The 70,263-nt window shown below is 46.7% G+C and overlaps 5 protein-coding genes across 6 annotated transcripts; 3 read left to right on the top strand and 2 right to left on the bottom strand.

Annotated features, from left to right (window-relative positions):
• The first annotated feature begins 28,502 nt into the window (after positions 1–28,502).
• On the top strand, positions 28,503–39,004 carry LOC123189475 (probable RNA-dependent RNA polymerase 2). Its single transcript, XM_044601902.1, has 4 exons — positions 28,503–29,147; positions 31,710–33,613; positions 33,875–34,025; positions 37,951–39,004. Exons 1-4 carry the CDS (start codon positions 28,599–28,601, stop codon positions 38,728–38,730), a joined length of 3,384 nt encoding a protein of 1,127 aa, XP_044457837.1. The 5' UTR covers positions 28,503–28,598; the 3' UTR covers positions 38,731–39,004.
• Positions 39,005–39,276: 272 nt separating this feature from the next.
• LOC123189477 (uncharacterized) lies at positions 39,277–44,042 on the top strand. Of its 2 annotated transcripts, XR_006495858.1 has the most exons (8): positions 39,277–40,088; positions 40,536–40,616; positions 40,722–40,861; positions 41,346–41,476; positions 42,183–42,374; positions 42,501–42,688; positions 42,801–43,513; positions 43,626–44,042. XR_006495858.1 is itself a non-coding variant. In XM_044601905.1 (4 exons), the coding sequence occupies exons 1-4, from the start codon at positions 39,759–39,761 to the stop codon at positions 41,599–41,601; spliced, it is 807 nt and encodes a 268-aa protein (XP_044457840.1). In that variant the 5' UTR covers positions 39,304–39,758; the 3' UTR covers positions 41,602–41,856. The 2 variants fall into 2 exon arrangements, 1 of the variants encoding a protein (XP_044457840.1); XM_044601905.1 differs by lacking the exons at positions 42,183–42,374; positions 42,501–42,688; positions 42,801–43,513; positions 43,626–44,042 and having other exon boundaries at positions 39,304–40,088; positions 41,346–41,856.
• LOC123189476 (putative serine/threonine-protein kinase) lies at positions 41,990–44,207 on the bottom strand. The gene is made up of 8 exons (XM_044601904.1): positions 43,976–44,207; positions 43,764–43,820; positions 43,573–43,686; positions 43,364–43,483; positions 42,969–43,187; positions 42,776–42,891; positions 42,438–42,701; positions 41,990–42,361 (listed from the first exon to the last, which is right to left on the bottom strand). The coding sequence occupies exons 2-8, from the start codon at positions 43,771–43,773 to the stop codon at positions 42,125–42,127; spliced, it is 1,080 nt and encodes a 359-aa protein (XP_044457839.1). The 5' UTR covers positions 43,774–43,820; positions 43,976–44,207; the 3' UTR covers positions 41,990–42,124.
• Positions 44,208–56,114: 11,907 nt separating this feature from the next.
• On the top strand, positions 56,115–56,877 carry LOC123185587 (uncharacterized). Its single transcript, XM_044597445.1, has one exon. It carries the CDS (start codon positions 56,280–56,282, stop codon positions 56,508–56,510), a length of 231 nt encoding a protein of 76 aa, XP_044453380.1. The 5' UTR covers positions 56,115–56,279; the 3' UTR covers positions 56,511–56,877.
• Positions 56,878–62,058: 5,181 nt separating this feature from the next.
• LOC123189474 (probable inactive ATP-dependent zinc metalloprotease FTSHI 3, chloroplastic) lies at positions 62,059–69,341 on the bottom strand. Its single transcript, XM_044601901.1, has 5 exons — positions 68,280–69,341; positions 66,460–66,783; positions 66,079–66,379; positions 65,458–65,669; positions 62,059–62,675 (listed from the first exon to the last, which is right to left on the bottom strand). The coding sequence occupies exons 1-4, from the start codon at positions 69,183–69,185 to the stop codon at positions 65,473–65,475; spliced, it is 1,728 nt and encodes a 575-aa protein (XP_044457836.1). The 5' UTR covers positions 69,186–69,341; the 3' UTR covers positions 62,059–62,675; positions 65,458–65,472.
• Between the last annotated feature and the right edge of the window lie 922 nt (positions 69,342–70,263).

The following is a 70,263-nucleotide window of genomic DNA, read 5'->3' as shown; positions in this document are numbered from 1 at the left end:
GTTGAATTCTTTGGGGCACAATCCATTGAAGAGAATATCACAAGCTTGAGCACTATATTGCAACATCTTCAATTTATATGCAGTTGCATCATGATCTAGTTCTTTACCATCTTTGAAGAATTCACCTTGCAAGCTGTCGGTGTTCTGGGAATGGGGGTCCCCAGACTTGCCTGCCTGCGGCCCGCGGCGTGGCGAAGCCAGCAGGCCGTACGGACCATCTTCATCAACAAGGCATCCAAGACCCTCGCGAGGGGCCAAGCCTCATGAAACGGACGACACAAGACCTCCTCTGGAGTGGCCTAGTCGGACAGGCTCATGAGGAGCGGAGATAACAAGGCAAGGCAAACCTCATGAGGCTCTCGTGACGTGAGCCATGACGATCGACACCAGGCGGGCGCCAGGCGGGCGCCAGCGCGCGCAGCGTCCTTGTTTCCTCTTTGGTGCTAAGGAGGCCAGCGCAGGCGAGGAGTACCGAGACATCAGGCAAAGGTTGCCATATTGGTTCAACAAGACCAAGACCACAAGGACGGCAAGAAGGAGGTCATTGTGGAGCCCAAGACGGCGTCACCACCAGAGCCTTTCGCAGGCGGAGACCGCCTTTGTCAGGATAGCTTGTACTAGCTGCCCCCCTTCAAATTTGCCCGCTGTTGTTGGCTCCCTTCCCACTCAATATTTGGGAAGAGGACCAGGGCCTCTATAAGTAGGGCTAACCACCACCATAGGCAAGAGAGGACCATTTTAGACCATCCAGAACCACACAAGTTAGCCAAGCACAAGAACACCTCACCCTCAGGAGGCTGTTCTTCCCCTTGTATTGTTCATCATCAGCCCAAGAGGAAATCCACCACCACACTAGAGTAGGGTATTACACCACAACGGTGGCCCGAACCAATATAAATCTTGTGTCTTTTTGTGTTGCGAGTTCGTCGAGGTCGTCCGCGAGATCTTAGCGATCTAGGGCGTAGATCGGTGAGAGTAAAAGACTCCGCGTGCACCCTAGTGTTTGAACCTTAAGGGTTTGCTGGAACCCCACATCCAACATTGGGTGCGCCAGGTAGGGGTGCGCCGGAGCTTCTTCTTCGCCAATCGATTTGCAGATGCTCTGCGGTCATGATGTCCGACGACCCAAGAGCTGACTCCGACCGTTGGGCAGCCTGGCCAGCCCGGTCGGAGCCGCCCGCCTATGAAGACCTCAACCCCGCGCTCTAGGCGGCACAAGCGTTCTCCAATCCTGCGGGGCGCGGGCGACACGGCCAGGCGTCATCTACCCTCACTTTGCGGCAAGTGCGAGCTGCTGCCAGAGCCGCAAGCCACGTCGCGGCGACGGCGCCGCACTCACGGCGGGAACTGGCAAACATGCGGACCACACTCACCGTGGCAAGGGAGCTGCTGCGGTGCCGACTAATGGAAAGCAGCCGGGACGCGCTGCTAGAACGCGTTGCCGAGCTGCTGGACGCGGCGGCCTCGGGAGCCTCGCCCTTCTGCCATCAGCTCCCTCCTTAGGCCGCTGCGGGGATTCATGGCGGACCACGCCACCACCATGCACCGTCAGGTGCGCCAGGGGGCTTTGTCAACACCAGCATGGCCGGCGACACCGGGGGCTCTGCCGCCCCCATACCGCCCGTAACAAGCATAGGCACAAGCGTCGCCTTCCATGGCCCAACTGGGACGCCGCGCTATCACCCCCAGGACGTCACGACGGGCCGGGCGACATGGAGTGTGGGCCATCATGGTGAGGTGTTCGGGGTAACAGCCCGGAAGCCTACGTGCCCCGCATGACGGACCAAGAGTACACACCAGAGGATGACCCCGGCACGTTCATTGGAGAAGATTGGGAAGAAGGGACATTAGGAGTCAAAGCCTTCCAGGAGCTGCCGGGGAACCACCACGACCGCGTGTGCGACGACCACTACAGGGTACCCCTAATCCCTCAGGAGCAAGCTTACACTAACCATGAGTCGCAGGAGGAACAGATCGCCGCAACGGCTGGCGGCCCCAGCTCGATGGCCTCCCTGACGGCGGGAGGGTCACGCTGGGGGCAGCAGAAGAGGGGTCGGGAGCCAGGCCCCTCCCCAAAGCGTGCAAGGCTAGGGGATACCCGGAGGTAGGCCCTCTGCCGGGGAGGCTTTGACGACCCTTCCCCCGGCAGAGGACCTGTGGTCGCCGAGGGAACCACTGGCGTCCCCTTTCCCTCTTTTGTGTCGTCCTGGTGACCGGTCGGCTCAAAGGAGGTCGATGGTGGCGCAAGGCGGGGCCCTCGTTTGGCGATATGAAGCAAGGCCGGTACCTGTGAAGAAGGCCCAGTGCATGTGAAGCTCGCCGCCTGTGACACTCTCACGTAATAATGAGTTGGGGTTGTACACGCCCCGGAGTCTCAGGAGTGCTGGCCTCAGGCCCTGGGGCTCCCTCCCACGCCTAGTGGCAGCACTTAGCTCTGCGCTGGTGAGAAGACTTGAAGACCCGAAGACTAGACTAGGTGCCGGACGCGGCCTTTTGCTTTGGATCTCTCTCTTTCCGCGGTTTTGCTTTTTGGATCTGGATTTAAGTTGAAGCCGAATTTTTATCGATACGCGCGGGGGGTGCCTTTTCTGGTTCGAGCCATTTCTTGCCTTCTGGATCTCGTTTGGTTTGGGACTCATGTCCATCGCCTCTCCCTTGCAAGCTCCTCACGAGCTGGACCGCGCAGAGCGCACGCTCATCAAGCATGCGCCAGCACTGCGGCTGGTGCTCACCTCTTATGGGCCCCCCTCAAATGGGCCGATAGGTTCCGCAGGATTCTCAGAAACTCGTCGCCACACGACCCAGCCCAAAGCTGGCACTGACTAAGGTAAACCACGATGGAAAACTCGCCCCTGGCTCCACGAGTTCACGAGGGCACATACCCACATCGCATAGGAAAGTAAAAAACTACAATTTGCTTACATGAGGGGCTCCCCCTCTCAAAATGCTCTTACGAGTCTTCCAAGGGCCACGCCCGAGTTTTGCGTGCAGGATGAAACGATAGGAGAACATGGGATCAGCCCGAAACATCACTCGCTACATCACCCGATGGGGTCGTCATCATCGTCTTTGTCGGTGTCGTCGTCGCCATCGGCAACGCCCCCATCACCGTCGTCAACCATGTCGCCTTCGTCTACGACGACCACCACCGCGTCATCCTCTGAGGTGAAGGCCCTGACCAACGCGTCCACATGGTCCTCTACCCAACGCGCCAGGTCGCCCCGGACGGCCGTGGGTACGGGGGCAATGGCGGCGTAAAAGTCAAAGTTGGGGTCGGCATTTGATACGTCTCCAACGTATCTATAATTTTTTATTTCTCCATGCTATATTATCTACTGTTTTGGACATTATTGGGCTTTATTATCCACTTTTATATTATTTTTGGGACTAACCTAATAACCGGAGGCCCAGCCCAGAATTGTTGTTTTTGCCTGTTTTAGGGTTTCGAAGAAAAGGAATATCAAACGGAGTCCAAATGGAATGAAACCTTCGCGAACGTGATTTTCTCAACAAACAAGACCCAGGAGACTTGGGCCCTACGTCAAGACACAAAAGAGGAGGCCACGCGGTAGGGGGCGCTCCTCCCCCCCTCCCAGTGCGCCCTCCACCCTCGTGGGCCCCCTGTTGCTCCACCGACGTACTCCTTCCTCCTATATATACCTACGTACCCCCAAACAATCAGAGACGGAGCCAAAACCCTAATTCCACCACCGTAACTTTCTGTATCCACAAGATCCCATCTTGGGGCCTGTTCCGGAGCTCCGCTGGAGGGGGCATCGATCATGGAGGGCTTCTACATCAACACCATAGCCCCTCCGATGAAGTGTGAGTAGTTCACCTCGGACCTACGGGTCCCTAGTTAGTAGCTAGATGGCTTCTTCTCTCTTTTTGGATCTCAATACAATGTTCTCCCCCTCTCTTGTCGAGATCTATTTGATGTAATCTTGTTTTTGCGGTGTGTTTGTTGAGACCGATGAATTGTGGGTTTATGATCAAGTCTATCTATGAACAATATTTGAATCTTCTCTGAATTCTTTTATGTATGATTGGTTATCTTTGCAAGTCTCTTCGAATTATCAGTTTGGTTTGGCCTACTAGATTGATCTTTCTTGCAATGGGAGAAGTGCTTAGCTTTGGGTTCAATCTTGCGGTGTCCTTTCCCAGTGACAGTAGGGGCAGCAAGGCACGTATTGTATTGTAGCCATCGAGGATAACAAGATGGGGTTTTCATCATATTGCATGAGTTTATCCTTCTACATCATGTTATCTTGCTTAAGGCGTTACTATGTTTTCATTAACTTAATACTCTAGATGCATGCTGGATAGCGGTCGATGAGTGGAGTAATAGTAGTAGATGCAGGCAGGAGTCGGTCTACTTGTCTCGGACGTGATGCCTATATACATGATCATACCTAGATATTCTCATAACTATGCTCAATTCTATCAATTGCTCAACAGTAATTTGTTCACCTGGCGTAGAATACTTATGCTCTTGAGAGAAGCCACTAGTGAAACCTATGGCCCCCGGGTCTATCTTTATCATATTAATCTCCTACTACTTAGTTATTTCCTTCGCTTTTTTACTTTGCTTTTATTTTACTTTGCATCTTTATCACAAAAATAGCAAAAATATTATATTATCATATCTATCAGATCTCAATCTCGTAAGTGGCCGTGTAGGGATTGACAACCCCTATTTGCGTTGGTTGCGAGGATTTATTTGTTTTGTGCAGGTACGAGGAACTCGCGCGTAGCCTCCTACTGGATTGATACCTTGGTTCTCAAAAACTGAGGGAAATACTTACGCTACTTTGCTGCATCATCCCTTCCTCTTCGGGGAAAACCAACGCAATGCTCAAGAGGTAGCAGCATTCGGAAGGTGGCTGAAGACACGGGAGAAAGCGTGCTCAAGAAGACCACGACCCCTTTCATCCACAAGTTGGCGAGCCCTGGCAGATCGAGCCTCCAGGCGCGTCACCACCTCGGTAAAGAAGGTCAGGTGGCTGGCATAGTCATTCGAGTGAGGGGCCGGAGCATTCTCGTCGCAGATATAACCCAGGGCGGTGTTGGCCATGTTCCGGAGGCCTTGAAGCATAGGAGCATGCTCGCGCTCCAGCGTCCGGCGCAGGAGCACTTCCTCCCTGTTTCACCGAGCGACGGCCTCGGCGTCGTCAACTCGTTTCAGGAGGGAAAGCAGCTCGGCGCGGGCGGAGGCCAAGTCCGCCTGTGCCGTAACCAGGGCGGCGGCTGTGGCCTCCACACGCCTCTCGGCCTCATCCAACCTAGGCCTGAGGGCGGCGGCCCTGCCCGCATCCTCCAGACCCGCGAGCTTCAGCTTCAAGTCGTACCTGCCCTCCAGATCTGCGCGAACCTCGGCCACTCGGTGATTGATCTCCTCCTCAACTCCGGCCTCGCGGGCCCCGAGGGCATCTTCTGCTTGAGCAACTTGACGCTCCCTCGTCTCTAGTTGCTCGAGATCGAGGCTGCGCTCCACGGCTTCCAGGGCCAGCACCTCCTCATGCTTCCGGACCTCCTCTTCCTCCGCGGGCATCCCCCTCAGTGATGCAAGAGCGGCCCCGTGCGCCTCCACCTGCTGCTCAAGGGATGCGCTCTAGGCCTGGAGCCCCCGCGCGCGCTCCTCTGCAGCCTCACGACGGCGGTCAGCCTCGCGAGCCTGGCTTCATGGGCGATCTTGAGGGACGCCTTGGCCTTCGCATTCTCGAGGTCGCGCTGATAGCGACCGAGGTTGATGGCCACCCTCAGCTTGCGCCGCTCCTCCACCAGCTGGAGACCTTCAGGCTCAAGACGCGAGTCGACACCAGCGAGCTCTTCACCGAGGCGGCTCATCGCGCCCATCGCCTCCTGGAAGAGCTCATGGCGGACTAGGCTCCGCCGCGCTCGAGCTTGAATGCTCGACCCGCCTCGTCCTCCACCTCGGGGGCTGTGGGCGGAGCTCCAAGTGGCACGCTACCCCCCGGCAGGGGCTGGGGGTTGACTCCGCGCCTGACGTCAGCCCGTCCTCGCGAGGAGCCCAAGCTGATCGGGGCTCGCCGCTTGAAGAGGAGCCAAAGATTGAAGTCAACCAACGACTGTCCATGAGCAAAGGAGGAGCCCTGGGCATGCCCGCCAAGCTCCGCGCCAGACCATGGGGGAGGGGCGGCTAAGCCGAGGACTCAGCGCGCCATGAAGGCGGGGACGCTCCCCCAACCGACCCTGCGCCAGGGGCGATAGGTAGGCCAGGAACGCTCAAGGCCGATGTGGGAGTTGATGAAGGAGGAGGCAGCCTCTCGGAAGACGCAACAGCTTCAACGGAAGGAGCCCTAAAGGACAGACGTCAGAATAAGAACACCACACGCAAGAAGCCACGGCAATAAGATGCTTACGCGTCAATGGCGATGTACTTTCGCCGCTTCAACGGCCCGAAGATATTGCTGCCGCTGGGGGATCCCTTCCTCTTGCGGAGCTTCTTGAAGTCCACACAAAGACGACCGAAGCGCTGGACGTGACGGCCGATGCGCGGCGGAGCCGAAGAAGAACTGAGAGGTATGGCTTCAGGGGAGCCCGGTTGTGAACATCCCGGCGCCTTCTCACCGCAACCTCCCAAGGCTCCTGGAGCCTCAGCCTCGGGAGCCACTTGCTGCATCTCCTTAGCAACCGACGCCTCAGGAGGAGGGTCGCAGGCCCCCGAGGAAGACACCCCTGGATCACCACTCGGCATGTGCTCCTCAGCACTCGAGCCGCCGGCCCTCGTCGCAGCTCGCCCTCCTGCGCCGCCACCTGGGGCGAGCTCGGCACCGACAGCGAGGAAGGGAACCACGACGACGAGGTTCTCGCGGGGCCCCACCAAGCCGATTGGGCGCAGCCCCATTCATCAAAGGAAGGCATGCTCACGGCAAATGAGGCTTTGTTCTCGCAGCGGTACAATAGGCAGTTGTTCCTGGGCATCTCATTCGGCAGAGGGACACCCGATAGGACCGTGAGCATTGTTTGCCGCGCCGCAAGAGGAAGCCCCTCCTCCTGAAACCTCATGTGAAGATCGAAACCTCGGTGACTGCCCGAGCCATGCGAGAGCGAGACGCGAGCCAAGCCACCGTCTCTCCCCACTCGTTGAAACTGGAGGCAAGCATGGGGCGCACCTTGTCCATGCCCTCGTCGTTGAGCACCCGAGGCCGGCCGAGTGCCAGCCCAAAGGATGGAGGGCAGTTGGTGGAGACAGAGGTCTCTTCCCCTTTTCGGCTTGTTTTGGCGCCATGGCGGTGAAGCAGGCGGAGCACAAGTCAGATTGGGAGGGCAGAGCAGGGCCTCGAGGAAGCAGGGAGATTGGAAGAGCCACGCGTGGCGAAGGAAGAATAACTGTGTAAGAGGCGGGGCCGCATAGCCAGGCGGATTCAAAGGCAGCATGGGGAAGCGGAGACGCCCACGTCCAATCAACCACCACGCGTCAACTGAGGCCGCAGGCTTTTGGGGGCCCGCGGTGCTCCATACTTGACCCTTGGCTTCGCCGTGAAGCCAAGCCCGAGCGCACCTTGGGCCCGGGGGCTATTGTCGGTGTTCTAGGAACGGGGGTCCCCAGACTTGCCTGCCTACGGCCCGCGGCGTGGCGAAGCTAGCAGGTCATACGAACCATCTTCATCGACAAGGCATCCAAGACCCTTGCGAGGGGCCAAGCCTCGCGAGGCGGACGACACAAGACCTCCTCTGGAGTGGCCTAGTTGGGCAGGCTCACAAGGGGCAGAGATAACAAGGCAAGGAAAACCTCATGAGGCTCTCATGACGTGAGCCATGATGATCGACACCAGGCGGGCACCGGGCGGGCGCTAGCGCGCGCAGCATCCTTGTTTCCTCTTTGGTGCTAAGGAGGCCAGCGCAGGCGAGGAGTACCGAGGCATCAGGCAAAGGTTGCCATATTGGTTCAACAAGACCAAGACCAGAAGGACGGCAAGACGGAGGTCATTGTGGAGCCCAAGACGGCGTTACCACCAGAGCCTTTCGCAGGCGGAGACCGCCTTTGTCAGGATAGCTTGTACTAGCTGCCCCCCTTCAAATTTGCCCGCCGTTGTTGGCTCCCTTCCCGCTCAATATTTGGGAAGAGGACCAGGGCCTATAAGTAGGACTAGCCACCACCATAGGCAAGAGAGGACTATTTTAGACCATCCAGAACCACACAAGTTAGCCAAGCACAAGAACACCTCACCCTCAGGAGGCTGTTCTTCCCCTTGTATTGTTCATCATCAGCCCAAGAGGCAATCCACCACCACCACACTGGAGTAGGGTATTACACCACAACGGTGGCGTGAACCAGTATAAATCTTGTGTCTTTCTGTGTTGCGAGTTCGTCGAGTTCGTCCGCGAGATCTTAGCGAGCTAGGGCATAGATCAGTGGGAGGAAAAGACTTCGCACGCACCCAAGTGTTCAAACCTTAAGGGTTTGCCGGAACCCCACATCCGACACAAGCCAACACGCACAAGAGCCCAAACGGCGGGATTATGACCAAGAATATGCAATTTCATCTTATGCTTCCAACTAGCAAAATTTGTACCATCAAAGTAAGGACCTCCATGGTGATAGTTTCCCTCGCTAGACGCCATACTCTCCTAGGTTGTGAAACCAAGGCTATGATCACCAAAGCTATGGAAATCAAGTCTAATGGAGACCAAAGCTCTAATACCACTTGTAGGATCGAAAGTATGTCTAGAGGGGGGTGATTAGACTACTTGACCCAAAAAATCTATCATTTTCCCAATTTTAGTTGTTGGCAGATTTTAGCAATTAGCACAAGTCAAGCAACCAGCCTACACATGCAATTCTAAGAGTATAGCAGTGGAAAGTAACACATTGCATATGAAGGTAAAGGGGAGGGTTTGGAATATTCAAACGCAATGGAGACACGGAGATTTTTGGCGTGGTTCCGATAGGTGGTGCTATCCACTAAGGGCTCCACCCATGAAGGGTCCACGAAGAAGCAACCTTGTCTATCCCACCACTGCCATCGCCCACGAAGGACTTGCCTCACTCAGGTAGATCTTCATGAAGTAGGCGATTTCCTTGCCCTTACAAACTTCTTGGTTCAACTCGACATCACAACGGAGGCTCCCAAGCGACACCTAACCAATCTAGGAGGCACCACTCTCCAAAAGGTAATAGATGATGTGTAGATGATTAACTCCTTGCTCTTGTGCTTCAAATGATAGTCTCCCCAACACTCAACTCTCTCTCACACAGATTTGGCTATGGTGGAAGAGGGATTTGAGTGGAAAGCTGATGGAAATATGCCCTAGAGGCAATAATAAAATGGTTATTATTATATTTCCTTATTAATGATAAAGGTTTATTATTCATGCTAGAATTGTATTGACCAGAAACTTAAATACATGTGTGTATACATAAACAAATACCGTGTCCCCGGTGAGCCTCTACTAGACTAGCTCGTTGACCAATGATGGTTAAGGTTTCCTAACCATAGACATGAGTTGTCATTTGATAACGGGATCAAATCATTAGGAGAATGATGTGATGGACAAGACCCATCCGTTAGCTTAGCATATTGATCTTTCAGTTTATTGCTATAGCTTTCTTCATGTCAAATACATATTCCTCCGACTATGAGATTATGCAACTCCCAGATACCGGAGGAATACCTTGTGTGCTATCAAACGTCACAACGTAACCGTGTGATCATAAAGATGCTCTACAGGTATCTCTGAAGGTGTTTGTTGAGTTGGCATAGATCAAGATTAGGATTTGCCACTCCGAGTCTCGGAGAGGTATCTTTGGGCCCTCTTGATAATACACATCATAAGCTTGCAAGCAAATGACTAAGGAGTTGATCACGAGGTGATGTATTACGAAATGAGTAAAGAGACTTGCCGGTAACGAGATTGAACTAGGTATGAAGATACCGACGATCGAATCTTGGGCAAGTAACATACCGATGGACAAAGGGAATTATGTATGTTGTCATAACGGTTCGACCGATAAAGATCTTCGTAGAATATGGAGGAGCCAATATGGGCATCCAGGTTCTACTATTGGTTATTGACTGGAGAGGTGTCTCAGTCATGTTTACATAGTTCTCGAACCCGTAGGGTCCGCACGCTTAACGTTCGATGTCGATTTGGTAATATATGAGTTATGTGTTTTGGTGACTGAATGTTGTTTGGAGTCCCGGATGAGATCACGGACATGACGAGGAGCTCCAAAATGGTCCGGAGGTAAAGATTGATATATAGGACGATGCTATTTGTCTCCGGAATGGTTTCGGAATGCACCGGAAAGTTATCAGAATGCCGGAAGGGGTTCCAGAGGCACAACGGCTTGTAGAGGGAACACACCAGCCCACATGGGCTGGTGCGCCCCCCTAAGGCAGCCACACCCAATTAGATGGAAGGGGGAGGCGCCACCTCCTCCTACCATGTCTCCGGAAGGGAGAAAGGAAAGAGAAGGGGCGCCTCCCCCCTTTCCTTCTCCCTTGCGCATTATATGGAAGGGGGGTGCACCACTAGGAAAAACCACCCTAGGGTGGCCGCCGGCCCTATTGGAGGCGCCCTAGGGCTGCCTCCTCCCTCCCACACCTATATATATGTAGGGAGGGGTGCCACACAACACACAACTTATTCCACGTCGTGTGTCGGCACCCCTCCGCCTCTAGTTTACTCCTCCACTCTAGATCGTCGCAGTGCTTAGGCGAAGCCCTACAGGATTGCTTCACCACCACCGTCACCACACCGTTGTGTTGACGGAACTCATTACCACCTCGCTACGCTTGCTGGATCAAGACGGCGAGGACGACACCGAGCTAAACGTGTGCAGAACACGGAGGTGTCGTGCGTTCGGTACTTAATCGGGCGGATCGTGAAGGTGTACGACTACATCAACCACGTTGAATAAATGCTTCCGCTTACGGTCTACGAGGGTACGCAGACACACTCTTCTCCTCGTTGCTATGCATCTCCATGGATAGATCATTGCATGAGCGTAGAATTCTTTTTGTTTTCCATGCAACGTTTCCCAACAAAGCAACTTGGGGAAGGCTAGAAATCAAGATTCAGAAGGTTGAAATGGAATATCTTGATCTCAACACATGAGTAGGTGGCTCTATCTCAGAAAATGTATGGCAGAAGTGTAGGCACGTTCTAATGGCTCTCTCACAAATGGAGAAGGGGGTGGAGGGGTATATATAACCTCCACACAAAATCCAACCGTTACACAGTTTTGACCCATCTCGATGACACCGATCAGAAAACTCGGTGAGACCAATTTGTTAAAAAATATGAACGTTAGGAATCTTGGTGGGACCGACTGGAACAACTCGGTGGGACCGATGTGCTAGGGCTTAGGGCAAACATCATCTAGGTGGCACCGATTGCATCAACTCGGTGAGACCAAAGTGAAGCAATAAGCAACAGAGAATCTGTCAAGTCAACTCGGTGAGACTGATTGCATGAACTCAGTGAGACCGAAGCGAATGCAATAGATCACAAAGTGCTGACAAGTCCATCTTAGTGAGACCGAGATCCTATCGGTGAGACCGAATTGTTAGGGTTTCTGGCAGTGGCTATGTCAAGTAAACTCTGTGGCTCCGGGTAGGAAGAATTGGTGGGGCCGAGTTTGGATTTAGGTTTTGGACATATTTGGATGGAGAAAGTGGTTGAGGGTTTTGGAGCAATATCACTAAGCACTTGAGAAAGTAGACCATTAAGCAACACTGAAAGTGCTAGTCATCGACTAGAGAGGGGTGAATAGGCGATTTTTAAGAAAGTCTTCAAAACCTGGAAGTTTCGAAGACAAACAATAGGAGTAAACCTATTACCACGCAGCGGAAGGTAGACTACACTAGGCAACCTTAGTCAAGTAACCAAAGAAGTGAAAGCACAATGACTAATAGCAGCTAGGCAGTAAGGATCGGGTAGGAAGATAATGTGAAGCCAATCAGATCAAGCAGTCACTCAGTGAAGACAAAAGATAATGCAATCATACAATGACTTCACAAGGACCAACAGTAAGTAAAGGGAAGGGAAGGATGAAACCAGTGACTCGTTGAAGACAATGATTTGTTGGACCAGTTCCAGTTGCTGTGACAACTGTACGTATGGTTAGGGCGGCTAGGTATTTAAACCTGAGGACACACGGTCCCAGACACCCAGTCCTGAACACGCAGCTCAGAACCCTTAGTCCTCACCGTATTCCCCTTGAGCTAAGGTCACGCAGACCTCACCCAATCACTCTGGTAAGTCTTCAAGGTAGACTCCCAAACCTTCACAGACTTCGCTCACCGGCGATCCACAATGACTCATGGATGCTCAGAACGCGACGCCTAACCGGCTGGAGGATTCACAGTCCTCAAGTGTAATAAGTCTTCAGATCACATAGACAGGACGACTTAAGTGATGCCTAACACTCTTTGGCTCTAGGTGGTTAGGACTTTATCCTCGTAAGGAATTCTCTCTCAAAGGCTTCGAGGTGGGTTGCTCTCAAACGACAACAGCCGTACTTTAACTCTGAGCAGCCAACCCTTTATGGTTGTAGGGGGTGGTCTATTTATAGCCACTAGGCAACTCGACCTGATTTGTCCGAAATGACCATGGGTCACTAAGGAACTGACACGTGTTCCAACGGTCAGATTTCAAACACATAAGGCAACTTTACTTGGGCTACAAGCAAAGCTGACTTGTCCAACTCTGAACAAGATTTGCTCTCATAGTCTTCACTCGAAGACATAGGATTTTGGTTAAGCATCACTTCAGTCATTCTGACTGGTTTTCTTGGACCCCACTTAACAGTAGGGTGGTTCCTATGACTCAACAAAGAAGAAAAAGAACTACGAAAGATCTAAGTCTTCACGCTCCATAGTCTTCATGCGATGTCTTCTCTTGTGATAGTCTTCGAGGTGAATGTCTTCACTTACCACCTTTGACTTCAATGTCTTCATACATTTTTAGGGGTCATCTCTGGTAGGAAAACCGAATCAATGAGGGACTTCTACCTGTGTTATCCTGCAATTCTCACATACACATTAGTCCCTCAACTAGGTTTGTCGTCAATACTCCAAAACCAACTAGGGGTGGCACTAGATGCACTTACAATCTCCCCCTTTTTGGTGATTGATGACAAACTAGTTGAAGTTTTCAACGGGGAATATAATATGTGAAATTGTAAAGGATAAGGAATTGTCTTCATAAGTTGCAAGGGCTCCCCCTGAAGATGTGCATATAAGTAATTTGCTTTTGGAATGCAAATGCACATGGCAGGTTGTACTTGTGGAGATCCTCTTCAACTTATGATGACAATTCATCATGCATGAAAGTATGTGAAGATAATGACATGCATAATGAAAAATGGATGTCTGCAAAATGATCTAAGTGCGGAATTTATCGTCGCACATGCGGGAATTTATCATCGCATCACAAAATAGCAAATAAGTAGCAGACGACCATCGAGTTTAAGTGTTACAACTCAAAGAACCAAATGTATCAAAACGAGAGTTGTAAACACTAGGCAAAACATAAAGTAACCGCCCATATGGACCCGCTTGAAGACTATCAAACTCATATGCTTCTCCCCCTTTTGTCAGTGAGGACCAAAAAGGTTTGAAGACATAGAGCATCTACTCGTTCCCATGAAGAGTAGGTGAAGCAGCAGGGTCGTCGGTGGTGTTCGGCGGTGCAGAAGAACTTGGAGCAGTGTCGAGGCGTGCAGAAGTAGGGGGCGGTGAAGTGGCATCATCTTCGTCCTCGATCACTCTGGAATTCACAGTTGCCGTAGAGGAAGAGAACTTAGAGTCTTCAAGAGATGGAGTTCGTCGCAGCACAGTCCTTCGGGGAGGTGTGGAGTCAAACTTGAAACGTTTAGAGAAGCCATCCTCTTGAAGATCATCCTCAGAACACATAAGTGTCAGCCCTTTCCATGTACGCCGACAGGTTTCATGGGCAACAAAGGCATTCTTGGTGGCAAGATTGCGAATGCGGTTGACATCCACCAAGAGGCTGTGCATTTGGCGCTTCAGCCAGTCATGATGCCTATCATGTTTCTGATGAAGAGCAACCAGAAGCTCTCGGTCATTGAGAACACGAGATCGCTTCTTGGGTCGTTGGGCAATAGTGCTTTCAGTGGCTTCAGTAAGGGCACGATGAGGTGCACGTGTAGTACCAGCCAGAGGATAAACACGAGTGACGGGTTCAACTCCTTCAATGTTTTGAGTGAAACTTTGATGCTCCGCATTCTGAAGACTAAGAGGTTCCTTGGCAGGCTCTGGATAAATGGCTTCAACGAACATATCCACATCAGGCAGAAAGATCCGATGATTGCGAGCAGATGGCTGATATGAGATAGCTGAGTGGAGTTTGATCAGCCGCATTATGCATGGAGCGTAGAACTTCAAGCCAAAAAGATCAGATCCTGATGCAGCAAGTTGGCGTATGAAGAAGTCTTGTGCGTTGAAGCATTTGCCATGAAGAATATAGAAGACCAAAGTCTTCATTGCACCTTCCAACTTTGCATGTGGAGAATGTCCTTTGATGGGCCAGAGAGTTCGCCTTATAATGTGATAGATAGTCCTGGGCAGATACTCAAGGTCTTCAACAAAGAACTCCTTAGGCTATGCAGCGTCTTGTGGCAAAGGCTTCATCATACTGAGCATCTGACTCATGTTCGGTTCAGGCTTCTGAAAGATGCTCTCCATATCTTCACTATGAAGCTGACAGCCAGGTTCATAGAGATCTCCAGGAGTGGGCAGACCAGTGAGCTCAATGATATCAAAGGCTTTGGCTTCATGATGAACATTTCCTGTCATCCACTCAAGGACCCAAGTCTTCGGATCTCTGTTGTAACCACGTATGTGAAGTGTGGCATAAAATTGGAGCAGCAACTCTTCGTTCCAGTGCTCTTGGTCGGTGACGAAAGGCAACAATCCAACCTCTTTGAAGCAATCCAGAGCTTCTTCCAAACAGGGCAGACCAGCTATTGCTTCGGTGTCAAGACGCATATGTGGGAAGATGCGACCTTGATTGTACAGAATGCATGAGTAATAGCTTCACTGCGGATAGCTCCAGAACCGATCAGAAGATATTTGTTCCCTTGAGTAGGGGTTCTTGGAGCTATTGAAGAAGGTGTTGTCTGCTTTGAAGCCGTTGACATTGAAGGATCCATGTGCTGATGCAGGACTTGGAAACCTGGGCAACCTTGGCATTGGCTTCTGTACCTGAGGCCTATGCTCAATATGATAGTCAAACTGAGGACCAACAGCAGGCACAGGAACAGAAGCAGTAGCATCATTGGCTTCGCTGACTTCTGGTTCTTGGGTTGGTGTAGGCTCCACATTTGCTTCAGCCATGACAGTGTCAGTGGCTTCATTGGTGTTGGTGGTGGCAGCCTCAAGATTTTCTACCTCCACTTGATGAGCTGGAGGGTCGGGCACAGACACGTTCTCCTCGAGAACGGCTTCTTCAGTAGTTGGGGGAGTAGGGACACGTTCTTCTTCTTGGGTGTCATCGGCTGATGCAGCCGGAATGTCTTCAGTAGTTTTAGCCTCAGACTCGGAGACTTGAGACCTTAGTCCTTTGCGAAGCCTGCGTAACACAGGCGACGTCTTTGGAGATGGAGTTGGCTGGGCCTCAAAGTCATCTTCTTCTTCTTGCCGGGGTGGTGTGACTTGTTGTTGTGGGTGATCAGCCCATGATACATCCTGAGCAATTAGCGTTAGAGGATGACCAATGCTGATGAGTTCGTTGTGCGTAAGCACAGGCGGTGATACCTGTTGGTGCTCGATTTGAGAAAGAACTACATCATCTTCAACATGGTCATGGTGACCGATGTCTTCAGCAGCGGTGGGATCAGCTGCTGGAATGTCTTTAGCTTCATGAGCCTCTGTGAAAGCAGGCTCATGGACAGTTAGTTGGCGCTCTTGATGTTCAGCAGCAGGGCAAATCATGGAGATAGGTTCAACAATTAAGGGCTCTATGGGAGCATCCCGTTCCTTCTTGGTCTTCCGCTTCTTCTTGGAGGGAGCAGCAACAGAGGCTTCAAGATGTTTCCGCTTTCTGGCTTCAGCCTCGGCAGTCCTCGTCTTCTTCAGTTCTGAAGCGGTAGACCTGGCTTTTGGGTTCGAGCCAGTCATGCTGGTTGGGAAGACAATGGGTTGTGCTTCCTGTCATGGTGCGTCGGGTTCGGCCACAGCGGGCTTCTTCTTCTGCTACTTTGCAGCCATCCTGGGGTCGATGCCAGGACGTCCAAGGGCCTTGCGCTTCTTAGCCTCATTGTAGGCTTGCACACACTTGTCAGTCAGGCTCTTCATGCGCTCACGAGAACCTTGAGCTTCTTCACGCTTCTTGAGAAAGGCTTCTTTGAGCTCGTGCAGCATGATCTTGAAGTTCTTGGCCTCCTGCACGCTGAGCTTGGCCATATGCTTCTTGAACTGAGCTTTCTCAAAGTCAATCTTCTGCTTTAGTTCAACGATGCGCTGGGCTGTAGCTAACTCTGAAGCAATGGCGCCATGGAAGGCGACACTGAGGCCAATGGGAGGTTGCAGATCTTCAAAGATGAGGTTGGGCGTGTCAAACCACTCATCGATGAAGTTGTGGATGATTGCCACGTCAAAGAGAGGCAAATTGTTGAAGATTTCTGCTTCTTCTTTGCTCTTGATCAGTTGCTTAAGAGCGTCATCTGCAAGATCTTCATCACTGGATAGATCAATGGTATCGTTGCGCAGAATAGCAGCAACAGTCAGTTCTTGGCTGGTGTGTGGCAGAGGCATCTTGACTCTCGGGGGCTTGGAGATGCGTGACAGATCTTCAGACTGCACACTGTCTTCCGGAGGTGCAGTAGCCAGTGGCTTCGCCCGTGAGATTTTTGGTGCTGAGGCAGGCTTTGAAGCTTTAGGCAGCTTTGGCTTCTGCGGCTTTGGAGTAGGAGCTGGGGCTTCATCAGTGTCAGCATCATCATCAGAATGATCCACTTTGGCACCTTGAACAGAGATGTGAGTGATGAGGCCATCCAGGTTGTAGAACGGACCGACGGCATTGGGTTCGGCATCACGGGTGCCATCTGCACGGGGAGCAGAGGGACCAGGGTTGAAGTCTAGTCCCAATGACTTCTTGTTCTACTTTGCCGAATTCTGGGCAAACTAGAAGTTGCGCTTGAACAGATTGTCGTCACGACACCATAGCAGTGACGATGGGTCAGCATCCGCGGGCTGTGGTCCACGGACCATGCAGGGATAGAAGCCTTGTTCAATGGCTTCATCTCTGGACCTAGGTTGAAGATTTTTGTATAGGATGTCTCCCCATGGTCGCTTGATGGCATTCTTCTCGGCATATTCCTTTGTCACAAACCTGTACTTGAACCACTGTTCTGCCCAATATCGTCGAATCCATTGGATTCGTGTCTTGCGCTGATTGTAATCCTCTTCAGGATCTGTCTTGTACAGTTCTGAGAGGTCATCGGGCAGATCTCTTGATGTTTCACCTCGACGCTTTCTGCCACCCTTCCTTGCTGATTTCTCTATAGCCATGAACTTTAAACTGAATGGCTTCAATACGTTCAAAGGCTTCAAAGGCTTTCGCTTGCTGGACAAACAGGATCTATCTTCAGGAGAATTTATATGATGCTGTAAGAATTCTGCAAATGAATGCAGACTATGAGAACCAAGGGATTCTCCCACGAACATGTACCTGTGACAGCATTAAGGTGCGAGGGAAGGGGAAGAGGTCATATGCATTCTTAGAAGATTTTGAAGATAAATCAGTTTAGAAGACATTGACCTCATCGTGCGAAGACATTCACTCATAGATAAGGAGTTGGTTCCAGATTTGTACGAATCCACAGATCAGTACAAGTGAGGAATCTAACTACTTTGTGAAGCATAAGTGAACATACTAGGCATAATATGAGATGCAGTATGAAGTGGATCCAACTTGTGTGAACAGAAACTGCTTGTGGTAGAAAGTGACGAATCTATAGGATCAAAGGGGCCGTAAAAAGGAAGTTTTATTTACCACACAAGGAACTGCTAGACGGAGTGGAAGAGGAGGCCGAGCAGTTCGATCGTCCGTGCCCTAACTTGGTGACGGAGGACACCTACGGCGACGGCGGAGAAGACGATGTCCGCGGGTGGCGTGAAGACGGCGTCGGAGAGGTCGCGGCAGCTAAGCGCTTCATCACCGGCGTCGTCGAGGTCTAGCGGTAGCGCTAGGGTTCGTGTGAGAGTGGAAGAAAGGATAATGACTATGGTAAGGCGTGTATTTATAGGGACAGGGATGGCACAGCGTTATTACACAGGTGCCTCTGGCGATTCACATTTGAAGAACACGTGGCCATCATGCAACATATCGGAGGTTGTTCCACGTTCCCACGCACGCCTGGATTGTCGGGTGGTCGTTGCCACTTCTCCGGGTTTTAGGTGAAGGAATTAGCATTGAAAACGGACTTAATGTTTGTCTCTGTATCTTCTGCTGACAAGGACGCAGAGAAGACATTCGACAGTTTCAATAGAATGCATATGATTTGGAGAGATAGAGTTTGAGATAGAAAGCATAGAGAGGTTAGGGTCCGATCACATTCACTTAGTTCAAAAGATTCAACAAGAAGACATAGCTATAAGTGAATGTTGTAGAGGACAGAACACTAGTATATATATATATATGATCAACATAATGAAGATAATCATGAAGACATGTTGAGATTGAAGCCAAACCAAATGTGAAGACACAGCAAATGTAACACCATGGGTAAAACACTTCAAACAGACGAATTTTGTGGTGGCATTACCCACCGTATAGGAAGTATTAGACCCAGACACGGCGCACAATTATCGTGGCGCTCCGAAGTCAAATTCCAAATTAATGTATTCACACTTAGAATGTATGTCTTCATTGATTGAAGATATACTTTACTTCGTGTGTTGCACATCTAAGTCGTCACTATGTGTAAGTGTTAGGATGTGTGCCTGATCACAGGACATTTGAGGATTCCAAGATATTTAGCTCACACCGTAACTTGCAAAATCTCTTCTCATCCAAGGGCTTGGTGAAGATATCTGCCAATTGCTCTTCAGTGTTGACGTGTATGATATCAATATCTTCCTTCACAACATGATCTCTGAGAAAGTGATGACGAATTTCAATGTGCTTTGTCTTCGAGTGCTGAACTAGGTTGTTGGCAATCTTGATGGCGCTTTCGTTGTCGCAGTAGAGTGGCACTTGCTTCAGATGAATGCCATAGTCTTTGAGTGTTTGCTTCATCCATAGAAGCTGAGCGCAGCAAGATCCAGCAGCAATGTATTCAGATTCAGCAGTGGAGAGAGATACACAGTTCTGCTTCTTTGAAGACCAACATACAAGTGATCGTCCTAGAAAATGACATGTGCCTGATGTAGACTTGCGATCCACCTTGTCACCAGCATAATCAGCATCCGAGAATCCAACCAGATCAAACTCTAAGCCCTTTGGATACCATAATCCTAGAGTTGGGGTGTAAGCCAAATATCGAAGAATTCGCTTCACAGCTAGGTGATGCGATTCCTTTGGTGCCGCTTGGAATCGAGCACACATGCAAACACTAAGCATAATATCTGGCCTAGATGCACATAGATAAAGTAAAGAACCAATCATGGAGCGGTATACCTTTTGATCAAACTCTTTACCATTGTCGTCGGGACCCAGATGATGTTTGGCTGGCATTGGCGTCGTGAAGCCTTTGCAGTCTTGCATACCAAACTTCTTCAGGCAATCTTTGAGATACTTCTCTTGAGATATAAAGATGCCGTTGCGTTGCTGACGTATTTGAAGACCAAGGAAGAACTTCAGCTCACCCATCATGGACATCTGATATTGCTCTTGCATCATATACCCAAACTCTTCACTGTATTTCTGATTGGTGCAGCCGAAGATAATGTCATCCACATATATTTGGCACACAAACAGTTCACCATCATATGTCTTCGTGAAGAGAGTGGGGTCGAGGGAACCAGATTTGAAGCCTTTGCTCTTCAGGAAGTCTTTGAGTGTGTCATACCAAGCCCAACGAGCTTGTTTGAGGCCATACAATGCCTTGTTGAGCTTGTATACCATGTCAGGATGTTTTGAATCTTCAAAGCCAGGCGGTTGTGCAACATACACTTCTTCTTCAATCTTGCCATTGAGAAAAGCGCTCTTCACATCCATTTGATATAGAAGTATGTTATGATGATTTGCATAGGCCGGTAGTATGCGTATGGCTTCAAGTCGAGCCACGGGAGCAAATGTTTCATCGAAGTCAATCCCTTCAACTTGAGCGTATCCTTGAGCAACGAGATGAGCTTTGTTTCTGACAACTTGACCATGCTCATCTTGCTTGTTGCGATATATCCATTTGGTGCCTATTATATTGTGCTTTCGAGGATCAGGACGCTTAACTAGTTCCCATACATTATTCAGCTCAAACTGTTGAAGCTCTTCTTGCATAGCTTGAATCCATTCAGGTTCCATGAAGGCTTCTTCTACTTTCTTGGGTTCTGTTATTGAGACGAATGCGAAGTGCCCACAGAAATTTGCTAGCTGTGTTGCCCTTGAACGAGTGAGTGGACCTGGTGCATTGATGCTATCGATAATTCTCTCAATCTGCACTTCATTTGCAACACGAGGATGTACAGGACGAAGATTTTGCTCTTGCTGATCATTGTCATTGTTAGAGGGATTGTCTTCAGGCTGAGCATTGTATTCAGGTTGATCAGGTGCAGAGATGATAAGTTCCTCTTTAGGTTGAGCTTCAGAAGGTATGATTTCTCCAGTTCCCATGAGTTTGATTGATTCACTGGATGGAACTTCATCTAGCACATTTGGCAGGTGCTCTCTTTGTGAGCCGTTAGTTTCATCGAACCGCACATCCACTATTTCAACCACTTTGTAATGAAAGAGATTTAAGACTCTGTAGGAGTGTGAATCCTTTCCATATCCAAGCATAAAACCCTCATGTGCTTTTGGTGCAAATTTTGAAGTATGATGTGGATCCTTGATCCAGCACTTGGCGCCAAATACTCTGAAGTAACTAACATTTGGCTTCTTGCCAGTAAGGAGCTCATAGGATGTCTTGTTCAGAAGCTTGTGAAGATAAACACGGTTGATTGTATGGCATGCAGTATCAATGGCTTCAGGCCAGAATTTTCTTGGAGTCTTGTATTCATCAAGCATCGTTCGGGCCATCTCAATAAGTGTTCTGTTCTTGCGTTCGACGACGCCATTCTGCTATGGCGTGTATGGAGCTGAGAATTCATGTGTGATGCCCAAAGTATCAAGATATGTATCCAGGCCAGTGTTCTTGAATTCAGTGCCATTGTCACTTCTAATGTGTTTTATCTTGGCGCCATAGTTGTTCATTGCTCGACTGACGAAGCGTCTGAAGACATCCTGCACTTCAGTCTTGTAGAGGATTATATGCACCCAAGTATATCTAGAATAATCATCAACAATGACAAAGCCATAGAGACAAGCAGTAGTAGTAAAAGTTGAGTAATGAGTAGGACCGAAAAGATCCATGTGGAGCCGTTTGAAGGGTCGAGTCGTTGTCATGATTGTCTTCGAGGGATGCTTGGCCCTCGTCATCTTTCCTGCTTCACAGGCACCGCATAGGTGATCTTTCTTGAACTTGACGCCTTCGATGCCTATGACATGCTTCTTCTTTGCAAGGGTGTGCAGGTTCCTCATGCCAGCATGCCCTAGCCTCCGATGCCAGAGCCAGCATTCTGAGGCTTTTGCTAGAAGACATACGTCTAGCTGTGGTCCTGCTGAGAAATCTACCACGTACAAATCATCTTTCCGATACCCTTCAAACACTAGAGACTTGTCAGATTCCATTAGAACAAGGCAGTGATATTTTCCAAACATCACAATCATGTTTAAATCGCAAAGCATTGAGACAGACATTAAGTTGAAACCAAGGGATTCAACAAGCATGACTTTATCCATGTGTTGATCCTTTGAGATTGCAACTCTACCTAGACCCAATACCTTACTTTTACCAGTGTCAGCAAATGTGATGTGACTTTTGTCGGATGGACATAAGGTTGAGTCCATAAGAAGGCTTCGCTTGCCAGTCATGTGATTGGTACACCCACTATCAATAATCCATTCTGAAGCTGCTGGTGTCATACCCTACAGTGCAGTTAGGGGGATAGGCTTCATGAAGAGAATTGTGAAGCAAAAACATTTGACGAACCAGTGGATTATGAAAGCTTAGATCGAGATTTGGACTGATAGGGCGAGTAGCAAGCGATTCAGGAACAAAGTACATAATAAGACCATTTGGGCATTTGATCTTGCGCCCTACAAGATGTTTAAGGTCCCCAGCAATAGCGTCAGACGATTTTGGTTTTCTGCTGGAGACCTTTCCCTGCAAAAGAGAGTTAAGCTTTCTTAGCCACCCACATCTTCAAGGGTGGCTTTGAAGCAATGAGTCTAAGTGCAGCATCTAAGACCTTTGGCTTTGGAGCCCTAGCAAAAAGTCTAGCAGGTGGACAATAGTACTCATATGAATGAGCAGAATAGTTCTTGGTCTTTTGAACATGGCGGTTTGATGAACCACGCTCATATTCATAGGCTTGAGTATGGCTTCCCTGCAAAACATTTGCGTTAGTGCAACTCCAGTGAGTCCTCTGTCTGTATGAAGCCTTTGGACCGTATGAAGCCTGTGGTCTGGGGTTTGTCTTCTTCACCTGTGGTGTCATGATGACATTCACAGGAAGATTCTCCAAACACCTTTTCGGCACCCAGATCTTCTTCATAGGTGGTCCATTCCTGCAGTTAGTACCAATATACCTGGCAAACACTTCACCATTCTGATTCTTAAACAGTTTGTAGTTTGCATCAAAGGATTCATCAATAACAATGGGATTAGCACAAGTGAAGCCAGATAGGATGGATGGATCTGCTGAAGGTTCCTTTGCAGCAACCCATGTGGTTTTGGGGTACTGCTCAGGTTTCCAGTAAGAGCCATCGGCATTCATCTTCCTTTCGAACCCAACACCCTCTTTCCTAGGGTTTCGGTTCAGGATCTGCCTTTTGAGGACATCACATAGTGTCTGATGCCCTTTGAGACTTTTGTACATCCCTGTTTCAAGCAGTGTCTTCAACCTAGCATTCTCATCAGCAATAGCAGTGGTATCCTCAGCAGAGGGGTTAGTTATCACATCAACAGGTGAAGATATTGCAATAGTAGCAGCAGTAGAACATTCAGCAACAGAAGTAGCGTTATCACGCTCAATGCATTTAAGACATGGTGGTTCAAATCCTTCCTGAGCTGAACTGATCTGCTTGGCGCGAAGTGACTCGAGCCACTCTCAATTTCTCAAGATCTTGCTTCCTTTGAAGATAATCATAGGAAAGCCTTTCATGAGTTGTTGAGAGCGTTTCATGACGACTTTCAAGTTCCTCATACTTAACGTGAAGATTTTGTATGTCTTAAATTAAGGACTGAGATCGAGTCATTTCAGCGTCTAACAGATCATCGCTTTTGTCTAACAGTTTTTGAATGTGTTCCACAGCTTTCTGCTGTTTAGTTGCAATTTTAGCAAGTGTTTTGTAGCTAGGTTTGGAATCACAATCAGATTCATCGTCACTAGATGTTTGATAGTGAGTAGTGCGTGTGTTTACCTTGGCACTGTGTGCCATGAAGCAATAGGAAGGAGCGGAGTAGTCCTTGTCATTTGCATCGGTGTCGGTGATGAAGTCATTGTCTTCAGTGTTGAAGATGGACTTGGCAACGTATGCTGTAGCCAGACTCGCAACGCCAGAATCGGACTCCTCCTCAGACTCCACCTCCGCCTCCTCAGAAGCAGACTCCTCCTCAGAATCCATTTCCTTGCCAACAAACGCATGCAGGGTTGTGAGAATCGCGATTCTGTTATACGATTCTACGACTTTACGATCCAAACTAACCCCTCTGATTCTACGACTTTAGTTCATAGAATCTACGTTTCTACGATCCTGATAGTGAAGATCCTACAATTTGCGATCCTACCACCGGAGCTCCGATCCGATTCAAAATCGCGATTCTGACAACCTTGAATGCACGAGCCTTGCCAGATGATCTCTTCTTGTGTGATGAAGACTTTGAGGAAGACTTGGAAGAAGACTTTGAGTATTTATTCTTCTTCTTGTCGTCGGAGTCATACTCCTTGCTCTTCTTCTTGTTGTTGTTCTCATTGTCCCACTGTGGACACTCAGAGATGTAGTGGCCAGGTTTCTTGCACTTGTGACATGTTCTCTTCTTGTAGTCATGAGCAGAAGCTTCATCATTCCTTGAGCTTGATCGTGAAGACTTTCTGAACCCTTTCTTCTTGGTGAATTTTTGGAACTTCTTCACAAGCATAGCAAGCTCCTTTCCAATGTCTTCAGGATCATCAGAACTGCTGTCAGATTCTTCTTCGGATGAGGAGACAGCTTTTGCCTTCAAGGCACGAGTTCACCCATAGCTGGGACTGTAGATGTCTCTTTTCTCATAAAGCTGAAACTCATGTGTGTTGAGCCTCTCAAGTATGTCAGACGGATCGAGTGTCTTGAAATCAGGGCGTTCTTGAATCATCAGGGCTAGGGTGTCAAACGAACTGTCAAGTGATCTCAGGAGTGTCTTGACGACTTCATGCTTGGTGATCTCAGTGGCGCCGAGGGCTTGAAGCTCATTTGTGATGTGAGTGAGTCGATCAAACGTGAGCTGGACATTCTCATTGTCATTTCTCTTGAAGCAGTTGAAGAGGTTGTGGAGGACACTGATTCTCCGATCTCTCTGGGTGGATACGCCTTCGTTGACCTTGGAGAGCCAGTCCCAGACTAGCTTGGAAGTCTCCAACGCACTCACTCGGCCATACTGTCCTTTGGTCAGATGACCACAGATGATATTCTTGGCAGTAGAGTCCAGTTGAACGAACTTCTTGACATCAGCAGCAGTGACACCTTCTCCAGCCTTGGGAACGCCGTTCTTAACGACATACCATAGGTCGACATCAATGGCTTCAATATGCATGCGCATCTTATTCTTCCAGTAGGGATATTCAGTTCCATCAAAGACGAGGCACGCAACGGAGACTTTAATTATCTCTGCAGTCGACATAGCTAAAACTCCAGATGGTTAAATCGAATCACACAGAACAAGGGAGTACCTTGCTCTGATACTAATTGAAAGTGCTAGTGATCGACTAGGGGGGGGTGAATAGGCGATTTTTAAGAAAGTCTTCAAAACCTGGAAGTTTCGAAGACAAACAATAGGAGTAAACCTATTACCACGCAGCGGAAGGTAGACTACACTAGGCAACCTTAGTCAAGTAACCAAAGAAGTGAAAGCACAATGACTAATAGCAGCTAGGCAGTAAGGATCAGGTAGGAAGATAATGTGAAGCCAATCAGATCAAGTAGTCACTCAATGAAGACAAAAGATAATGCAATCATACAATGACTTCACAAGGACCAACAGTGAGTAAAGGGAAGGGAAGGATGAAACCAGTGACTCGTTAAAGACAATGATTTGTTGGACCAGTTCCAGTTGCTGTGACAACTGTACGTCTGGTTAGGGTGGCTAGGTATTTAAACCTGAGGACACACAGTCCTGGACACCCAGTCCTGAACACGCAGCTCAGAACCCTTAGTCCTCACCGTATTCCCCTTGAGCTAAGGTCACGCAGACCTCGCCCAATCACTCTGGTAAGTCTTCAAGGTAGACTCCCAAACCTTCACAGACTTCCTTCATCGGCGATCCACAATGACTCCTGGATGCTCAGAACGCGACGCCTAACCGGCTGGAGGATTCACAGTCCTCAAGTGTAATAAGTCTTCAGATCACACAGACAGGACGACTTAAGTGATGCCTAACACTCTTTGGCTCTGGGTGGTTAGGACTTTATCCTCGCAAGGAATTCTCTCTCAAAGGCTTCGAGGTGGGTTGCTCTCAAACGACAACAGCCGTACTTTAACTCTGAGCAGCCAACCCTTTATGGTTGTAGGGGGTGGGCTATTTATAGCCACTAGGCAACTCGATCTGATTTGTCCGAAATGACCCTGGGTCACTAAGGAACTGACACGTGTTCCAACGGTCAGATTTCAAACACACACGACAACTTTACTTGGGCTACAAGCAAAGCTGACTTGTCCAACTCTGAACAAGATTCGCTCTCATAGTCTTCACTCAAAGACATAGGATTTTGGTTAAGCATCACTTCAGTCATTCTGACTGGTTTTCTTGGACCCCACTTAACAGTAGGGTGGTTCCTATGACTCAACAAAGAAGAAAAAGAACTACGAAAGATCTAAGTCTTCGCGCTCCATACTCTTCATGCGATGTCTTCTCTTATCATAGTCTTCAAGGTGAATGTCTTCACTTACCACCTTTGACTTCAATGTCTTCATACATTTTTAGGGGTCATCTCTGGTAGGAAAATCGAATCAATGAGGGACTTCTACCTGTGTTATCCTGCAATTCTCACATACACATTAGTCCCTCAACTAGGTTTGTCGTCAATACTCCAAAACCAACTAGGGGTGGCACTAGATGCACTTACAAACACCTCATCCCCTTTTAATAGTATTGGCTTTTCTATGGACTCAATGTGATATTGGATCAGTAAAATAGAAATGAAGAGTCTTGAGCTTTTGCCAATCTTTGTCCTTATCATTTTGAGGGGTCCACATCTCTAGTCCATGCCATGCCAATCATTGAACATCCTGAAAGTTTTATCTTGAATGTATATTAGTTCAATGAGCTATATGTTGTTATGAATTACCAAAACCACCCGGGGATTAGTTGCACTTTTAGTCAGAGATGAGATACCAGTGCCGCGAGAGGAGTGGAGGGAAGTGGAGGTCAGTGGTGATGGTCGGCATGAGGCGAAGGGGAGGAAAGAGACGTGAGAAAAGCCATCCAAAAGGGAATATACTTGTTTGTTTTTAAGGGTGTGCACAACATGGCGCCTCTGTGCTAGGTCTAGATGAGGCAAACATCGGCTGGAGAGGAGAGGAGAGCATCTCGCAATGGAAATTTATAGTGGTGGGCTGGCAACTAGCTGCTATTGATTTGGATTCATGATGGCGAAGTAGGAGCACATATAGTAGGTAGAATTATGTATAGGTTTAGTTAGCAGTAATGTCGGTCCTGTCCATTCATTTTTCTTATCAAAGCAATCCATTTATTTAATGTTTGAAAACTCTGAAAGTTCATACAAAACCGCAAGATCATCCTCATACAAAAAAGATAATCATACAGTAATTCGTTTGCCAACATATTTCACTCCTCTAAGTTATAAACATTCAAGTATCTAATCATTGTCTTGATTTGTGAGATAATTCTCTTTCTGTAAAATACCCTCATCTTGCTCATTGTATATCATATTGACCATTTGAAGTAACATTGTGAAAACTCTCTTTGGTAATCGATTGTGTGTGACGATTGACTATGAAGTGTATGAGCCATTTTACTTTCCCAATCATGCTTCAAGGGGGCAATCATTTTACGACAAAAGGTGTTCTGTTTTCTATGTCATATGCTCTTTTGTATCATTTCAGGTTAGTTATAATAATTGTTAAAATCATGGAAAACTGTAGAAAGGCAAACATACTTTAGGAGTACCCCATGTAAACCTAGATGGAGCTTGCTGTTTTGATTTTTTTTAACTCTGCTCATGGACTTTTTTTAACAACTACAAAACCATATGGATATGACTAAACTCCTACTCACCTTTAACCTTGATGGAGTATCAAACCCATAGCGCCCTCTGCCGCCTTTTTCCAACGATGATCATGAGACTCCAATATCCCGCCCTCGGTGGTGATGAGCTTCTCAAGTTTTCTGATTCACTGTGGTCGTGTACACCTACAAACCAAAGCGGTGGCTAAGCGGATACACCTACAAACCAAAGCGGCGGCGGCGGCAGTAGCACCTCTGGCCGTTTGGGCTCTCAGTTCTTTGGCTTCGGATCCGACGACCGTGACTTCGTCTCTGAGATGTTTGGCAGCGATGACTTCCCTTTCGCGTGATTCTTTAAGGTTCGCCGCAATCTGGCAGCGGGGCTGCCAGAGCGGCTGCGGTGGCGCGCCATCGGCCCATCCTGGAGGTTGGAGAAGTGTGAGATCCCAAGAACATGGTTGCAATTTCTTTCTTTTCAGGGGTGTTTTGTACTGCTGGTCCGTGGTTAATAGATTTGAGTGTCTTTTCGCAAAAAAAAATACACCTACAAACCAAAGCGGGTGGCTAAGCCGATGCAACGGGAATATTCAATTCAATTCCACTACCGATGCAACCCTCATCGTCAAACACGCCTCCCTCATTTCCTTGCACATCCCGGACCCCCCTCCCAACCACACCCCCCTCCCCATGCGCGCGGTGACTTCACTTCTCTTCGCGCCACCCACGTGTCTTTCAGGCAAATGTTTTCTCATTTTAATTGTCAGCATACTTTCTACTGTTTGCAAAATTTACAGTTCAGAATCGTGCAACGAAGACTGAAAAGGGGTCGAAGGAGGATTAAGTCTGAAGTACTCACACACATAAACCTGCCCGGAGTACAACCAAAAACTCAAAAGCCCTCGGTAACCCCGCCGGAACCGCAAACCCTTCTTCCCCCGCCCCGCCCCCGCGCGCCGAAATTTCGATGGCGACGGCGGTGTCGGCGCCCGTCTCCACGGCGACGGTGCGGGTCTCCAATATCCCGCCCTCCGCCGTCGCTAAGGAGCTCCTAGCATTCTTCGATTCCGCTGTCGCCGGTGCCGGCGAAGCCTACGCCTGCGAGATCGCCGCCGCCCGACGCGGCTGGTTAAGTCGAGGCGATGGGAGCGTTCAGTTCGACTCCACCGCCACCGCAACCCTCGCCGCCGAACTCGCCTCCTCCGGTCGCCTACCGCGCTTCCTCGGCTCCCTCCTCTCCGTCTCCCCTGCCCCCGCGGATCTGCTCCCCCGCGCGCCCGACCTTTCTCTCCGCGTGGCCGACGCCCGCCTCCTTGTCGGCAACCGCGTCGCCGAGCGCGAATTCCAGGCGGCTGACTCTTGGGACAGCGTCCGCGTGGAGGTCATCCCGGCGAAGCGGCGGATAGACCTGTACCTGAATCACGATTCCCAGAGGTACAAGCTGGAGGTCTTCTTCGAGGACATCAGGAACTGCTACCAGTGCAACTTCCATGGGGCCGACGCCATCTTGCTTCAGGTGAGCTGCTCACGGTGTTTATTTTTTGAACGTTGAAGACTGTAGGAGTGTTAATCAAAAAAGTATTTACATAGTGTAAAGGGTGTGGTCAGGCTTTTGCCCCAATCACAGGGTACTAGCGTTCAGAGGGATAAGTGATTACAGGGGATTAAAGTAGTTTGGCTAGCCCTAGGCAATCTCTCTGGCAAATTCAGTAATGAACCCTAGCAGCTCAGATTTTGTCCTGTGTTACAACAACAAGAAATCTTCTCTGAATCTTGACAACCAGGACCTGTGGGAAGGCGTCACTCCTCTGAAGATCAGGCTATTCCTCTCCTTCCAGATCGACCATGCTGCTGTGGTGAACACTTCCATGAACATGGGTTTGGTCCAAGTTTGTTTAGCCGCTGCCATCCAGTCAAACCCATCTCCTTCTGTTGCCCAGGTCAACCCAACTGAAGTCCAGCACGTGTAGGAGAAACTGTAGGTATAGAACAAATGTTCCAGAGTTTCTTCTTGTTGGGTTTGGCAGAGCACACAGTAGTCCGTCCTGTCTGTCGTTGAGCGCACTACATAGTGTCTATGTTCTTGGTGTTTTAATCTGTCGGACAAGAGGAGTCACGCAAAAACCCTTAGCTTCATTGTACACCTCGACTTCCAAATCCACCCAAAAGCCTGATCAGCCTTGACATTTTCAAAGCAGAACTTGTAATATCTGGACGATGAACATTTGGGCCTCCATGTGTATGTCCAAACATCTCTCTGCTCTAAGTCTATCTGACACTCAGCGGCCGCCAGCTGCAAATCCTACGCTTCTTGTGTCGCCTGTTGAGACAGAGGCAGAAAGAAGACCGCTTCTGCACTTTGCGCGCTTAGGTTGACCATTTCTCGCCAAAGCCCATGTGTCTCATGACCTCAATCATAGCCGGGTGTTCTATAGTGTCGAAGGCCTTGGAAAAGTCCAGTTTCAGAATAAACGCCCGAGATCCAGAGGCTTGACATTGGTATATATACTCAAACGCCCATGCCAAACTGTCCTGTATCGTTCTCCCTTTCAAAAATCCGTATTGGTTCCTGTGAATGATTTTAGAATCCATTTCTGTAACCGACCAGCAAGCAGTTTGGTTATTAGCTTCAGACAACAGTTTAGCAGTGTGATGGGTCGAAAATCATTTGCTGTCTTGGGCGAGTGGATCTTTGGAATGAGAATGATGAACCCGTTGTTTATGATTTCAAGATTGAGTTCTCCTGCGTGGAAATCATGACAAAGCTGATAAAAGTCATGTTTGATTATATACTAGCATGATTTGGTAAATTGACCACTAAACCCATCCGGCCCTGGAGCTCTGTTGGCCGGCATGGTTCGAACCACCTCATCAATTTCCGCCTCAGTGAATGGGACATAAAGTTCTTCCAGTCCATCAATCTTGGTAATGATAGAGTCTAGGTCGAATTTCTGATTTGGAGGCGAAGATTCCCCCAATCTTTGTTTAAACGCATTGAGCAGTATCCCTTAGTTGCCTGCGTGGTTCTCAACTTCAGTGCCATCGGGTAATTTCAGCATGGCGATGGAGTTATTTCGGTATTGCTCCGTGGCCATCTGGTGGAAATTTTTCGTATTTTCCTCTCCAGAACGAATAACCCTGACAGTGCATCTTTTTCTCCAGTGTTGGTTCTGAAAGTTCAGAGGCTGCAGTAGGTGAGGTTTTAGAATTCGCCTGAAGTTCGATTCTGGGGTTGTGAGTGTTCTCAGGTTTTCAATTCCATCCAGCTTGTTAACGGCCCATTCAGTGTTTTGGATCAGCACTTTGAGACGTGAGAGGCCTTTACTCCACTTCTTAAGGGCATACCTTAGTCTTCTCATTTTCTGGCAAATCCTGGCTGCACTATTATGCGAATAACTTGGTTTGGACCAAGTATTCACCACATCAAAGAAGCCTCTGTGCTGCACCCAGTAAGATTCTAACCTGAAAATTTTGCTCGCGGGGATCGATGATTCTATACTGACCAAACAAGGTGTGTGGTTGGAGATTGGTTTGGCCATGGCAATAACCTTGGTATTAGGATATACTGAAGTCCAATTGTTAGACGTGAAGAACCAGTCGAGTTGGTCACCATGTTGCTGTGATACTTCTGTTTTTCCTTTGTACCTTATATATTAGTCAGACGTCGCGGTTATAGGGCAAGGTAGAAATTTGAAGAAGGAAGCTCTAGATGTACTTCCTCCTTCAATACTTGCGCGAGCTGAAAAATTGGCAAGTTCTTGAGTCAGTAAACTAGAGTGAACCATCACAGTGGTCTGGTTTGCAATTATGCGTTAGAGCCATAAAGTAAGATGGATAGTGGTGCTACTTTTATTTCCACTCCTATAAATATCTCAGTTGGTGGTTACTAATTGGAGTGAAATGAATATGAAGCTTATCTGATGAATACACATCACCGTTACTTTTCTAAATTTACTGATTGTCATACTTCTTAGACTATAAGTTGGTGAGGCGCAACACTCTTTTAATTCTTTCTATAATTCTGAAGTTGGTAAAATATATATTATCTTGACTAATGTTAATTTAATATTTGTTTCAGCTCATGTATGCACCAAGGATATACACAACAATTTCTGGGCCTGCAGTTTATTCAAGGTTCTCAGATGACCGCTTTCATGCATGCAAGGAGGATGCAAAATTTACCTGGGTCAGAGCACTAGATTTTACACCCAACCACTCTTTTGGGAAGTGTTCAACTCTTGCCCTCGTACTTGATGAAGGTGCACCGGTGTCATTTATTCTCAACAGCTTGCCTTTGTCAGGAGAATTAGGGGAATTGGTCATTTCTTCAATGGAATTTTTTGGCCCGTCGTCCAAAGTCGTTCCCCTTGTTGACTGCCCAAGTGGTTGTTCAGTGTCATATGAAGTTCTTTTTCGTCTCAATTCTCTTGTTCACATGGGGAAGATAATTGCCAAGGATGTTAATGCTGATCTGTTTAAAGCTCTTGAAGAAATACCAGTTTGTACTTCAAGGAGGATTTTTGAGAAAATGAGCAAGTTAGACTTTACATGCTATGAACCTTTGCAATTCATCCAGCAGGAGGCTCATAGCAGGAAGAGGAGACACGATGCTTTGCTTTCCAGTAAGACTGAAGGTGAAGGAAAGTTAATGATGTGTTACAGAATTCACATCACTCCATCCAAAATATACTGCTTGGGTCCTGAGGAAGAAGTTTCAAATTATGTGGTTAAGCATCACAAACAGTATGCTTCTGACTTTGCTAGAGTTACTTTTGTTGACGAAGACTGGAGTAAGCTTTTTCCAGATGCTATCTCAGCTAGAACTGGACGAGGGCTCTTTTCTCAACCCTTGAAAACTGGCCTATGTTATCGTATTTTATCCATCCTGAAAGAAGGATTTTCCATTGGTCCAAAGAAGTATGAATTCCTGGCCTTCTCAGCAAGTCAACTTCGTGGAAGTTCTGTTTGGATGTTTGCTTCTAATGATTCCCTGAAGGCCGAGGATATAAGAAGGTGGATGGGCAACTTTGAAGATATTCGTTCAGTATCTAAGTGTGCGGCTAGAATGGGCCAACTGTTCAGCTCCTCCAGACAAACACTTGAAATCCTACCACGGGATGTAGAAGAGATTCCAGATATCGAAGTCATAACTGATGGCAGTAAATACATATTTTCTGATGGTATCGGGAAGATCTCTGAGAGATTTGCTAAAGAAATGGCTTGCCGAATTGGATTAGACTATACCAACCCTCCTTCAGCTTTTCAAATAAGGTATGGTGGCTACAAAGGAGTTGTTGCTGTCGACCCTGATTCCTTTCGTAATCTTTCTCTGCGACCTAGTATGAAGAAATTCGAATCAAAGAGCAGAATGTTTAACATTACAAGTACCAGCAAATCCCAACCATGCTATATGAATCGTGAAGTTATCTCTCTCCTTTCAACTTTGGGGATAAGAGATGAGATATTTGAGTCGATGCAACAGAATGATATGCGTGAATTAGATGAAATGCTGACCAACAGAGAAGCTGCTCTCTCTGTTCTGGGAAAAATTGGTAGTGCAGAAACAAAGACAGCATCGAAAATTTTACTGCAAGGCTATGAACCAAGTTTAGAACCTTACCTGTTGATGATTCTTAAGGCCCATCAGGATAATAGGCTGACTGACATAAGAACTAGATGTAAGATTCATGTTCCAAAAGGCCGTGTTCTTATTGGTTGTTTGGATGAAACAGGTGAATTAGAATATGGTCAAGTGTACATCAGAATTACAAAGAACAGCAAAGAGCAGAAGGATAATTGTCAGCCATATTTTTCTGAAGATAATGGAAAAGAGAAAACAGCAGTTGTTGTTGGAAAAGTTGCAGTATCGAAAAATCCTTGTCTCCATCCTGGTGACATCAGAGTACTTGAAGCTGTCTATGACCATGGTTTGTACGCTAAGAACCTGGTTGATTGTGTTGTCTTCCCCCAAAGAGGAGAAAGGTAATGTCGTATGTTATACTGAAACTGAAAGACGATCATCTAGAGTTTATATTGCTCTGGCAATGCCTTCAGAGGAGCTCAAATCTCTATTGAAGTGTTTGTCAGCGTGTTCGTTTCCATGTTAGATTGATATCCCCTCATGTTACGTACTTACATCTCTACCTATTGATGGATGTTGCCAATGCTTGCTTTCTCTTTCAATTAATCTTTGATGTTTAATAGGCCTCGTTCATATAGACTTTAATCTTTGATGTTAATCAGGCCTCATCCAAATGAATGCTCCGGGGGTGATTTGGACGGTGACCTCTATTTTATCACTTGGGATGAGAAACTGATTCCAGAGAAGGTTGATTCACCTATGGACTACACTGCAGCAAGGCCACGCATAATGGATCATGTTGTTACACTTGAGGTATATTCCTCACTGTTTATTTATTTTAATTTCTCTTACTAGGTTGTTGCTGCTAATTTTTACCGAAGATTGTTTTATTTGACTAATATCAATTTTTATACTTGCAATTGTAAATATAATCAAAATATCAGTTTTTTTACGATCTGTAGCATTTCATTAATACTAGAAGAAAATGTTCGCTTCGCCGCACCGTTTTCCATTTTTATGCCATGTTTCCTGTTATAAATCATCAAAGAAGGAATTCTTTAAACAAAACTTCTGATGCAAACAAATCACAGGCTAACATCATTCATTTTGAACAACTTTTTATTGCTTGCCTATTTGTTCATGGGCTCCCAGAGAACCTGACAAGATATATTAGCTAGGTTTTGAAGTTGACAAAATGGGAAGGAAAAACTGCAGTGTAGGATCTACTCCAGTAGACTGAACAACAAAGCTGACCTCCTGGAAGCATCGATTAGAATAAAGATGATCTTGAATAAGATAGCCAGTAAAGAAACCAAAACATGCAAACAAGTTTGCGACCTGAACCACTTGAGCTTCAGTGAGATGAGTGAAACCAATGGTACTGGCAACCTCCCAATAAATTCTAGTGTAAGGCAGATCATCATTCGCAGTATCACTAGGAAGTTATCCAAACTTACCTTTAGTATATGAGCTTATATATAAAAATTCATAAGTGTCACAAGACCATCAAATAAAATTACATCTTCAAGCAAGCTTGATTCCTCAAGAGCATTCATGAAAGCATAATCACGCAATTCATGAAATATTATTCTTCCAAAACCAAAAGGACAGTGGCTATGTCTTGCACAGTGCACATACTTTCAGACACGCTATGGAAGCATATAGATAAAAGAAGGGTCGTTCCAAAAAGTAGAGATTTTATTATTGCCAATCATATAAACTTTCCGAGACAAATCTTCCCCAAGTCAGAGAAGGCACATCCACAAATGAAGATATATTTTTCATATCAACCTGTAAAAACAAATTAATATGCATCTCACAGTAGACTGCTTGCGTATGCGCAACTCACCATTGTAATGGAAAGTGCTCATTACAAATTTAAAGTATAAACACCCAACCAAACTGCCGCCCTGCGGAGCACCGCGACGTAGAAGACCTCACACCGGCGTGTCAGCTTCCAGTCACACAATGGCAGCAGCAAAGTGTATCCTGCACCCCATGGCCACCGCCTTGCAGGGACCGTTTCCCCTTATCAGCATAACTGACACATAATTGCATAAATTATAGCAAGAAGCAGGATAAGGAGCTTATCTTTGAAGTTTGATTGATTAATTGGAGAGCACTGTATTATAGGTTGTTGAAGCACACAAAAGGAATAAGGTGTCTGTCACCTAGTCAGAAAACATAATATCCATAACAGGTGAAGTAAGTAGAGTTCTGATGGGGGGAAAGAGGCTGACCCCTATAGTACTTATGTGATTAGTAGATAATCATACCAAACCAATATCACATCTTTCAAGTTTTCTAGCGCTTTACATCCAAAGGTATGTTATATATGCTACTATAACCACCAAAGATTCATCAGAGTAGAAAGAACCTCCAGGAAGGAATGTCAGAGACAAACACACAACCAAAGAGATCTAACTGGAAGAGATAAGTACCATGTGCGGCACTTTGACTGAGGTGTGGAGATCTCTCACATAGTCACATCTTGGAAAATAGCTGCCTGCATTTGTTTTGTTCAAAATAATAAATGAAAGGAACAACTTGGTTGATTTGTTTCAATCAAATTAGTTAAGGGTCTCTATGGTTATTTCTAAAAACTAGGAAATGCATATGTGAGTGCAATGCACGTTAATATTAGGCAGTATATCAATTGCATAAAGATAATAGGTAAGATAACATTTTCTTGTGTGATTAGTGCTGACGGTGATATTTGGTATGTTATTTATTGCATGTTAAACATGTTGAGTGCTCACCATTGGAGCAATCTGGGTCATTGGATTGACCTTATTTGATGGCTGAGATTAATTGGATCTGCCCCTTAGGGTCTTTTTATATTGGTATAGATATAGATAAAGCTCCTCACATCCCCTTGTTAAAAATACTAAAATATATGAAAACATCAGTATGTAATCATCACAAGGACTGTAAACCAACAGAAGAGAATACAAATATGACCACATTTATTCAGACCTACAAAAGAGAACTGACATGCAGTATCCACCAGAAATATGTCTCATCTACCCATATTACAGTAATTTTGATAAAGTAATTCTTAGCAGTTGACATTTATGTTTGTGAAACAATAAAAACAGGGAATGAATTATGAATACGACATCAACAATGTATATAAGGTTTTGATTTGTAGGGTGCACTCGTTGAGAGCAGTAAATAGAGGAGATGATATTTACCAATCAGTGGCAAGTTGCAATGCATGTCAGCCAATTTTTTTGATGTGAAACCTATATTCGTGAAGGGGAGCCTTGGCGCAGTGGTAAAGCTGCTGCCTTGTGACCATGAGGTCATGGGTTCAAGTCCTGGAAACAGCCTCTTACAGAAATGTAGGGAAAGGCTGCGTACTATAGACCCAAAGTGGTCGGACCCTTCCCTGGACCCTGCGCAAGCGGGAGCTACATGCACCAGGTTGCCCTTTTGAAACCTATATTCGTAACTCCAGTGCTTTTCTTTCCAAACCTGAAACAATTAGCATGATAGCTCCAATACTAAGCAAGTACCTTATTATTCATCTATTTGCATACTGATAAGAGATAAGAAGGCTTCGCATCTTTTACTTTCTCTTTTTTTTTCCATGTTTGTCTCTTTCTTGTCCCGGTGGTCTAGTTTTTGACTGCTCTATAACTCTGTTAGGTCAGACGAAAAGTTATTTTGTTAAACCACACCATGACCACATGACAAATCCAGGACGTTATCAATAAGCAATAACGCCAGACTGAGCCGTACACTTTCCAAATTTGGTGAAAAGTGCATCCTATCTTCCAATTCTTTGTAGTCTGACGAGCATTCTAAGTGGTCACTGCTGAAAATTTTGTGATAATATTAGCCTATTTTGAAATTGCGTAACTGAACACATCAAGAACCTGACAGTGTGAATGTACTCAAAATGGAACACCTGCACTCATGTCAAGTTTAATCAAGTTTACAGCTCATTTACTAATTTAGTTAGAGTGGAGAAATAAGGCACATAACCTGAAAATTCCAACACTAAGTCTGGCCGACTACTCCTTTCCAGCCTTTCTGTTTTCTCTATCCCTGCGTACTAAGTGCCTCAGGCCGATTTCGCCGCACCATGTGAGCCCGAGCTAGTGTCCATGAAGAGGTGTGCTCCCCCCCCCCCCCCCCCCCCCCCAAGCAGCAATCCAGGGCACGTAGTCAAAGGCAGTTTAGACCAGCTGACCAGTGGGACCATAAATGATAAAAAAGCCAAATCGCTGAGGGCGTTATATTTCCTGGGAGCTTAGTAACTTTAGAGATTTATTATTATCTTGAGGCACCTCACATCTTTCTAAAACATTTCTTTGTCAGAACTGGGTACATGCCTACATGGTAAGTGCACAACAGCCAGAAGAGAGAACTGGCTACGAGTGTCGAACTCAGCCAGGATGGAATAACAGCCAACACAACATTTTGAATGCTTTGAACCAAATATATGCTCGCCATGCACAGTTAATAACGTTCTTTAGAAATGTGGGTTACTTGTTTCAGAAAGAAAGATATTTTTGCCATCCTCTAATGAAAACAGTTGTGCATGATTGAGTTTTAAAGTGGTCTTGGCTTCAAAATGTTCTTCAATGTATATATCTAACCTTGATAGGTTCACAACTATTTACCAGTTAGCTCCAATAAGCAGTTCAAAGTTGTCTTTTCAACAAGCACTTGTATTTTCCTTGCCTGACATGTTTATACCTGTAATCTTACAACATCTGATGAACTGCAGGAAATTCAGAAGTACTTTGTGGATTACATGATAAATGACTCGCTCGGTGCAATCTCAACTGCTCACTTGGTCCATGCGGATCGTCATCCAATGAAAGCCCGGAGCCCTGAGTGCCTCCAGCTAGCTGCTTTGCATTCGATGGCGGTCGACTTTGCCAAGTCAGGGGCTCCAGCTGAAATGCCCCGGTCACTGAGACCAAAGGAGTACCCCGACTTCATGGAACGGTGGGACAAACCAACGTACATCTCCAACGGAGCTCTCGGCAAGCTCTACCGAGCGGCTGCGAGCCGTATGCAGAGCGCTCCTGCCCCCTCGTCCTCGGCTCAACCGAGCCCCGCGTTCGATCCTGACCTGGAGGTCCCTGGTTTCGAGGAATTCCTGGCATCCGCGGAGGAGTGCTACGACCTGTACGCAGAGAAGCTGAGCACCCTGATGAGCTACTATGGCGCGGAGCACGAGGACGAGATCCTGACGGGCAACATCCGGAACAGGCTCCTGTACCTGAAGAAGGACAACAAGAGGTACTTCGAGATGAAGGACCGCATCATCGACTCGGTGGAGGGCCTGCACAAGGAGGTGCAGGGTTGGTTCAGGAGCCGGCCGAAGGCGGAGGCTTCGAGGACGGCGTCGGCATGGTACCGCGTGACTTATCACCCGGACCACGGCCGGCCGGGAAAGAAGCAGTTCTGGAGCTTCCCGTGGATCGTCTGCGACGAGCTGCTGAAGATCAAGGAGTCCAGTAAGCGGCGCAGGCAGCAGGTGGACGGCGCGGCGGCCTGAGTCGTCCGGCCAAGTAATTATGTGGGAGTTGGCAAGAAGATGTAACAAGTGGTAGTCACAGGCAAGCTTGTCTGATGATTGCGCGGCTGCTATGTGTTTGTAACTTTGTATGTATGTAGTGTAAAACTTTGGGGCATGACTGCAGTGCAGGCCATTCTGAGCAGAGCGGCAGAGCTATGCCTGCGTCGCTTGTATGGACGGAGAGATTTGCTGGATGTGTGTGACCGGAAATGAAGCGTGCTTGCTCGGGATTTGCGGGAGGCTATTCATGCTCCATCACTATCTCAACATAGCTTCAGCTTTGTGTGCAATTCTGTTCTGTTGGCTGCCTATACCTTTGGTCACGTTTAAAAAATAAATAGAACTAATGACCTGTTTGGACAATATAAACTGTTGAACTATTCTAGTACTTGTAGAAAGATGGCCTTCAGACATTTCAACAGTTATTTTTTCTAGAAGCAGCCGGGGAGTTGGTGCTAGTGCAGATTAGGTAAGCCGTTACGCGTAAGGGACATCGTAGCCCCCACATTGGACCCGTGCTCACGCCATGGGTGGACCTTTGGAACACATCGGTCCATGGTGTCCAGTCCAGGCATCAATCACTTGACCCGTGCTCACGCCACTAACCTGCCATTGCATCCTTCCGCAGATGTTTGTTTACCAGTGCTGGTGTTCACGGTTTTAGCCGCGAGCCCGCGAGCGGGGCCATCGCTCACATAGTCACATGGAAACGGCCGAGCGAAGCTCGTCTCAAACGCCAAAACCACCCGACCGTTCACCGTTACCTGGGCGGTGACCGCGGCGAACAAAGTGAGCCGAGCAGCGCGCCAGAGCGAAGCGAGCAGCACGACCCCCAGCTGCGGAGCTGCCAGTCCAAACCGGCAACCGCACCGCAGTCCAAGCCGCCGTCTCCCACCCGACCCGACCAAACTCCCACCGCGTCCCCTCCTCCTCGCAACCACCTTCGTTTTCCCGAACCAACCAACCCGCCGGCCACTGCGGCGGCTGCCCTGACTCGACGGACCGCGATGCCGGGGCCGGGGGCGCACCTGCTGTACGCGCTGTCCGGCGGGGCGGCGCTCTCCCGGCTCGCCGGCGGTGGCCGCCGCTTCGGCCCGCACCACTGCGCCGTCTACGCCTTCAACGCCTTCCTCGGCCCGGACCTCGGCGCCTTCGCCGAGTGGCTCGCGTCCTTCCTCCCCTCCACCCCCGCCGCCGCCGCCGCGGGGGACCTCGCCATGGCCGCCGTCCACCACCCCTTCTACTACCCGCTCCTCCTCGGCCTCCCGCTCGCATGCCTCTACGCGTGGCTCTCCCGCCGGATGCTCCGCGCCGGCCTCCTCGACGCGCCTGCCGGGGTCGGTACAACGAACGAGCTCTTCACTCCGTCTTCCCTTCTTCTCCTTACCCACCTTCCTTCCTTAGTTAATCAAATCAAATCTATGCTGCGAATCTATGTCATGGGCGAGAACAAACCTCGGGATTGTTTTTCTAATCTAATCTAATTACTTAATTCAGCAAGGCGTCTGTTATCCGTTTCCCCGTTAGTACTCCACACCGCAGTTCAATTTCCATATATATCATTTGTTGTCTTCCTCCGATTTAGCATAAATGCGAGCACCAACTAGCAAATGCTTAGAAGTAGACGTAGAATTCTCGACCTACATTTGCAAAAATGGAAGCAGCATGCAGAAATAACCAGTACTATTATAGAATTAGAAAGGTGCTGTTTCTAGAGTGAGAGCTCAGGTGCCTCTAATCATCTGCCATTTGTCTGATTTGTTTAATGTCCGGGGTCTGTGCAGGTAGTATTAAGCAGAAGACAGTGCTTCTTGCTAATCGCAGCCGGCTCGCTCTCCCACTTCTTCTTGGATCACTTGTTTGAGGTCAGCAATGTTGTAACTGGATGGTGACAATTTGATTGTTTTCACCATGTGTCAAGTGTTGCGTGCTTATTCAGATTAGATTCGTCTCATAGTATATTTGTACAGGAAAATGGCCATTCTACAATGTATACTTGGATACTGAGGACTGGTTGGTGGAAAGGCCGCGCTCCTATCAATCCAGATGCAGTGTTTGTTGTTGGCCTTCTTTGCGTTTGCCTCATTGGGGGATTTGTGTACATTAACAGGTGATAATTCAGCATTATGTTCATTATTTTGTATAAAAAATATATAATATAATAATAACTATTAAATATTTTCTAGTGTACAGAAAACATTGATTCTACCTGATGCTTTGGATTGTAAAGTCCTCACTAACATTGGATTCTTCAAAACCATGAATCTCTCTATGAACTACTCCCTCCGTTCACAAATATAAGATGTTCTAACTTTGTTGTGAATCAAATGTATGTAGACACATTTTAGTGTGTTTATTCATTCATTTCAGTCTGTATGGTCCATATTGAAATATCCAAAACATATTATATTTGTGAATGGAGGGAGTACAAAGTAATGTTGCACTATGCATAACCCTGATTACTTTGTTGGTCTATACTTGTTGGCTCAAGTTGAGTTTCAAAATGTCACTGTATGTTACGAATCCATTCTGTGCTTTGTCGAAAACAAATCCCTTCTGTGCTTCTCTAAATGTTCAAATCTATATTTTGGCAGAGTGAACCATGGGAAGTCAGTGACTGAAAAGTCAAATCAATCTTTCTTTCTCATCCTGGTGATAGCCACCCTGTACTGTATGTGGTGTGCCAGCCAGATATACCTGCGAAATCCCCCTCAACCCGCCATAGGTGAAGAGGCTGATCTTGGAGTGATAATATTTCTTGCAATTTACCTTTTTCTCCCGCATGGCTTGTGTGTCTTGTCGATGAACCAAAAAGATTACAATGAAGCATTGGATGGACTGCCAGTTTGATAATGTCTGATATGGTGGTGTGTTTTGCTACTCATTTCTGCAGAATACCATTTTGGCAGCAGTCTTCTCCGCTTCATGTTGTAAATATTTTAATTTCCAATGGGCTAATTGCCAGGCATATATGTATAACCTTGTAAACCTTTAGGATAGAAATAAGGTTTTATAGGGTTGTGGAAATAAAGAGGTCAGGAAAGTTCAGCACGATGTTGTTGTTGTGTTACTAAATATGTTGGTAGTACTATCATTATTGTTGTTGTTGCTGCTGTTGTAAAAAAGGAAAGCACATTTGCATGGACGAAAAATGTGAAGTCAAGTGTCAAATCCAGCATGTTGACATTACCTCCATTAATTACTCATAGGCGTTAAATAATTTATGAGTTTAGCTTAATTTCTAGTGTAAATCATTCACCACTGCATCAGATTGTTTTCACCTCAGCACAGCACAGTGCTTAAACATGGTCATGGGAACATTAAGACTTGCATAGTAGCTACAGGGGGGGACTCTCTTCCCTCTCTTAAAACACTATGCAAAGGACTCGACCATACTGATGTTGTTGCGCTTATCATCGTCTCTCATGGAGATCTCTAGAGCCTTCTCTAGCCTTGACACAACTTGCTCCATGGATGGTCGCTGCTGCTTGTGGCCGGTGCATGACAGAGCAAGCTTCAGGCAGAGATCAAATGCGTCTACCGAGTATTCGCCCTTGAGCCTAGGATCGGCAAATTCCAACACATTTCCCTCTCTGATGAGCATAGAAGCCTGAGAGCAAAAGGTATGTATATGTATATCAGCTTAAGCACAATTGATTGTTTTGTTCCAGAAATTACGGTCTTACCATTTTGTCCAGTGACATTGGCTTGGCAGTGTTCATGATATTGATTGCTCGCTCTCCTGACAGGAGCTGCAGGAGCACCATACCAAAGCTGTATACATCCCCTGCAGCATTCACCCTGTGGTTGTGGCGGTACTCTGGGTCGACGTAGCCAAAAGTTCCTCTAACTTCAGAGCTCACGTGGGATACGCCTATGTCGATGACTCTCGACAGTCCAAAGTCCGCGAGTTTGGGCTCCATATCAACCCCAAGAAGTATGTTTGTTGGCTACAATAGCATGCATGAATTGGCATTACTTGAATTTGCAGATGCACTTGAATCTTTCAGATAGTGTAACCAACCTTGATGTCTCGGTGAACAATGCAGCCCTCAGGGAATATGTGAAGGAACCAAAGGCCGCAAGCACTGCCAAGTGCGATCTGAAGCCTCTGAGTCCATGACAGGCTCTTATCCTTCCCTGTCATCAAATTGTTACTTTTAATCATAGAGAACATTGCATAATACATCCTGTAGTCTCCTCAAATATGTACTTACCAAATAGCCATTCTGATAGGTTACCATTGACGCATAGCTCATACACAAGAAAACACTCTTCCTGCCCATCACAGTAACCTCTTAATGACACAAGGTTTGGATGCTTGACATGTGAGAGGCTTGTAACTTCCCTTACGAAGGTTTCTGCATGTTCATTCTTAATTATGTGCTTCACGGCAACAGGCCAGCCATTTGCAAGCATTCCTTTGTACACTTTCCCTGCAAATCACATCAGGAAGGTGCATCCAACTCTTAGAACAACAACAACCTACTGAATGTGGTTATTACCTTCTACTTCTCATGTTATATGTATATCACAGTTCTGCTCCCTGTGGTCCTATCTGGTTCATGTACAAATAAATTTGTCCTGAATCGGCTAGTATTGTCATATGTACCTGCAATTCCCTGCCCGATGATATTTGAAAGGTGTAAGTTTTCAGTTGCAGCGTATATCTCTTTGACTGACATCTGCTTGCAGGTAACCTCCTCATACTCAACAGACGCTGTACCAACCTCTGCAATATAAAGATGAACAATTGCATAGCGTTAGTACCAAGTAAAAGCTACCAGCATCTGCAATTCGATTACCGAGTTGTGAAATTACCAATATCCCTTTTTGACGATTTGATCTTGCGTGTTCTTCTCCTGATGTGGCAGTAGATGACAACAAACCCGATGATCACCGCCGCGACGAGGCACCCAAGCAGTACTTCATATCCTGCATACTCTCAGAAGGCAATGAATTTCAAGGCACGGGTAGAAAGGAAGGGGAAAAGGCAGGTAAGGTAGACATACCTGTATGCATCTAGCTGTGGAACGTCTGGGAAGAACACAAGGTTGCCTTTTCTTTCACTGTGAAGGTTCCAACCGAACCAAATTAATATCATGGCCACTCGCTAACCAGTCGTTATTAGCAATGATGAATAGCCGTTGCCGGCCAAGGGCTAGAACGGAAGAAGCCAAAGCACGGAAAAATATTGGATCAAGGAATCGGGCCGGGTCCGTACCAGAATACAGCATCAACTGAGTTCTCATGTTACGTCACTGGTTTACATAATCTAATCGATTTTGTCATATTCTTGTGGCGTTTCTTGCTCTGTCATACCAAGTTAGTTAGTATCTTCGGCTGTGGAAAATATATCTTGAATATTTGGATTGCTTCTTTGCTAATGGGTCGTTGCGATGGCGGAGATCCGATAGTGGTTCGGGCATAGCAGAGCCCCCATCCTTGGTCCCAACCTGAGAAGCAGACAAATGTGTCAACTCTATGCAAAGCGGAATTAGATACTATATGAGCTAAAACAATATTCTACTTTGACGGCTTCATATGAGCCAAACTATAAAACAATAAGGTTGCGTCCATCAAAAGAGCAACAACTGGAGCAAGACATATGGCGTTGGGGTATAATGCTTGGTAAACTACCACGTTCTCCCTGTTCTTTCCAAGTAACTTCTGTCATTTGCGATCAGTTTGCTTTTACTACTGGTCAGTCTGTTCTTGTGTTGATTAATTCGTTGGGCATGTAGACGCTAAGATTAAGATTATCTAGTCAAGTTTGCCAATTATAGTAGTAATACAGAAACACTCCAAAAGCTACTGTAAAAAAAAGCACTCCAAAAGCTCCAAGCTGTAAGAGTCGCATCTTAGCACAATCGGCACTTAGTTTGCATGGATATTCTGCTTAGGTCCACAAAACAAAGAAGTCACTGTTTTGTAAGTTACGTGCAGGTTACATTAACTGTGGTTTCCAAGGATAAGACATGTCATGTGAGGTCATCAAACTTGCATAAACTAGGCCCAAGTGAAGCACCATGCTGCTTGAGCTGTATTTATGCCATTTAGATTTGATACCATGCCAGTTTAACTTCAACAGTGTCTAAACCTTTACAGATCTGATAGCATGTTGCTTTAACAGTATGTACCTTTGAATGCATCTTATGAGAGATTAATTACCCAGCAGTCCCTCTTTTTATGCATATGAAGTTAGATGCTCAAACAAACTGCGCTTTACAACTATTTGGCTTGAAAATGGATCCTGTGAAATGTTTCTAATTAATTAAGAAGCCTGAAATATCACTTCATGGGCTAGGCATAGGCAAATATCAATACAATCAACTTGTTACCTAACTCAATCAGTTACAATAAAGAATAACTCAATAGTTTGTAGAAAACAGATCAACAAACTGTCTTCCCTGTATATGAATGTGTTGGGTTGTGTGTGTGTGTGTGGCCCATAGGCCCACTAGTGTACATATATATTGTACCCATACCTGTACCAAGTAAGAGAGAATTCCAGAATTTTCCCAAAAGATAACATGGTGTCAGAGCATCAGGGGGAGGCGCTTGGTCCTGGAGGTCGCCGGCAGTAAATCGGCGGCGTGGGGCGGAGCTCCGGCCTCTGGGGGCGTGAGTACAGGCGGAGAGTAAGTTCCAGGCAGGGGCAGACGGGCACCAGGCCCAGGCGGAGGAGTGCTGCCCAGGCGGAGGTGCTGTTGCAAGGTGTGCGGAAGTGCGGAGATAGCGGTCGGCAACAAGGGCAAGTGCAGCAAGCTACGGCTGCGGAGGAGAAGCTGGTGAGGTGTGTCTCGTGAAGGAGAAGCTGCAGGTGTGGTGTGCAGCCAGGAGGGAGAGGCGCCCCTTGGATTGGATCTGGCTGTGTATAGGGCAGGGGACGTTGTGCTGCTCAGGAAGAGGTAAGATTTGGCAGCAGTGTACACACACGTGCAGGGATTGGAAGCTCGTGTGGTGCTGCATCTGAAAGTTTCATTTCACTTGGTGAGGAGAAGATTTGGGCAAGGGAGGAGTTGACTTCCTGTGAACAGAGTGAGGTGCAGTAGTGAAATCAGCTGTTAGTGCTCCTCATCTGCAAGTTCAAGGTGGAGCAACGATGGGGGAAAACCAAGGAATTGAGAAAGTGCTTGAGAAACTAGCTCAACTTATTACGACAAAGGTGAGCGACGCATCACCTTCAGGCAATGCGATTATCGCTCAGCCGGAGTCGATTCAGAAAATAGAATTGATGCCGAATGAAATCAAATTGGAGGGCGTCAAAAATTATTTGAGCTGGTCAAGGAGGGCATTGCTGATCTTGAAAACAAAGGGACTTGAGAGCTTTGTTAATGGAGAAGCACTTAGCCATTGGACAAGAAATGTGCAGAATGGAGGACTTAGAGTACTACCAATTCCCTGATTGTGGCATGGATATTAAATTCCCTATCTCCAACCATCGCTACAACAGTTGAGACAATATCAAGTGCAACTGAGGTATGGAAAACTCTTTCAAAATTGTACTCTGGGGAGGGTAATGTGATGTTGATGGTTGAGGCAGAGGAGAAAGTGAGTGATCTGAGGCAGGGGGAGCTTTGTGTGATGGAGTATGTTGCTGAGTTGCAACATTTGTGGGCTGATCTAGATCACTATGATCCCCTTGATTTACCTCATGCAGAATGCATATCCAATATGAAGGGGAGCCTTGGCGCAGTGGTAAAGCTGCCGCCTTGTGACCATGAGGTCACGGGTTCAAGTCCTGGAAACAGCCTCTTACAGAAATGTAGGGAAAGGCTGCGTACCCTTCCCCAGACCCTGCGCAAGCGGGAGCTACATGCACTGGGGCTGCCCCTTTTTTTTAGAATGCATATCCAATATGAAGAAGTGGATTGAGCGCAGACGTGTGATACAATTTCTTAAGGGTCTCAACTCTGAATTTGAGGGTCGGCGTGCTACTATGTTCCATCAGCCTACTCTCCCTACTTTGGAGGAAGCAATAGCTGCTATTGCACAAGAGGAGGTCAGGCTGAAGGTGATGAAAAGCAATATAGTAACTCCATCTCGACCCGCCTTCATAGTAACCAGGAGCAATGAGACCAGAGAGTGTTTCAATTGTGGTGAGGTGGGACACTTGAGTCGTGATTGTGATGCCCCGCGCAAGCCAACCCGTGGGCGGGGGAGAGGAAATGACCGAGGCCGGCCAAGAGGATTTAGAGGTGGAGTTAGAGGTCGAGGATATATGATTGGCCACAAAGCAAATGTGGCGGTCCAAGACGAGCAATCGTATGACAAAGTTCAGGTCTCCGCAAAAGAGTTAGAAGAGTTGAGGAAACTAAAAAAAAGGATGGAGAGTATGGGTGGTAAAGACCAAAGGGACTCCACATTTGGTGATTTTGCTCACTTTGCCAATGCTAATGAAGGTAATTGTGCTCATACATCTACATTATCGCTAGTGTCACAACCAGATTGGATTCTGGACTCCAGTGCATCTAAACATGTCACGGGTACATTGAATGTGTTTGAGTCATATACTGAGTATCCACCCACACATAAAGAAACTATACAAACAGCCGATGGCACCTCACGGCCCATTAAAGGTGTTGGTACAGTGCAATGCACACCTCTTATTAAACTTTCTTCAGTTTTGCATGCTCCTGCTTTTCCAATCAACCTTATGTCAATGAGTGCTTTGATTGATGACTTGGATTGTCGGATAACCGTTGACCGAAAAATATGTCTAATTCAGGAGAGGCGAACAGGGAGGAAGCTTGGGACTGGAACCAGGCGTAATGGGCTATGGTACATGGATCATGAGGTGCCAGATAACGCATTGTGTACGGTGCTGGCAGTAATGATGGGAGAGTGATACGTGTAGTAAGGAGTGTGTTGAGGGGTTGGGGTATTCTCCTTTCCTCCTCTCCCGCGACCGCGCCGCCCCCGCGGGCGGCCGGCCGCGCCCAGCCCTCTCCCCGCGCGCCTCTCCCTCCCCCTTCCTCTCTGCCGCCGTCGCCGGCGCCCGCTGCGGGCCTGGCCCGGGCGACGCTGGTGGCGGCGGCCCCCTGGCTTTTCCCCTCTCGGGTGTCTGCCGGCGCGGGACGGGGCGACCCCGGGCGGTGCTTCTAGGCGGCGACGGTCCAGCGCGGCGGCGGGGGCTCCTGGCGCGAGCGGGGGCGGACTTCTGGTCGGCGGCGTCGCCGTTGGCGGCGGGGTGACGCGGCGGCGCGGCCTGGCGGCGCCCGCTCGGCCCAGATCTGGGCCCTTCGGGCCCCATCTGGGCCTGGGCGGGCCGGCGGTGGGGCGGGTCGGCTTCATGGCTTCCGTGAGGCGGGGGAGAGACGATGAGCGGCAGGGTGCTGGTGGCGCCATCGCCGGCTTGCTGCAGCATGACGGCGGGGCTTAGCGGGCCCGTTTCGGGCCTGGCCGGGCCAGGGGTGGCCTGGCATGCCCTGCTGCCGCGTCCGGACGGCTACCGCGACGGTGCCGGAGGTTCTGGCCTCCCGCACGACGGCGGTGGAGGTGGTTCCCTCCCGTTCGGCTTTGGTGCTGCTTCTCCCTCCGCGGGGCGCTTCTCCCCGGTCCTCTTGGCCTCGTGTTGGTGTTCGCAGTGAGGCGACGTGGGTGATGGCGCAATCGCGATGGCGCATGGTGGTGGGCGGCGGTGTGGCTGGTCGGCTCCGGTCCGTGAGGCGGTGGGGATTGGAGTTCGGGAGAAATCCTTGCCGGTTTTCGGCCCGATGCGGTGACACTTGCAGGTGCCATCATTCCTTCCTAGAGGGTGTCGGTGATATCCATCCCCCACCTCCCTCCGCGTGCCGGGGAAACCCTAGGACATGTTCGGACAGCAGCGTCGTCGGCGTCGCTTTCCTTCTTGGAGGTGCTGTTTTGTACGCGGTGGTCCGGAGCCTCGGGTTGTAGTGGTTTGGGTCTGGTGGGCGTTGCGGTGGCGGGTCATCCACGCTCTGTCGAGCTGCCGTTGTTGACATTTGCTTCTTCTTCTTTTTCTTTTGGGCTTGTTGTGCTGTTCGCCCCAGCGATCCTGTATCGGTGTTGGTTGCTTTGGAATACAAAGCGGGGGGAAACCCTTTTTCGGTAATGATGGGAGAGAAAGAAGCTACAGTGATGCTTTTTCATTGTAGAATGGAGCATATGTCTTTTGATAAAATGACTAAGGTCTTTCCTGATGTAATGTGTGGGGTGGATAAGAACAAGCTTTTGTGTGATGCTTGTGAGTTTGGCAAACACACAAGGACATCTTATGTGAGTAGAGGGATTAGGAGTATATCTCCTTTTGTACTCATTCATTCAGATGTGTGGACATGTCCTGTTATCTCTGTTAGTGGAATGAAGTACTTTGTTACATTTATTGACCGTTACTCTCGCATGACATGGATATACCTTATGAGGCACAAGGATGAGGTGTTCAAGTGTTTTCTGGATTTTTATGCTTATGTGAAAAATCAATTCAACACATAGATCCAGATTATTCGGACAGATAATGGGACAGAGTATGTGAACAAGGAATTTGGTTCTTTTATGTCATCACATGGTATATTGCATCAAACCTCATGTCCAGATACACCTCCTCAGAATGGAGTGGCAGAAAGGAAAAATCGTCACATCTTGGAGGTGGCTCGATCATTGATGTACACGATGAATGTGCCAAAAAATTTGTGGAGTGAGGCTGTAATGACAGCTACATATCTCATCAACCGCATGCCATCCAAAGTGGTTGGGATGAAGACTCCATGTGAAATGCTGCTAGGTGAGAACAAGTTTGTGGTCCCACCCAAAGTTTTTGGATGCACTTGTTTTGTTAGGGATCATAGACCCTCGGTGGGGAAGCTAGATCCACGTGCAGTGAAATGCATCTTTATTGGATACTCTTCTGGACAGAAAGGCTACAAGTGTTGGAGTCCTAGTGAGCGACGCACATTTGTGAGCATGGATGTAACATTTAGAGAATTTGAGCCATTTTATGGTGAGAAGACTGACCTCAGCTCGTTGTTTGATCTTGAAACCCCTCATGTTGACGGTGATGGTCAAAAGGGGGAGCATTTACCAAATACTGAGAACGATGAAGTAAGGAGGTCAAAGGTAGTAATTGGTTCCATTCCATGCCCAATGAATGAACCAACATGTGAGAAAACATGGAGAAGGGAAAATGAAGAAAAAAATCTACAAGTGTATACAAGGAGAAATACAAGGAAGGTGCTCACAGAGCAGCAACAACCCTTAGAGATTGTTGAGATCCAGCCTTCGGAGCAGCAGGTACAACCAACAGTACAACAAGGAGACCCTGAAATAGTTGAAATTATTAATCCCTCTATGCCAACAACTGATATACCGTGTAGCACACCCGCTCCCCCTGGGACAGATAGCTATCGTGAATTGCCAATTGCCTTACGGAAAGGAACTCGGGCTAAGGCTGGAAAGCCTCCATCAAGGTATGGCTTTGAGCATGACATGAGCAACTATGTTTCTTATGAATCATTGTCCCCTGCATATAGAGCTTTTGTTGCATCACTACAATCAGTGGACATTCCAAAAGATTGGAAAACTGCAAAGCAGGACCCAAAATGGCATGAGGCCATGATGGAGGAGTTGAATGCACTTGAAAAAAAATAAAAGTTGGGAACTTGTACACCTTCCTAAAGGAAAAGAACTTGTTAGTTGTAAATGGATATTCACGGTGAAGCAAAATTCAGAAGGGAAGATCAAAAGGTACAAGGCAAGACTAGTTGCCAGAGGATACAGCCAAACTTACGGGATTGACTATGACGAGACATTCGCACCGGTGGCAAAGATGAACACCGTGAGGATTCTAATCTTGTGTGCAACTAATTTTGGGTGGCCTCTGTATCAACTAGATGTTAAGAATGCTTTCTTGCATGGTGACCTACATGAAGAGGTGTATATGGAGATTCCACCTGGTTTCTCTACTCCTAGAACTGCGGGAAAGGTGTGCAAATTGAGGAAGTCCTTGTATGGGCTCAAGCAGTCTCCACGAGCGTGGTTTGATAGGTTTAGGCATGTTGTATGTGATATGGGGTACAAGCAATGCAATGGTGATCACACTCTATTCTATCGACACTCGGACTGTAGAATTACAATTCTTGCAATATATGTGGATGATATTATAATCACAGGAGATGATGATGTGGAGATATTGCGACTGAAGAAGAACCTGAGCAAGGAGTTTGAGGTGAAAGATCTTGGCCAACTTAGATACTTCCTCGGGATTAAAATTGCAAGGTCTCCAAAAGGCATAGTTCTCTCTCAAAGAAAGTATGTTCTGGACTTACTTAGTGATACGGGTATGCTTGGATGTCGGGCTGCATCAACTCCTATTGATCAAAACCACAAGCTTTGTGCACAGGCAGGAGAATCAGTGGATAAGGAGAACTACCAAAGGCTTGTTGGGCGACTCCTATACTTATGCCATGCACGGCCTGATATTGCCTATGCGGTGAGTGTGGTAAGCAGATATATGCATGATCCTAGAAGTGAACATCTAGATGCAGTACACCATATATTACGCTATCTAAAAGGTAGTCCAGGGAAGGGGTTATGGTTTAAGAAGAATGGCCATTTGAATGTAGATGGCTACAGTGATGCCGATTGGGCGAGTTGTCTTGATGACAGAAGATCTACTTCAGGGTATTGTGTGTTTGTTGGAGGCAACCTTGTGTCATGGAGAAGTAAGAAGCAATCAATTGTATCTAGATCGACAGCCGAAGCAGAGTACAGGGCCATGTCACTAGGCCTTAGTGAAATGTTGTGGGTAAGAAATCTTCTATCAGAACTAAAAGTGCTGAGAAAGGGCCCTTTGAAGGTGTGGTGCGATAATAAATCGGCTATTAGCATAGCCAACAACCCAGTCCAACATGATAGAACAAAGCATGTGGAGATTGATCGCTTCTTTATTAAAGGGAAACTCGATGAGGGTATAATAGAATTAAAGCATGTAAGCTCAGAGAATCAAGTGGCAGATAGCCTAACTAAGGGTTTAGGAGCAAAGGAGTGTAATTTGGCATGTAACAAGATGGGAATGATAGATATCTATCATCCATCTTGAGGGGGAGTGTTGGGTTGTGTGTGTGTGTGTGTGTGGCCCATAGGCCCACTAGTGTACATATATATTGTACCCATACCTGTACCAAGTAAGAGAGAATTCCAGAATTTTCCCAAAAGATAACAGAATGTCCTATTGTTTTCTTGTCCTTTTGCGCCAATCTCATTATTTCTACGTGAAAATAGAAGAACAAGATCCTTGCTTTGGTTTTCTTGTCTCAAATTTACTACGTAAAACTAGCATAGTAGTGCAGCATATATAAGTGGTTTAGATCTTTGTGTGCCTGATAGATGCTTTCTTGGAGTTATGTATATATTTATAATGTAACCAGTTTACATCATACGCCTTTTTAGCCCAGATATTAAGGACCTCTTGATCTGGGTCCACTCCTCTTTAAAAATGCTACCAGTGAATAGAATATCTGAATATTTCTTGGCCAGCAGATCGGTGCAAGCTGAATATCTGTTTTCTCTCTCTTTTTTCTGATAAAGGGGATGTTTTAATATCAAGATATCTGTTTTCTCTTCACTGTAACTTTTATAACTCTTGTGACCCATGTAAATTCCATAACGCTTTAAACAGAGCCAATTGTGTCGCAAATCCTACGACTTGTGCCTCACCGCTGCACACCACAATAGTTCTCCTGCTATCATTATATTCCACGTATCATGTCATGCTGACAATTTCTTTCGGACAGAACGACCACTGGATCATCAGGAGAGCCAAGGGCCAAGCCTGGACTGGAACCTCCAAGAAAGAACTAGCATTCGCACTGATCAACTAGCAAGATGCAGATTCAGATTGCATTACAAGCCTCCGATGAAATGAATGGGAGATGTTCGATGGACAAAGACAATACACCCCAAAGTTGTTACGCCCTCTGCCTTTTATGATGCAACAGCACATCTACCAATCATGTGCACACGCAATAGCGCTTTCAACAGGAGATGGCAGCATTATCATGCTTAGAGATTAAGGATGTGCCGCTGCTGCTACAAAAACAAAGGTGAGCACTGCACATGTAGACGGTATACTAAGCTGGCTTGACCACATCAATCTCTTGTAATCTGCAAAAAGACCTTTTCTGTTAAGAATACGATATATTCTTGGAGGGTTAGAGACTAATATTGTGGGCTAAGCTTTGTATGCTTCGTTTGTGACGCCCGAGAAAACAAAAACTTTGCCTTTTCTTCTTCTTTCCCTTTTTCTAACTCTTGCCCACAGGTCACTGCTTGTCTGTTTGCCATCTTCTTTGGAGGCAGACAAGAGAAACAAGCCTAAAACAAAAATGTACCACATTTACTATGAAACTTATGGATTCATATTTCGTTATTACTTCAGCTAGCATATATCGATTACTATATATATAAATATATACCTGCTACCTGCTAGGCTAGTAGCTATTTGCTGTCGACTTTGTGAATCTATTAACTTATAATTATGATGAGGGCTAGATGTTTCCCAGTTTTTTTATCAAATTTTTCTTCATTTCTGAAAGCTTGCATACATACATTAGACATACGGATCTACACACTGTGGTACCCCACAAATGAAAATGATTTGAAACATACGGTAGTATGGAAGGCAATAGCTAATGGAAAGCATCCACGGATTGTTTGGCCAATTGTGTAGGAGCATACAAAAGCTAAACATGCCTGGCTCCGGATGAAGAACTACAGTATTAGTATTCGATCGGATATCATGCACGATTGCACATACATGATTGCTTGGGGACAGCAAAATTAGAGGACCACAGCTTTGTAGTAGACCTCAAACAAAGGCCTAAAGCCCCCTTTAGGAAAACTTTCACTGAATCCTTTATGAAAAATTTCTACGGCGCCACCCGCCACTTGTAACAACGGAGTAGCATATCTGGATTCCTATAGAATGGGTGGGCCACAAACGTGACATCTTTCATGCTTTTTCTATCTCTTTATGTCTAGATGTTCTATGTTTTTCTTGTGTAGTCTTCAAGCTCTATAAATAGTTGTGAAGGTTTCCTCTGTTTTTGGTTCTTGTAGAAACTCAAGCTACGTTGCATAACAATTTCTACACTCTTGGATTCTTTTGTTCCAAATGGGTCATGGCACAGGACCACCCTAGCCTAAACTAAAGAAATAATTTTGCATAACCTTGGAGCAAACAGATTTTGTTGTCATGCCTGTGCCGTAAGGAAAATTTACAATCCCTATTGTTATTAACTTACAAAACAGGTTTTGAGCTTTTGCACTAATCTTTCATGAGAAGCAATTGTACTTAAGAGTTTTATGGTGAACATTGAAAGTGCATCCGAGTATAACTTCTATAAGAGAGTTATTTGCTTCAACTCCAAGCATGATGACTTAAACAAGTCTTCATCAGCAAGAAGCATGGATGGCTGTGTGCATCATGATGATGCACGGGCCGGGGTCTTTCCCCTTTTCAAAAATAAAAATAAAATCAACAAAAAGCGTGTGGAATGGAGCTTCAAATACAATATTCAAGATCAACCGAACAACTACACCAACATCCAAGTGAAGGTGTGTTCTCTAACTCTATAGAACACACTAAAAGTATGTGTACTGTTCAATCAAGGAACAAATACCACAAAAATGTAAACATATTGATATTTGAGCATGTTTTGACTCGAAGATAAGCTTAAATGATGAACTTGGCTCATAGTTGGGATGTTGTTTTGTAATAAATAATATATAATTATGTGCATCAGTTGATGCAAAGGCCAGAGGTTATCCACCTTTTCAAAGAAAAAGGAACCTTACTTTCAAGAAACTGTGCATACAATCGACTTGCCCCGGGGCTACTTCTATGGGGGGATGGATGTTATCATGATCAAACTACTCCTTCCGTCTCACAATATAAGATGTTAGGGTATCTTCAACGCCGACCCTCAAAACAGACACAACACCCCTCCGCGGACTGGTCCGAATCAGTCTGTGGACATGGACGCGGGAGCCGTCCATTCAACCGCATCCCATAAATATCCGTCTGGGTCCGGCCAATTTGAAATTCAAATGAATAGCGCCCAATCACAACCAAAAAGAGGCTGGTATTCACAGTTTTTACATGTCTGATCACAAAAGTATCTCAACCCGGCAGTCCGTGCAAAAAAGAAAAAAGGATTTTTGGCCCTACCGGACCGGCTATCCGAGTCTCCTCGCTCGTTCTGCCACCGCCTCCTCCTCACCATCCGCTTCATTTTCAATCACCTCCTCCATCATCTCCAGCTGCTCCTTCAAGCGCTTCAACATCCTAAGACGGACAGCTTGCACGATCATCCTTGCATTGTCATCCAACTCCTTCATCTTCAAGGCCAGGACGACGTCTGCATCGACGGCGGTGGCACCCCGCGTCCCAGGCAAGCACGCCCGCTGCCCCCGTCGCCCTTCTTTTTGAGCGGCACCGCCTCCTTTGCCTTCTGTTTGAGGCGGCGGGCTTGTCGTGTTGTCGAGTTGATCTTTTGGGCGGCTGCCTTCGCTAGATCCTCCGCTGCCGCCATCTTCGGCAGCTTTTCGTACGGGTCCATGCGGCGGCGGCTGCGAAACAAGGAGGGAATTGGGGTGGTGAGCAGCGGCATGGTAGAGGAGAGGGTTGAGAAATGGGGTTTTGCCGCGAAAACAGTGCGGTCTTCGCCTCGGTTCTGGGTGGGCTAGGGTGTGGGAGTCCAACGTGACTGGTGTCCCAACTGCCGCAAAACCACCTGGTTTGCTTCCGGTTTGCGAAAAAATGGACACCCGGACTGATTCCCAAGCAAATGCGGTACACCATTGGATGGTTTGTGGCGTCCACACAGTTCGGTCCAGAGACTCCAAACAGAGGCGGATGGTTTTGGGTCGGCGTCGGAGATGCCCGTATTACAGCCGATATGATCTGGGAGTAGTTCTAACTTGTGGTGCATGATAATGATAATTGACGAAGAGACATGGGCAGATTATAAAGAAAATGTTTACAGGGAGAGATTCCGAAGGTACGTAGGATGGTAGAATGGATCGAGCGATACGTATATTTTCTGTTTCGGAGGGATCAAACTCAAATCTACTTTTCCTGGCAAGGACGGTCTCAGTGTTTCACCAACCACCATATCGTGCGCTACAGATGGATCATGTACGGCCGTGCTTTAGCATCTTTTCACATCCCACAATCCGGACCGTTCGATCTCGATCTCAATCGTATCGCGGAAATCAGGGCCGTCCGACCTCAATCTCCCCGATCGGACGCCTTTAGTGGCCGAGGACCGGAAGAACCCTAACCACCAGACTAGGGCTAGCTCTCTCCTGCACACACATACACAAGCACGCACACAAGCCACCATGCCATGCCATGCAAGGCTTCTCCGGCCTATAAATAGAGGGCGGCCTCTTCTCACCTTCCTTGAGCACAAGCCACACAGCCACTCTCCAACTACCACTGGTTAGCTAGCTAGCTGATCATCACACATATATAGAACTTAACTAACAAGAGAGCTAGCCAGTATATGGGAAGGAGGTCGTCCTTCTTCTGCGCCATATTCAGCTTCTCGCGGAGGTCGAGGCGGTACGCCTACGTCGACGACGAGGACAGCGACTGGGAGCAGCCGCCGGCGCCGGGGCTGCGCAAGGTCAGGTCCAGCGACGAGGACTCCGGGTGGTGGGTCGGCGAGCGCGACGTCGACCAGAAGGCCGCCGACTTCATCGCCGGCTTCCGCCAGAGGAGCCTCGTCGCCTGAACCCATCCGCCCAGCTGCCGCTGCCGCCTATACATGTACGTACGTGTCCAGCTAGGGCGTACGTCCAGGTTATTACTACGTATAGGGAATAAGATCGATCTGCCGGGAGCTGGCGCGTACGTACGTGCCTGGCTAGCTTCCCGATGAGCTAGTATTTATGTAGACATATCAAGCGTGTTGATGTGATCATATGTTATGTATCTTCGGTGTGCAGCTCGTGTGCGTGAGTACTATCTACGTTCGTAAAGTGTTCTGTCGAATAATGCAACGCAGGAGATGATAAGGGGTTTAATGAACTCGTGTATGTTTCTATTGTATACAAATATATGTATATATGGACAACTTGAAATGCAGATGTGGTTCAGTTGGTTGCTTGGTTGGACAAGCCCTTGCATGTATGTGTTGATCTCGATACATGAACTGCATGCGTCCACGAAACAGAGCGGCACAATTGTTGGTTGCAGTCTGCAAATTAAGGTGTGTAATTTGTAGATTTGTCACTGCAAGCATGTTAACCACACCAATTGTCATCTTTTCAGTTAGTAGTAAATGTCCAAATGCACTCTTTGCAACCATAGATGTGCCATTGTCCCAAGATTCTGTGATCAACCGGAGAGAGATGAATTGTCATCCATGTACACTATAGATTTTTTTTTCTGCAAAAATATCGGATTTATTATAATTGTTCACCGGAAGTACAAAGCATTTCAAACATAATAAAAATTACACCGAGGCTCGGAGACCACCGAACGACCACGACTGCCGCCAGAACGAGCTGCTGACGTGCCACTATCGCTGCTCCTCTACTGAAGCCGGCTTGACCTTATCGATGTACACTATAGATTATCATATTTCAAAACGGTGGTGTACATTTTCTACACAGGGCAGTGTGTGAATTCACATGTAAAATAGAGCAAATGGTATGTACATGTATAAGAAGATCTAGCAGGATGGCAAGTGCCATGTTTTTTGTTTTCTTTTTTCATATTACGATTATCTTATTAGAGAGACAGTTATGTTACGATTATTTCACATTAAAATTTACAATAAAATTATGTGTCTTAAGATGATTCTACCTAAAGCAAAACTAGAGTTAAATGCAATGATGCAAATACATAGTGAAACCCACTCTTAAGATTCTCTTGTTCAAGAGACTTCTATTCTCTGGCCTTCCCCTCTTCTTTCTCCCGCATTAGTGATTATCCTACATGGTAAGACGAAGGGCCAGCTGCTATCATGCCTTTGTAGATGCCCTTTATGCTTGTGCGTTGTGGTGTTTGCCTCTCTAAGATTTTGTTTGGTATTGGGGTGGATTATGATTATATTGTTTACATAGCCATCTTTTGCACGTTTCCACCATATGTGTAGTCAACATCTGCCTATTTCACCTATTTTTGCACAGCTCATTATAAACTAAGTAAGTACATTAAAATTTGCAGCAACAAAAATTTGAGCATGAGATGCTTTTTGTCATTCTTTCTATTGATCCAACAAAACTAGTGCCCAAATTATTCCATTTTTTTTTAAAGAAAAGGAGAAAGGAGAAATTTAGCTCACTCGCATACATGAATTTTTTTGGAAGCATGCATGTGTTCCATGTCTACAAATACCCATCTACTTTTTTGTACACATAATTCATGATTTACCCCACATTAGTTAATTTTTCAACGAACAAGTAAGCGCATGCACTCCGCTTACAACGTTCAAAGCCTCGCCCGCACCTTCCCCCTCTTTGTCTCGGCCTTCGCCGCCGCCAGGAAAGCCCGTGAGTCGCACGACTACAATGGTGGAGAGGCGCCCTCCGGGTGTTGCTCGTCCGGTGGTGAGTGATGCGCCCATGTTCAGCGGAGGGTCGCAGCGAACTGGTCGGTAGCCAGCAGCTCGGTCCAGTGTCCTTGCTCCCGATGCTACACTTCTAGTCGGGGAGCGTCATCGCCTTTGGGCGGGCTTGGATCGGTCCACTGTCCTTAGCTCCGATGTTTAGCAGTCTTGTTTGCCTCCTCTTATATACTCCCTTCATTTCAAAATAGATAATTCAACTTTATATTAAAGTTAGTACAAAGTTGAGTTATTTATTTTGAAACGGAGGGAGTACATGTGGACGTGTCAACAACTATCTCGATCCATTCTGCTACTTGCCGGCAGGGTCGACACTCTTTAGTCCGGACTCCGGAGTGAAAGGCAGTGGCGGTTTGATGGGGCATTGTGACGAAGTCCGATGATTTTATCTAGGAGACGTGGTTCACTTTTGGTCGGCTAAATAAATTCACGTGGCCGAACGATACAAGGTGTATGGGGGCGAAGACTTTTTTTTTTTTTTTGAATTTGGGGGGCGAAGACTATTTTGTGAGAAGCACTTCATTAACCAAGCAGATAGTTCAGTTGTTAAAAGACACTACATATATGCCGCCATATGGTGTTAACTACTTGGGAGTAATTGATGTTAATTAAGCAGTTTGGCTAAACAAATCGTTTAATCAGCACATGAGCTACTTGGTAGGTAACTGCGTCGTTAATTAAGCATATTGACACTCGCACTACCGATCGATCCAGGATTTGATGACGAGAGGACAGCACTTGAAACGGTGTCTACAGGGGAAGAATGAGCCCCTTTTTTAGCTGGGTCCGGAAAGCAACTCAACTAGAAGGCTAAAACTATTCCATCGGCCCGCCCAGAGATCTAGGTTTCTAGCAACTGAAAGTCACTTGTCAGTGCGTGCAACGCTTTCCTCTCGCTTTTCTCTTCTTGTCTCGACAATATTCTTCGTCATCTTACTTGTCTTCCCCTTTTCCTTATTCTCACCGATCTCATCCCTCCCCTCTTTTTATCAGTGTAATCGATGCGATACGAAACCGAGACCGTAGTCACTGCGCATGTGCGGCCAGTATACGTAGTCGCTGCGCATGCGCGATCAGTATACGAAACCGTAGCTATATGCTGAAATATGAGATGGGCCTAGAGCCTATATGACAATTTCAGATTTGATTTCTAAAGGTCCATGTAGGTGGCATGATAAGGTGGTGGGAAGTTTAGTTCCATCCTGAAAGTGGAAGGAGAGTTGGAGTGGTTTATAAGGGATTCTCTTCCTCATGCTATTGGAGCTTGAGAAGAGATGAGGCCCTCGCGCACTCCTCCTCCTCCGCTCGCCACGCCACGTCCCGGCTTGAGCCGAGCCGAACTCACTCCTATGCGCTTCTTTTTGCCAGTCAGGAACGGAGAGTCTTTGACAGGTTGGGCCACGATCTGAGACGTCGGATCGTGGGCTACCGACTTGGACGTGGGTTCAGCCCACGTCTCTCCACGCACAGCCGCACATATATATGTGGGGTGCTGCCAACCCTAGCCGCCACGAAACAGAACGCATCTCCGCCTCCACGCCCGCGTCGTTCCTCTGCTACTGCTGTCGCCGGCAACTCCGTCCCGTTCACCGCGTACACGGTTGACGGGAGAGCAAGCCTCCGAAACCCCGTCTCTCCGGATCCTGTACGGGAGAGGGGCGATTAGGTTTTTGGGTAGCGACTACGCGACTGCTCGCTTCTGTTCATCTACGTCCACATCACCTTCGTCATCACCATGTCGACCGACGCCGACTGTGCCGCCGCTGAGAAGGCCGAGGCCAACAAGAAGGCCGCCGAGGATGATGCCGCCACCGCCGCCGCATGGCCGATTGGAGGGCATACATCGTTTATCCCTCTTATGTTTCTAGCGATATGCGTAGATGTTTCTACTATATGCGTAGTACATGCTCTGTTAGATCGTAACCAGTCTGTTATCAATATTGTCAATGTCATGCTCATAATTTATTTATGGATTAATTTAATCGGAAAACTGCCTATTTTCTTATCACTATATACTCTCTCTGTACTGAAATAGATGTTGTTGAAGCAACTATAGTTCAGCTACTCCAGCGACATATATTTTGATACGGAGGGTATATGCTTGTGTTGTATGGATATTCTACGACGAACATACCGAACCATAAGATCTTCAGTATTGTGCGTGTCAATATAGGCCGTATGCCCAGAAATCCTTTTTCTGAGCCCGGGCTCATCTTCACCCGTGTTAAATAAAAAAAACCAAAATAAATACTAAAAAATTCCAATTTTTTTTCATGATAGACAATTTGATGCGTGAGGTCCTTTCTAATTTTCAAATCATTTGGACAACTGAACAACTCTCGGCAAAAAAGACAAATTCAGGGTCCGTAAAACAGTTTACTGTTTTAGTACTGTTTTGACCCAATTTATCTTTTTTGCTGAGAGCTATTCAGATGTTCAAATGAGCTAAAATTTGGAGCGAACATCGCACAATAAATTTTCTACCATAGAAAAAAAATTGGAATTTTTTTATTTTTTCTAGTATTTTTTTGAATTTTTTTTGACCGGGTGTAGATGAGCCTGGGCACCGAATCGCTGCACCCGTGTGCCCTTCTTCTAGCAGAAACAATGCGGTGTGCTTATCTCTGGTGCCAACATCATGTCATGTCCTAATTCCATAACACATTGCAACTTGGAGTGCAAAAGTGACATGGCACGCACCATCACCTTCAATTTGTACGCGTCTCTTCAATTAGTCATTTCTGTAGCTAGTAGCTTTCGGAGTGATGAGCCTCCTATTAACAGGATTCGTAGAAGCGTCTCCCCAGCCCAGCTCCTTGCGCAAGCATGAAACAACCTAGGGAAATGTTCGACTATATTAGCGGGGAGCATATCTGCAAGCAACATAGTTAAAGACTGTTAAGAACTCCCTCAGTGACTTAATGTAAGACGTTTTTGCACTTTAATTTAAACTGCGAAAACGTGTTACATTAAGTTACAGAGGTTGTACCAGATTACTCTATTCTATAAGTGCTAGACCCATTGATTCCTGATGATGTGCCGACCAGCAGGAGTACAACTCAAGCAGTTCCGCAAAACAGCAGCGAGAAGAAACCACCTTGAATGAAAGATAAGCTGAAATTCAATGAAAGCTGCAGATGCCAAGAACAAAACAGCGAAAGCTACAAGTCAGTTGGAAAATCCCATCTTCATCCCTTTTTAGCCCGCGGTTTTGATCCCACGGACGGACAAGCGTGTCGACGCAGAACCAGAGTAGAACATGGTCACAGCAGCACAAGGAGCCCAGAAGAAGGCACGCCAAAAGCCAAACCACGCCCTTGATTCCTGTCTATTGACAGGTCTGCATCCACATACCAAAGCTCCCTCTGCCTTTTTTTTCTCTTGCTGGGGAAGAGCGGAAGAAGCTTCCCCTCTGGTACTCAAAGCCTCGGAGGGTATATGTCCTGATTCTGCAGCCCTTGCATGGCTTTCCAATTATTAAGGTCATGTCAGCGTTGCGAGCTTGCGACGGGATGGGTATGTGTCCCTGAGAGCAGGCTGCTTTCCTGGATCAAGCAGACAGGGTCGTTCTCCGACCAACTGTCAGGGAACCCACTTGCTCCTGCGCCAAGCACCCTTCTTGCCCAATCCTCACTCCTGGAAACCCTGATGCTCAGGTAAACTGTCAGGGTTATCAATCAAATGCTGAAGAAGAAGGACTCCCATGAGATACAATAAATTGGAAATTATCATATTTGAGAGCTAACAAATCTATCCACAACAGTCAATTTACAGAGAAAAGGAAGATGTGAATGACATAACCAGAAATGCGGCACGGCATAAAGACTGGCTGATCTGCTGAGCACTTCTATCTTGCGATCCTAATACACATTGTTGTGGATCCAATTGCAGTGGAACTACTACATGGTACAAAGTGAACCAAATGGCAAGTTCATGTACAGCAGAATTGCTGTGACCCTATCTTGTAAACTAATGCAGACTATTCTATTAGACATTGTGAGCTATGGAACAACACCAGGTTTAAGTGCCTGTATCAATATTACGGCGCGTAAAATTGATCCGAGTCACTGGTCAAATTCATGGAGCGTGTATTGCAAATTCACATGCTAATCTATTATCATCTGTAACAGTTTTCTGCTGGTCGAGTCGCATCAAAATTCACCGAATAATGCACCAGTCCGCCGCCCCACTGGGTGCAGAGTGCAGTCTCCTTCACAAATAGACTTGAATTGTATATTTTGCTGCCTTGCAATTGTACCCAGCAGGTCCCCTAGTTCATGGACGATTTTGATACCATGTCAGTTGATGCTTATCTCCTCTGTGGATCTGCAAAACAGAAACAAAAGAAACAATAATTACATTGCAATTTCAACAGAGCAGATATTGAATGCACAAAACACCACAATTCTAAAGATATTTTCACAGGACCACAGAATTTGTGATCAATCATATCACACAACTATAGATATAGCAAATTATTTAACTATGCCATGCCGGCCGAGTTTTGTGATATTATTATCCTAAAATTATAATTGGTTCGCAGGTCTCTAGTTCTATGAGACTGTACTCTAGTTTTCAAATGGTCTGTACAATAAACCTGTAGTTTTGTGAAATTCACTAATTTCAATAGGATTCGATCAGATGAAATATCATGACTTCTTTTAAGGAAAGAGACTGAAACATTATTAGTTGCCTGATCAGTATAAAAGTTGCAGGAACATTTGATTTGTTGCAAACTCGCAATGTCTCGGTTGAGAAAATATTAGGATGGTGCAGTTTCTTCCGATATCTCAATAGTGGACAGAAATACGGTTGTGAAAGTGCTCCCAAGACCCTATCACGCATGGCTACTCCTCTTCTTTACTATTTCCAGCGTCTTCCCATTATACTATCATATCTCCCGATTATACTCCCGTGAATTAATTCATTCGCATTTTCCCCAAAACAGTCTGTTGATGCAATAAATATGTAGTGCTCCATCATCGTCCATCTATTTATTCATGTCTTCTTCACTCAAATTCTCGCATCTCTCATGTACTACTTCTTTCAATCCCTTTGTTGCTTGCTGCTGGCCCTGCGAGGGCAAGAGTGCTAAGTCGCCAGTTCATCAAGAAGATCAAGCACACTACCGAAACCACACGCGGTGCCGCCACGTGGTCTTCCCCAATTAACGAAAGGCTATTTCATCTCTTTTTGTTTCTATGTTCAATTTACTGTGTAAGATATTTGCCTCTCATTTTTATTTTCTGAAATTTCCACCAGTTCTAGAACTAGGAAATTTGAGCCGGGATATGAAAAACATAAGAAAAGGAAAAAGATTGGAAACTCACTCGACATCCAGATAAAGACGTTCCTGGTAATTTTAGGTAAAAGAATCGAATGTTTCTTCTGAAAATAAGAATTTAGATACTCGTGCTGATGAGGTTCACAGGATGAATGCTAAAACACACAGCAGAAGGATGATATATATAACAAAGCCTTGTTTTTTTTTAGTGTTGAAGGCCTTGTTTTCTGATTGCTATTTATTATGTCGAGGGCCTTAATTTCTTATTTCGCACCGGGCCTCCGTTTCCTCGGATACGGCCCTGCGTGGTCGCCGCATAACAGAGGCGCACCAGGTGAGCTCCAGACACAAAACTAGCTCATGACAGTACATAATTAGTTGTGCTCTCGCGATGATGAAATTAGTTGGTGGGCTCGTTCATCAATGCTGTTGGAGATAATTTAGCATGTGAGTACATCTGTGCAAGGGAGATCAAACCATGGAAACCCGTCACCAGAACGTTGCACCTCCCGTCTAGGCCGCTAAGTCCGTTACCAGGATGGCAATTATTGTGCGGGCTCCATGCATGGGCCATGATAACCTGATAAAGGAGGAAAGATGCTATATACATTTGAGAATACGATGGGGAACAAATCCCAAAACAAATGATCGACCAGGATATCGAGACTATCTGGGCTCGGGCTCCGCTTTCAGTTTCGATGTGAAAGCAGGTGCACCAACTCTGTCAGAAGCTTTAGGTGTTGACTGTTGAGGTGAGAATCATAGTTCATAACAACCTCAGTGATAGGATCAACCAGACCTACAACGTGCACTTGCATTGGACAGGATCTGGAAACCTCCTTACCTCAAGATGTCAACACAATACCTAACCTCAACACACCAAAAAAAATATTTCCTCAGGAAAAGTGCCAGCCTTATTTCAAACTGAGAATCTCTAAATTTCAATACCATGATAGGTGTCATGAACAAACCAAATGAATGAATAATCTACACATACTTCAATTAGTCCACTGTAATATTTACCCGCATAAAGAAAGGATCATTGAAAGGATAAATTTATTGTTGATAAAATGTCGATATGTACAACCTGCTGATTAATTCAAAAGTTGCATTTCCCAAGTAAGCATCAATAAATAGGTCATCTGAAGTTGAGCACTCCAGATAAACGAAATAAAAGCTTCCATAGCCCTTTTTTTTGGATAACGAGACGTTGTACTGCTGCCAAATCCATTGCTATTCCATTTTATGTTTTTGCTTACCATGACATACAGCAGCAGCAGGACACCAAAATGAAAAAACTTTGAATTGGCATTGTGAATTTTGGCTCCTTTAGCATGTATAACGTTTCAATTAGAAGGTCATCAGTTTGTCGAGCTTACTTACTTACTTACTTACGAAGCCTTTTATCCCAAACAAGTTGGGGTAGGCTAGATATGAAACCCTTTCACGAGGACTTCCCAGGAGGTCACCCATCCTAGTACTACTCTCGCCCAAATGGGTTTCATACCCAAAAGACTGGCTAGTTTTTACGTTGGCTCGCGAAGCCTATCACAACCCTTAGATATGAAACCCTTTCACGAGGACTTCCTAGGAGGTCACCCATCCTAGTACTATTCTCGCTCAAATGGGTTTCATACCTATGGGACTGGCTAGTTTTTACGTTGGCTCGCCAAGCCTATCACAACCCTCCTCCTTTACCCGGGCTTGGGACCGGCTATGCCTAGAAGACATAGGCGGAGTTATCAGTTTGTCGAGCTACTTATAGGAATTTAAAAGGAAAAGGTCGATGAACAAAATCATCAAAAGGGACAAATTCGAGTATACCTTGAAAAACCCCAGTTAGCTTAACGTATGATAACCCATAAGTCCTTGAAAATCATCTGGATTTGATGGTTTATTTCCAGGTTTAGGTAACCATGGAAATAACTTGGTAAGGCCTTCTCTTGCAGAATCAGGACCCTTTTGTCTACCATTGACTCCATACTTTTCCCTCTCAATGGCATCCATTATATCCTCCCGAGCCACAATATCACCACCTTGACAGAACACAATCATCCTCAGAATCTTGCAATAATATAACTTCTTAATTATCATACATTTCATCAACTTAACCATTTTAAAAGACAACTCTCTTTCCAAAACATGGGAAATAGAAAAACATAAATGCAGGTAAGATTATAATTTTTCTCAGTAATAATTTAGAACATGGTGGAGTCAAACTGATAAGAGAATGCACTGGCAGTTTACAAAGAAACCACAAATCTTGCACTGTTCCACTGAAAATGGACCACAAAATTGCAGGTTTTACACTTTGGAACTCTAAGCATTCATTAATGAAGCGATATTTAAATTTGCTTGCAATAAATATGATACTTCAAGCATAAGGAACCAATCAACTTGCTCTAAGTCTTATGTATCTGATGATATAAGATGACTTTAACTTACCTCTTCGAGCAGCTAGTAGAGCAGCCTCATTAACAATGTTTGCTAGATCTGCACCAACCAATCCTGGGGTCACATTAGCTACCAGATCACAAATTATTTCGGATTCCTCTTCTAAAGGAACTTTCCTGAGATGAACAGCCAAAATCTTTCTGCGGCCTTCCAAATCAGGCACACCAACAAAAACCTTTCTTGAGAAGCGACCAGGCCGACAAAGAGCAGAATCCAGAGCCTTAGGTCTATTAGTAGCAGCCATGACAATAACTTTCACGTCCGAGTCAAAACCATCCATTTCAGTAAGCAGCTGGACAAAGCAATAATATGTTCATCATTTAATATGACTTCACAAAGAAAACAGAACGTAGTAAGAGAGCTAAATCACACCTGATTTAGGGTTTGGTCCCTCTCATCATTAAAACTTCTACCTCTGCTTCCACCAACAGCATCAAGTTCGTCAATAAAAATGATTGACGGAGCAGCTTCTTTGGCTTCCTTGAATAATTCCCTCACGCGGGCTGCTCCTCTTCCAACAAACATTTCAACAAATTCGCTAGCAGAAACAGAGAAGAATGGAATTCCAGCCTCTCCTGCAACTGCCTTCGCCAGCAAAGTTTTCCCGGTTCCAGGAGGGCCAGCAAGTAGAACACCCCTGGGTAATCTTGCTCCCAGCTTCTTGTAGTTCAGTGAACCACGCAAGCAGCTCACTATCTACATTAAGAAATTATAATAGTGTACAACAGTTTATGAGTCTTGTTGATATTCAGTCAATAGAAGTACATAACTAACTCATATGAATAACAAAAAACAAGACATCAGCTAAAACAAATATAATTCCTAGCATCAACAAGCCTAAGCAGTCAATACTACAGAATCCATAGATACAAGTACTAATTATTAATAGAGTGAATTCCAGTTTTTTACCCTCTATTTTGACATTTTTTACACTAATTACTCCAGTTAGCGGATTCTCATCCGGGTTACCCCATTTAGCGGAAGTTTTGCTGGTTGTTACCCCTTTAAAAAAATTGAAGGGAGATCTAAAAGGTGTGTCCCGGCCGTCGGGTACACGTAATGTGCCATGTCGCGGTTTTCCTCCTTTTTTTTGCACAAACGGGTCGAATGGCATGGTTGGACATGGTTTTTTTCTCTCGGTCGTCAGGTGTGCATATGCACCGCATCTTGCAGTTGGTTTTGTTAAACATTTGCAGGTGGGTGCGCGGGACGGGTCTGGCTCAGGGATACGAACTGGTTCAGGCACGGGAAAAAACGCAAAGGATGAAAACAACGACATAGCTTGCCATGTATGTGTACCTGACGACCTAGCAGGTCGCTCTCAAAATTTTGAATGGGGTAAAATTGGCAAAACTTTTGCTAAATGGGGTAAAAATAGGCAAACCTTTCGCTAAATGGGGTAATCCAGATGAAAAAACTGTTAAACAAGATAATATCCCACGCATTGCTGCGGGGATTTATGACCTTGTGCTTCAATTATTTGTTGCTAGAAAAAAATTTGATGATGTGTAGGGCATGTATGTGCTCAAAAATGGGATAACCTACTTAGATATATGGGATAGGATAGGATTGGGTACTTAGTGTCAAAACATCAAAATATGAGAAAATTGGAATTCATCTTAGACGTAAGTGCCTACCACATATGTATTCATATTCCAATCCAGACATGCTCGCAGTGTTTTTCTTGAAACAGGGCTTTGTGAAATAAAAGGGAGAAAACATACGATTTCATACAGGAACCACATTGTAGTCCAGCAACAAGTTAATAAGGCAAGCAGGCTTAAGTGCACTGTGTAGAACTTTGATCATATCTTACTGTGCCATTTCTTATTTTGCAAGGTTCCTCCTCATACCCTTGGTATTTGCAATTTCAATAGAATGCCGCAGATCGGGAAAAGTTTAGTTGGCAAAAATAATACCCTTTGTATTCGACATATGCAATTGTGAACTCCCAGTCGACCCGGATTTCTTAAAATCAGAATCGACGAGATTAGCAAGACCTTACTCTAAGATCCATGTGCGGGTAGGGCTTGTTATAGAGAATGGGTGTAAAATTTGTTAATTCCTTTCTTAAACTTGATTGATTGACATTTTGCAGACTTGCTATGTCCATTGTCTACTGGTCTGCATATCATCGACATCACAGAAAACAATCATCATGAGAAAGAAATAGAGAGGTCATATATATTCACCTCGACAAGCTCCTCCTTCGCTTCATCCACGCCCTGGACATCATCAAATCCTACCTGCTGCTTCCTGGGCCGTCGGCGCTTGTCCGCACTGCCCCCAGACGACATCTGCCTCTGTAAGAACCACATCATCGGCAGCAGTGAGAACCACAGCGTGAGCAGCGTGGTCAGCATGTCCACCAGCAGCCTCCCCGCCGGCCGTGGAGCAGACCGGTAGTCCACCCCGCCCTCCCGCATCAGCCCAAGCAGGAACCCCTCGTCGTGCGGCACCCTCCTCGCGTAGTACGGCCACTTCGGCACGGCGGCGCCCCTGCCGGTCTCGCGCTCGTCGTCGCCGCTGCCGGCGTCCTCGGCCTTGCTGAAGTAGATGCGGCGCGAGTCCTCCTCGAAGGCGACGGCGGTCACGGCGCCCGCGCGCAGCCCCGCCAGGAGGTCCGCGTAGGCCACCTCCTGGGCCGGGTTTTTGGGCAGCGTGAGCCGCGCGGCGAGCAGGAGAGCCCCCAGGACAACCGACGCGACCGCGGGAGGCGGCACGCGACGGATGGCCCGCCGCAGCGCCGCCGCGGCGTCGCCCGCGAGCTCCCGCGGCGACAGCAGCCGCAGGAGACGCCACCGCAACACGCGCAGCCGCGGCCTGAGCCGCAGGCGCCGCCGCAGGCTCTTGGGCTGGTCCGTTCGGAGCCCCAAATCGGCGCCCTTGTCCTTCTCCACCTCGCCAACCTTGGCACGTACCGGGCTCCTCCACCGCAGCCGCAGCCTCGCGTAACGCCCGGCATCAGGCACTCCGCCGCAGCATCCATAACTCTCACTGTTAGCGAAGCAGCTCCGGGAAGGGGTGGGGTGCCTGAAGCAGACGTGGTGCCGCAGGAGAGAGGCGGCGGCGGCGGATAAGGGGGGGAGAGACGCCATTGGAGCCACGTACTCCCTCCTAGCTCAGTTCGTTACCGCCATTCGATCGGACAGAGGTCGCGCGGGATGCGCGCACGTGGTGTTCGAGGGAATTCCTCCCAGAAGAAGAGGTGCCGTGTTGCCGGCTTGGCCTGGTGATGATTCGTGGACGGAGAGGACCATAGCCGAACAGATTGTTTTTTTTTATCCGGCAAATTGCTCTTTTTTTAAGCATCCCCAACAGGCGCGGGTCGCGCCGCGCGCAAAAAACAGATATACCGCGCGTGCATCGTCTGGTTTGACGCGGCGCGCAGCACTAGCTCCAGCAGCCGCGCTAAAATGCAGCGTGCGCGATTCGCACAAACAACATATGCATTCAAAAACAGAAGCAAAAAGATTAAAACAAATAAAAATAAATAGTTCAATTTCGTTTATTACAATTCAAACAAACAGTTTTTATCGTTCAATACAACAAATAGTGCAATTAAACACAACAAATAATTTAACAATACAATAACGAACACACAAATCATGATGCTCTTTGTCGTCAATTCCATGCCCACCACTTCTTAATGAGATCCTTCTGAAGATCATTATGCGCTGCGGAACGTCGAATGGCATGATAGGAGGCAACAAAATGAGCCACCCTTTCAGTCCTCCGTCGCATTCGCACGGGATGTCCCGAGAGCTCATACTGAGAGTAGTTCACATCTTGACCACGCTCATTCTCGATGATCATGTTGTACATGATCACACAAGCGTGTATTATGTACCAAAGCATCTTCTGATCCTAAAATTTAGCCGGTCCTCTCACAATAGCAAATTGGGTTTGCAAAATCCCAAAAGCTCTCTCCACATTTTTTCTAGCCGCCGCCTGAGCATTGTGGAAATCAAGATTTTTCTTACCTTCTGATTTTTTCAACGGCTTGACAAAGGTTTGCCACTTTGGATAGATGCCATCCGCTAAATAATAGCCGTAGTTGTATGTACAGCCATTTGCTACAAACTGCACCGGTGGCAACTCCCCATTTGCAATCTTACTCATCAGTGGTGACCGATTGACAACATTGATGTCATTCAAAGATCCAGGCATTCCAAA

This window comes from Triticum aestivum, chromosome 2A (assembly GCF_018294505.1).
Source record: "Triticum aestivum cultivar Chinese Spring chromosome 2A, IWGSC CS RefSeq v2.1, whole genome shotgun sequence".
NCBI lineage: Eukaryota > Viridiplantae > Streptophyta > Magnoliopsida > Poales > Poaceae > Triticum > Triticum aestivum.
Note: the sequence above shows the minus strand (reverse complement) of the source record. Positions and strands in the feature narration are given on the sequence as shown.

Bases quoted from the DNA above. Each gene is read 5' to 3' on its own strand.
- LOC123189475 (XM_044601902.1), top strand. From the start codon at position 28,599: ATGGCGACGGCGGTGTCGGCGCCCGTCTCCACGGCGACGGTGCGGGTC. The intron at 29,148-31,709 runs GTGAGCTGCTCA...TATTTGTTTCAG, and splicing joins CCGACGCCATCTTGCTTCAG to CTCATGTATGCACCAAGGAT. The intron at 34,026-37,950 runs GTATATTCCTCA...GATGAACTGCAG, and splicing joins ATCATGTTGTTACACTTGAG to GAAATTCAGAAGTACTTTGT.
- LOC123189477 (XM_044601905.1), top strand. From the start codon at position 39,759: ATGCCGGGGCCGGGGGCGCACCTGCTGTACGCGCTGTCCGGCGGGGCG. The intron at 40,089-40,535 runs GTCGGTACAACG...GGGTCTGTGCAG, and splicing joins TCCTCGACGCGCCTGCCGGG to GTAGTATTAAGCAGAAGACA. The intron at 40,617-40,721 runs GTCAGCAATGTT...ATATTTGTACAG, and splicing joins TCTTGGATCACTTGTTTGAG to GAAAATGGCCATTCTACAAT.
- LOC123189476 (XM_044601904.1), bottom strand. The intron at 43,188-43,363 runs GTACATATGACA...TGTGATTTGCAG, and splicing joins CATCGGGCAGGGAATTGCAG to GGAAAGTGTACAAAGGAATG. The intron at 42,702-42,775 runs GTTGGTTACACT...ATGCTATTGTAG, and splicing joins TTGTTCACCGAGACATCAAG to CCAACAAACATACTTCTTGG.
- LOC123185587 (XM_044597445.1), top strand. From the start codon at position 56,280: ATGGGAAGGAGGTCGTCCTTCTTCTGCGCCATATTCAGCTTCTCGCGG.
- LOC123189474 (XM_044601901.1), bottom strand. From the start codon at position 69,185: ATGGCGTCTCTCCCCCCCTTATCCGCCGCCGCCGCCTCTCTCCTGCGG. The intron at 66,784-68,279 runs GTGAATATATAT...TTCTTAATGTAG, and splicing joins CGAAGGAGGAGCTTGTCGAG to ATAGTGAGCTGCTTGCGTGG. The intron at 65,670-66,078 runs GTAAGTTAAAGT...TGTTCTGTCAAG, and splicing joins TCTACTAGCTGCTCGAAGAG to GTGGTGATATTGTGGCTCGG.